Source organism: Phacochoerus africanus, chromosome 10 (assembly GCF_016906955.1).
Source record: "Phacochoerus africanus isolate WHEZ1 chromosome 10, ROS_Pafr_v1, whole genome shotgun sequence".
NCBI classification, from domain to species: domain Eukaryota; kingdom Metazoa; phylum Chordata; class Mammalia; order Artiodactyla; family Suidae; genus Phacochoerus; species Phacochoerus africanus.
In genome coordinates, this window is record NC_062553.1 from 24236218 (window position 1) to 24308306 (window position 72089).

Genomic DNA, 72089 nt, shown 5'->3' on the forward strand with positions numbered 1-72089 from the left:
CATGCAAGGGCATAGGCCCTGAAGAAGGAACTCCTGGTGTGTTTGAAGAATAGGAGGCCAGTGTTACTGGAAACTGGTGTGTAAGATGGTAACAAGCAGGACGTGAGTCAATGAAATATCAGGAAGTTGGAATGAGGGTTACAGAATCTTATTCCTGTTTGAATACCATTTGATTCATAGTTCTCATATTAGTCAGCTACTTTGTTATAAAAATTGTATCTTTTCAATTGTTTCTCTAATTAGTAATGCATATCTTATAAAGACAAACATACTAGAAAGCCAGAGATATAAACTAAATATATATAGAGTTGTTCAAAAAATTCCTCCTAAATACTCAAAATTGACAATCAACAGAGTTAAAATATATAACATCTCATTGCATTTCCACATTATTATTTTAAAAATATAACTTAGTATAGGGGGAAAAAACTTCTTAAATTAATTGACAAAGCCAGATTTTACAGCACAAAATGATGAATTCGATTATATCAAAATCAAGTATTTCTGTTTTACAAAGAAGTAACTAACAAAGCAAGAGAAGAGGACAAATAATTTCAAAACTTTCATGATATGCTATGTCAACACCAAGAAGAAATACCAGTCTCAGTAGAAAAATATGCAAGACACCAGAACATTGTAATTTATATAAGTAAAGCAATCTGTGAGAAACGAAACAAGCTTTTAATGAGGGTTTGAAGAAGTGCCTACAATGCTTGCATATCAGAGGCATGGCATTTATGTTAGGATGTAAAAGCCCTATGAGACCACTAGAATAGCAAAAATTAGGAAACTGGATAGTAGTAAGTGTTGGCAGGAGATAATCCTGCAATTTTTGGTTAAAAATTGACAAGCTGATTGTAAATGTGTATAGAAATGTAAGTGACCTGAAGTAGCTTAATAACTTTGAAAAAAGGGATCAAAGCTGGAAGGACATACATTATCCAATTTTAGCATTTATTATAAAACTATAATATGGAGTAAGAGTGATAAACAAATACATGGAACAGAATAGAGTCCAAAAACAGACTTACATATATATGGTCAATTGACTTTTGACAAAAGTGCAAAGGCAATTAAATGGATAATCTTCAAAAAATGATACTAAAACAATCAGATAGTAAAAAAAAAAAAAAAACCTCAGTCTATACTTTGCATTATATAATTTCAAAATCCAGGCTCTTCCCCAGTAAATTTAAAACACTGTTATTATTATAAGCCCAATTTGGAATCCTTATTATAATTTTGTTGCTGAGATACTGCAATTGGTGCAATGGAAAAAAAAAAAAAGACAAGCGAAACACCTCGTAACAGTGTTTATTTTTATTATTGGTTTTTATGAAGCCTGAGAGAAGCAATACTTTCAGAAATTGAGTGCAGGGCCTCAATCATTCCAGCACTGGCATGCAAAATAAAGAGCTTCTACTGCATGAGCCATACCAAAGGTTATAAAGGGAGTCCTTGAACCTGTAAAGGTGATTAAGCTTGAATATCAAAAGCTACTCTCAATTATAGCTAAGAAGAAATAGGGAACATAGCTGACAGATTACATGACCCCATAGTGGGAACTCTTCTGTCACAAGAACCTAGTTATAAAAACTGACAGAAACTTTCTTTTTTTAATTGTGGAAGGTGAAACTGAATTTGAAAAAGCAATCAAGATCCAAAAGTACACTTTTGCTAAAGAATGATAGTCAGCAATTTGAACTCAAAATTTACATGAGGTAGAAACCAAAAGCAACTCTGTGAAGTGACAAGACATCTAAACAGGTGTAAACTGTGTGTTACAAGCCTCCAAATTTCTCAGGTGAGCAAGTGTCTGTCAGACCTTTCAGTTTTACCACAGAGACTGAAAGAGGTTGCAGGTGCCATCTGAAGTTAAAGAAAAACATAGACCGATGTTGTGAAACAAATCTTAAAGAATTATACTGCGAAGTTCTTCTCCTCCCATCCTTCATTCCCTCCTGCTTTTGAAACAGGAAAAATTATTCATTATGAAGACATTCACATAACAAGTCTCTAAAGATGTTTGTATCTGTAGCACAACATTTAGAATATTTAGTTTATTGGTTTATTTTCTATTAACTGAGTAATAGAAAGAACTAATACTTCGTCTATATTTACACTTCGAAATCAGAAGGATTTTTTTTGCACCTCCATACTCTGTAGACCCACATGGTCTAAGAAAACTATTTTTTGATTCCCTATATACATTAAAAACTCAGAAATTACCTCTATTTTATTCACATTTCACCAGTGTCCACACTTCTTTGTACCACTAGCAACACTTCAACAGCGCATTTACTCTTACTGATGAACAATTCATGAAAAATAAACATAACCATAATGACGCAAAAACATTAATATTTCCTAAAGTTTTTAAATTTTTTTTTTGTCTTTTTGCCTTTTCTAGGGCCACTCCCCGGCCTATGGATGTTCCCAGGCTAGGGGTCTAATCAGAGCTATAGCTGCCGGCCTACACCACAGCCACAGCAATGCGGGATCTGAGCCACATCTGCAACTTACACCACAGCTCATGACAACATGGAATCCTTAACCCACTGGGTGGGGCCAGGGATCGAACTCACAAACTCACTGTTCCCAGTTGGATTCGTTAACCACTGAGCCATGATGGGAACTCCGAGTTTTTAATTTTTAAATGTAAAATAATGTACATTTTAAAACAAATTTATGTCAAATACTTTCAAAGATTAAAAATCGCAATAATATAGTAAACATCCTTCAAGGTTAAAACATTCGATTATATCATTTCTACAATTCCCGGCCACTGTCTTCTACCAAATAGCGAGTCACTTCCATGTGTGCTTAAAATTCGACCTGGCCTTATGGTCTTTTCCATTGCTTCAATTCTTGTCATTAAATTTAGGGATTTTAATTTTTTTTTTATCTAGATGTATTGACCTTACCTTTAAAAATTAAACTTTGAGCATCAAAGTTGGTGATGACTGTTTTCCATTTTTCTCCTTTCCTCATGGTTTATTCCTATCACAGGATGTCTTTGGCATGACTGGGAACTTCTTTGTCTTGTCTTCTTTTCTTATCCTTTCTATAACCTCTTTCTGGCTTCGCTTGGTCTTTATTAATCTTCAACACTTTGTTCACCTCCTTGCTTATCCCACAATACCTTTGCTCTGTGGTTTCTCAGTCACAATTAGCCCACAGAAATTTTGTTCAGGATTCATTATCCTGCATGATCTCCTCCCGTATTTGATATCCTGACACAGACAGTAGAATATAATCACACGACCCTGAATATTGCTGTCAGAAGAAATTCATTGTATCCTAACTTATCTGAGCCTTAAAAGTGTTTGAGGAATTATTTCATATTCTCCCACTCAACCGCCAATCTTACTCTTCACAAAGCAATTTCAAAGCTTCCCCACTCTCCTTAAATTCCTTACACCAAAACCATGCTCAATCTCAACAATAAAATAGCAACAATTTCCCAAGTACTCAATGTGTTGAACGACCTACTAAGCCCTCTACAATATCACCTCATTTTATCCTCTCAGTAGTCTACTGTAGAGGCTTTATTATTATCATTTTACTGAGAGTAAACTGAAGGTAAGAATGATAAAGAGTAACATCAAGGTTCTGTAACAAAGAATAGTTGGTGCTTGAATTTGAACTTGCAACTTCAGGGTCTTAAATGCCTTCTTCAGGAAAAAAAAAATCTTTATTAAGAATTGAGAATTCATTAGATAAGAACAGTTTCTCTTCCAGCATTTCTATTTTTAAATGCATTTGGTGGTTTCTGTTTTGCATTGTCTCCTGTTATTGTCAAAGTTGTTCTACTTCCTGAGTTTATGAGCAGATTATCCTCTTCTGAGGATCCATTTCTGGGGATTAACTTATGAATTTATAAGCACATTATCCTCTTCTATATCCACAGATGATTCTCTTTGGTGTAATATACTTTCTCCTCCATGGCTTCAATCCCCAATCCTCCATTCTGTCCATTACTATCAAACAACAATGATAACAATAATAAAGTTCCACATTAAAACATAAAAGGAAAATAATCACTCTTTAAATACTATTCTAGGCATCTGGTCTTTACATGATAACATTTTAGGGGATGGTTTATGGTCAATATCCACCCCACTTCTATCCCTTTCCATGTTTTATATGGTAAAATTTGAGGTCCATACATTTTCCACTGAAACTGCTTCCACCTGTATCACCAACAAACTTGTTGGCAAATCCATGATAAACTACACATCTTTCTTGACTCTTGATGGGGTTATGTCCAGAAAAACAGATCATAAGTTGAAAATACATTTAATACACCTAATCTACTGAGCATTATAGTCTGGCCTCGCCTACCTTAAATGTTTTCAGAACGCTTAACATTGGCTTGCAGCTCGGCAAAATTATATAACACAAGGCCTACTTTATAATAGTGTTGGACTTCTCATGTACTTTATTGAATACTGCACTGAAAGTGAAAAACAGGACAGTTGTCTGGGTACAGAGTAGTTTTAGCCTGTATCAGTTGTTTACTCTTCTGATTTCATGACTAACTGGGAGCTGCAGCTCACCAGGGCTGCCCAGCATCACCAGAGAGTATCATACCACATATTGCTGGCCCAGGAAAAGATCAATTTCCAAAATTCAAAGATTTCTACAGAAATTGTATCACTTTTGCACCATCGTAAAGTTGAAGTAAGTCAGAGACCATTTGTATTTTTCATGTTTCTTCAGTACTTTGAAGTATCCCAGTGCTAGCTTTATATTGCTGTGTAACAAATTACCAAAGGCTTAATAACATACATTCTAAAAATTTTAAGACAACATGCATTATTATCTCACAATTCAATAGGTCATGAATGTGGGTGTGGCATCTCTGGGTTCTTTGTTCAGGGTCTCACAAGGTTGCAAAGTATTGGCTAGGGAGTTCCCATTGTGGCTTATAGTGGGTTAAGGACTCCATATTGTTTCTATGAGGATATGGGTTCAATCCTTGGTCTCACTCAGTGGGTTAAGGATTTGGCATTGCTGTAAGCTTCAGCACAGGTTACAGAAGTGGCTTGCATCCATGGTGGCCTGGCTGTGACATAGGCCCCAGCTGTAGCTCTGATTAGATTCCTGGCCTGGGAACTTTCATATGCCACAGGTGCAGCCATAAAAAGAAAAAAAAAAAAGAGAGAGAGAGAGAGATGATTTGAGCATGAGATCAGGTTGGAGAGGAAAGAACAGATTTGAAGAAGGGAAATTTAAAGGTTAAAATATTAAGGGCAGAGTTCCCATCATGGCTCAGTGGTTAACAAACCTGACTAGCATCCATGAGGATGCAGATTTGATCCCTGGCCTCACTCAGTGGGTTAAGGATCTGGCATTGCTGTGAGCTGTGGTGTAGGCAGCAGATACAGCTTGGATCCCACATTGCTCTGGCTGTGGCACAGGCTGGCAGCTACAGCTCTGATTCGACCCCTAGCCTGGGAACCTCCGTATGCCATGGGTGCAGTCCTAAAAAGACAATATAAAAGTGTTAAAAGGAAAAAGTGTATTTTGCCCTATTCTTTGAACAAAATTATCTAGGTACACACATACATACTAAAGAAATAGCACAGAGATAGTCACCATATTTCTCTAATACTTCATCAATAAGCTGAAAACTCTGTGATAACAGAAACCATTATTTTTTTACTTGCAGAACATCTACCTTGGATATTGGATTTCAATTACATACACATGTACAAATACACACATACCCGAAGTTCTACTGAATCCCTCTGCTTCAAATAGTAGAGTACTTGTGTCTCCTTATCTAGTTTACTCAATAAGTCATACCCTTTTATTTGTCGTGCATATTGTAATTTTAGTTTCTGAAAAGTCTGTGAACACAGTGTATTTGAGCTATACTGAATTGTATGTTATACACCACCGGGATTCTTCTAGAGGATATTTCTTTGTCTCAATGGTCACATCATCTGAGCCAGGACTGCCCAGTCGAACTTTCTGTGATGACAGTTATGTTCTTTATCTGCGCTATTTAAATATAGTAGCTATTAACTGTATGTGGCCGTTGAGCCCTTGGAATGTGGTTCATGTGTCTGAGGCACTGAATTTTTAATTTGTTTGATTTTAATTAATATAAGATTAAAAAGCCACACATCACTAGTGGTTACATATTGGACAGCACATGGCTCAGCTTTTAAGATTTCTTAGGGCTGGAAATCATTGGAACTTGAGTTGCTATCGTTTGATTCAACTTAACCAAAATTAAAAATGCATTTATCAACACGCCTGTGCATTGTGCTTACAGATGCAAAACACAGATGAAAGCATTTAAAATCTCACAGTCTGCCTTTAAGGAATTGTGGACTATAGTTTGTGGCCAAATCCAGCATGCCACTTGCTAGTGCAAATACAATATTGCTGGAACACAGCCGCACCCTTTCTTAGTTATTGTCTATGGATGCTTTTGTGCTACAATAGCAGATTTGAGTAATTACAACCTAGACTATATGGCCATCAATTATGATCTGAATTTTTAGAGAGAAAGTTTGCTGGGCCTGATCTAGTGATCACAGACGTGAAAACAAGTATTTATAATAGAGTGAAACAAATTTAACAATAGAAATGGGCATAAAGTGCAGAGGCATTAGGGCAGTGCAAGATTGATTCTGGCTCAGTTGTTTAGAAAAAGAATCAGGGAGAAGTAATGGCTGAGTTAATTCTGATTGATGAATATGACTTTTTCCAGAGCAGAGGGTGGAGGCAGTATTTGATGAATCTTTGTAGTTAGTGAATGGGGAATAAAATAATCTTACCATCTATGTGTAAATAAATAAAAATCGCCTATCTATAGCTATATAAAAATATTCATTTTGCCTCATCAATGTTATTTAACATTGAGCTTTTTAAAGAAATCGATATTTGAGTGTTTAAATCTCTTAAGATTTGTATACCAGCTCTTACTATCATCTAATGCAAAACAAAGTGCTTTACATTCATTTATATATTTTCTAGAATTAAAATTGAGGATTAATTTTTTAATGCTCTTAATATTCAAAAAAGAAGACTTTATAATAGATTGCTGCAATCATTCTTTTATGGTATGGGAAGGAGTATGTGAGCGTAGGCACTCCATGGAACATATTGATTTTTTATATAGTCTAAAGTTTACAGAGGACCCACAGGGAGATCACTTGTGACTTAAACAGCAAAAGGGCATTATAATTTCTAGAACTTGGACTACACAGATAGTCCATAAACATATTGAAGCAAACATAATTGAGTTCAAATTTGAAGCTTGAAGGAAACCAATGTCAATATTAGACTTGAGATTTAAATATCAGTATAAGTTAGAGTCCATGAAACTCATCTTTTAAAGAAAACAAATTTTTTTTATAATCAGAATCATCAGCCTATACCTTTCTGATCCTGTATGAGGCATTTGTTTTTCTCTGCAGCAGCTTTTTCATGTCTCCATCCTTGGTGGAAGCCCCAGGATTTGGGGAGAGCTGTGACGGTGATCGCGTTCCCTTGTCTGCCATTGGCTCAGTTTAATCTTAACTGTTGTTGACATTACCTGAAAGTAGGTCTTCCTGAAGGGTGATTCAGGCCATGAAAACCACAAAGTAGTGTTTAGTGGTGATGACTGAGAAATCTTCTCTTCCTATCAACTTGCATGAAGAAACGTGTCACCATTTGGTGAATGTGAGAGAAGACAGCCTAAGAAGCCATCAGGGGGATCTCTAAGTAGCTAAGAAGAAACATAAGGTCAGCAGATGTCTGTGTGTGTGTGTGTGTGTGTGTGTGTGTGTGTGTGTGTGTGTGAACTGTAGAGAGGAAATAACAAAATAGAAGAGAAATACTGAAGTAAAAGACAAGTTCCTCAATGAAAAAATGTATTAATTCAATGTTTTCTGTAGGAAAAGGTTAATGACTGCAGAGAAATATTGTAATTTTTAGGTGCAAATAAGAACTATCCAGTAATTATTTGCACCTGGACTTTCAAGAGTGCCATGTCTCTTAGGAGGAATTTAGAATTACAGAACTTAACTCTTAAAGTCAAGTGTGTTTAAAAATACCTTTTAATTTTCCATCCTGTCAATGTTATTTTCTTCTTCTTCTTTTTTTTTCCTGCTTTTTAGGGCCGCATCTGTGGCATATGGAGGTTCCCAGGCTAGGGGTCCCATCAGAGGTACAGCTGCCAGCCTACACCGCAGTCTATGCCGCAGCACCATCAGATTTGAGCCGCATCTGTGACCTACACCACAGCTCACAGCAACGCGGGATCCTTAACCCACTGAGCGAGGACAGGGATCGAACCTGCAACCTCATAGTTCCTAGCCGGATCTGTTTCCACCGTGCCACTATGGGAACTCCCAATGTTTTCATCAACGTGTATCAAAACTTGCTTTTGTAATGTCATGTTTTAAAATGTATCTATTAGTCTCATCATCATCATTTGACTTGATTTTTCAGAACATTGTTATTGGATAAATTATGGGGTAGTATTTATAGCATAGATTGAAAAGTAAATGTAGTTATCAAATAACAGGTAAATAGCTAACTTTTACTATTTAATTTTTTAAAAATTTTTGGCCTCATCTGCAGCATGTGGAAATTCTCAGGCCATGAATCAAACCTGTGCCCACAGCAGCGACCCATGCCACAGCGGTCACAAGGCCAGATCCTTCGCCCTCTGCACGACAAAGGAACTTGAACAATTATTTTTAAATGTTCAACTCTATATATGGAACGTCAGTGTGTCATAAAAAAATGCCACATACATGGACAACATTAACTTTTTTGTGTGTAACGATCAAATATTAAAGAAAAAGCAATGTCAGCATTCTTGAAAGTAGTAAAAAATATTTATAACTATCAAGGGAGTAATCAGGAGAGAAAACCTACTTACATATCATGAGTGACTCTTATATGTACCGTTAACTTAGTTGCACTTTAGAATAATTTTATTCGGGATACTTACATCTATGTTTGCATGTGATATTAATTATAAACATAGTTTCAAAGTGACTTTAGTGGATTGATGTTTACACAAAGGTCAGTGATATAAATATATATAAAAAAATTGTTGGAGTTCCTGTTGTGGCGGAGCAGAAACGAATCCAACTGGGAACCATGGGGTTGCGGGTTCGATCCCTGCCCTTGCTCAGTGGGTTGAGGTTCTGGCATTGCTGTGAACTGCGGTGTAGGCCGTAGATGCAGCTTGGATCCCGCATTGCTGTGGCTGTGGCATAGGCTGGTGGCTACAGCTCCAATTAGACCCCTAGCCTGGGAACCTCCATATGCTGTGGGTTTGGCCCTAGAAAGACAAAAAGACAAAAAAAAAATTGTATATATGTTCTGTTCCTGGACTCCACAATACATAGGTATATTCTCAGAGGCTTAAAGTAAAGAAAACTGGGAAACTTCATCTAATACAACATTGTTTAAACTTATTTGGTTAAGCAAATCTTTTTTTGTTCCTGAAATAACACTAATACTTTTAACTTGGAACCCATACTTCATAAAAAAGAATTTCAGACATGCTTTCCTCATGTTTGGTTGATTGTTTTAGCCATTTCATTGTCAATAAAAATATGTTCTATTGAGGCCCATTGACTCAGTTAGTTTGGCCATAAATAGTATACTACTGTTTTAAACAAAGGTTTCTCTTTCTCATGTTAATAACATCCTCTGAGTTCCAAGATAGTTATTAAATACCAACATTTTCAAAAGGTAAGAGGACACTAAATCAATTATTTGCACATGGATTTTAGTTAAATAGATTTTCCCAATATATTAAAGCTTATACTTTAATATAAAAAGTAGTTGGGGAGTTACCTTTGTGGCTTGGTGGTTAATAAACCCGACTAGGATCCATGAGGATGCAGGTTCGATCCCTGGCCTTACTCAGTGGGTTAAGAATCTGTCATTGCCATGAGCTGTGCTGTAGTTCACAGACACAGCTATGATCCTGTGTTGCTGTTGCTGTGTAGGCCAGCGGATACAGCTCCGATTCAGCCCCTAGCCTGGGAATCTCCATATGCCAAGGTGCAGACCTAATAAGGGAAAAAAAAAGGCAGTTGTAAATTCACATGATATAAATATATATGCATATATTTTTATGTATATGTCCATATATGTTTAAAGTATTCCAGAGTTTCTCTAACCAATGTCACTAAGGGAAATTTCTTATATAATGTTTGCATTTTTTGTTGCCCTTAACTTCTATCCCATTCACACTAGTCTAGCATGAATACTGCAATAGGAGGAAGCATCTCTGGGCAAGTCAGAGTGGATAGATTTAAATAATTTGATAAAGTAATGCCACATGTCAGAGTCAGATTATACCAAAATGTTGAAATTCTAAAGCATGGTTCCCTCAGTAAGGTAGTGTCAATGTAACGAATATCATATTACGGTCTTCATTTGGTAGCGACACATGACAAAACATTTTTACTCAAAACATTTTTACTTAGAAGATTGATAAATTCCATCACATGAAGCCTTTTTTAGAAGACAAGTCTGAAGAGCTGCCTAGATCCTTATTGCAAAGTGAAATGTCCTGTTGGAAGGGAAGCAAAACAAAACAATGATATGTTATTTGATATGCTATAATTGAAAATACATATTGCTGTATGTATACAACATGCATGAAAATATATGTTATAGTTCTGCTCAATAATCCCAGCTTAATAAAAAATATGTATTTTTCTTTATGACGCTCATTTATTCATTGTCCTTGAATTCCACTTTACAAAGTATACCAGACACATGCAATGTTAAAGAAATACTGTAGAAGTAGACGATCAATGACAATACTAACTTTTGTGATGATTAAGAAAAATGTTAGTACATCAATTTGGATCTAATGTTAGCTAATTTTCCTCTTTTCCTTACCTTCTGTATTATTGGTCCATCCAGGTAAGTCTGTAGGTTTTGTGTGTTTTGTTTTTTGTTTGTTTTGTTTTGTTTTATATCAACAACATAGACTTAGGCAAAATTCTAGGAAAATTCTTGCAAACTCATTTTCATTCCTTTCCTCTTTCTTTCCTTCCTCAATTACTTTGCCGAAGAGTAAAATACAGTATTTAGTTTGTTTTTTTTTTAAACATATATAATAAACATATATGTTTGGCTTGAGATATTTTTACTGGCTGTACATCAAAATTGAAATGTTTAATGAGATTATATAGAAATAACATCTACACTGGCATCCTAAAGATGCTATTTTAAAAATTAAATATATCATTATGCTTCTATGAATGCATTCTAAATATGTCCTTTCCGTCTCATTATTTTCACCTAGATTTCGTGGTAGATGCTTTAATCAAAATGAAAGCTGACATCTTACCCTGATCATGTGGTCTTTTCTTACATTTGAAGGATTTTTCACCTTACTTTATAATGATGAAGTGTTAGATTTTCAAAAACGTGTCTTATGGGTGCCACTTACTACTTTAATGGACCATAAAGATTTTAGACACCACATGGAGGAAGTATCCATTGGTCTATATAGAGCTGATGTGCAGTTGTCGAAATTCTACAGTATTTTTTATTTTCAAAATCACTTTAACTTGAGCTTAAGATATGAATATACAAAACTTCAACTAAACGACATAACTCATTATATCATACACATGCTTTAAGTTACCATTATTCTAGTAGCAATTAATGTATGTTAATGGCAGTATACAATATTAGCAGAATGGGGTTTGTTTGTTTGTTTATTTATTTATTGTCTTTTTAGGGCCACACCAGCAGCATATGGAGGTTCCCAGGCTAGGGGTAGAATCGGAGCTGTAACTGCTGACCTACACTGCAGCCACAGCAACACAGGATCAGAGCCGCATCTGCAACCCACACCACAGCTCACGGCAATGCCGGATCGTTAACCCACTGACTGAGCAAGGCCAGGGATGGAACCCGCAAACTCATGGTTCCTAGTCGAATTCGTTAACCACTGCGCCACGACGGGAACTCCTGATCTTTTATTTTTAATTGCATGAAAGAAAAAACAGAAGTCTTAAGGAGTCTTTTCCTAATGTGGAAGGACAATTCTCAGTAGGTGAAGAAATCTTGATAGAATTTCTTTCTATGTCCATTTGAAAAATATAGAAAGAACTCTCTGTTTCTTAACATTTCTAGGCAAATAACAGATCTGGGAGATGAGATGTGGAGCCCAACTAAAGCCAAAGAAAAGTATAGGTGAAAACCCCAGTTAGACTCTTTTATTTGATCTGGGCAATATTTTTGGGGTCCATGTTCATTATTAACAAAATAAAACCAACTGTTCCTGTCACAAAGAGGTATTATGAAGTCTGACTGGGATACGTCTTGAGGAATTGTATTCCACACAGTTATATAATAAAATATTTTTAATATTAACCAATATTAGGATTGGTACAACTCTTGGAGGTGAAATCAGTCAATACTTTAGCTGTAGATCACTGTCTGGTTTTAATTATTAATGGTCAATAACTTATTTCCATTGTGGCATCCATCATCAAGCCATGAGTGACTAAGTTGATCTATTCAATGATCCATGTATGTTTGGCTATTATCTATGGTATGCTAAATAATAAACCATTATTTAAGATTTTTATAAAGCTTACCTATGTACCCCAAACATCAGTGTAATGTCTACCAAAATTTTTAAAAATAATCTGTCTTTTCATTAGAGTAAAATATTGGCATGTTAAAATCACGCCTTACTTATCCTTGTACCTCCTATGTCACCATAGAGCTTGGCACATAATAAGGGCCAAATACACACTTGTTACATTAGATAACATTACAAACTCTTTACTAGAAAAAAATATGCATGTAAATAGTAAGGGGTAATCAAGTTTTTGCTTTAAAAATTCTAATAAGATATTTTAGACATTATTGATCTATGCTAAATGACAATATTAAAAAGAATGTTTACATTATGGGATCAGTTACAAATTCTTTCTCAGCTTTCAGGTCTAAGATGGACTCCTGTTATGCTGAAGTTCAAGCTGCAATTGTTGTGATATAGCAGGGGTCCAAGATCTCATGGTTTCCCCGTTGTACCTTAATGTATCTTTTGGCAATTATCATTAGTGGTCATGAGTCAACATTTTCCAGAATTTGCCCTCTCTGGTATCATCACAATGTTGTAAAAACATTGTAAATTCAAAATCCTTAGCTTAGCAAAATAAATAGTAAATGTCACATCAATGATTTTTAAAATATAGGGAACAGAGGAATTGGCAGTGATAATCTTGGGACTTTGAACATAGTACATAGCATACATGCCATTTTTTTTTTTTTTTAACATTCTGGTATACACTGCTCTTGTGGAATAAAATTTATAGTTTGGTAGCAGAGGAGAAGGCAAGCCAATGTGAATTGGTAGAATATTATTAAAGAAAAAAAATTCTAGCTGACTAAAACTCCAAGAGCAACATATTACCAGAACAGGAATGTGACAAAAAATAACACTAGGATTTAATGGCTCTATATCATTTTTGTGTTTGTTTTTGTGAAAATTTCCAGAGATTCTGTGGTTATTTCTTTTTCACATTTGAAATATGGCTCTATTCCCCATCAGCTGAGGCAAGATATGCAGAGTTATGCAATGAACCGTGCAGTAAATGCAAAAAAAAGTTTTCTGAGATTAAAAAAGTTACTCTTTCTTGCTTGTCTATATAAATTTGTTTACTGAAAGTAATACTATTGTTTAAAGACCCGGTGAATCCCACTGGATTTTCCCAAATAAAAGGGAGAAATTTTTGGAATGTTCTAGGCAAAGGTTAATTAGTCTTAATTTTTCTTCCTTCCTTCTTCTTCCTTCCTTCCTCTCTCTTCCTTTCTCTTTCCCTTTCTTCCTCTCTCTTCCTTTCTCTTTCTCTTTCTCTTTCTTTCTTTCTTTCTTTCCTCTCTCTCTCTCTTTCTCTCTCTCCCTCTCTCTCTCTCCCTCCCTCCCTCCCTCCCTCTCTCTCTCTCTATCTCTCTCTCTCTCCTTTCTTTCCTTTTAACTAAGAGTTGAAATCTCCCCTAGAAGATTGGACTTTGAATTGCTATCTATAGCTACAGCTTTACTTCTGTGCTATCAGCATCAACATGTAATATTTTTTATATGTATATATATATAAAATATACATAAAGATAACGTTTCACTTAGGGGTTTTTTTGCTTAATACTTATATCAAGAATACAAGAAAAAGAAGAGAAAAAGAAAAAGGAAGGGATTATAGAATCTGTACAGTAGAGCCAGAGAAATATAAATGTATAAATTAGTGGGAGAGCAGTCCAAAATGATGCATGAGTGGTTAAGAGTATCAGCATCAGATATACCTGGACCAGAACCTCACCTTGGACTCTTCCACATACTTGTCCTATTTTACTTGCCTTTTTTTAGCAAGTTATTTAACCACTGGAAACCTCTGTTTTTTCCCCCCAAAGACGGACTTTAATATGTGAGTCCTTGATTTGAAATCTATTTTAAATATTAACATTTTTAGCAGAGACCCTTTTAGTACAAAGTTGCCAATACATTGCATTGTGAAAATCATTGCTAGTTGCTGTTGTTATTTTTATTGCTTCTTTTTTTCAAGCTCAAATTATTTTTTGAAACAATTTTTTGAATCATAAACAAAAGTCTTTCTGATTAAGCTTTTCATGCTGAAATATCATTATCAAGGCACTTGCAATGTATTCTGCAACCATCAGTAACTCCTTAACTACCACAGAACTCTTGATATACCAGTTTTGTGTGAATATGTGACCTGGCTTCTCGCTGAGAAAATATCCAACCCATTCACAATCAAAAACTGTTTTAAAATCGTCACGTTTTTCCTGACTCAGAAAAGAATACTCTCTATTGAATCTCTACATTGTTTTCCTGGAACGCTCCAGGGTTTGTTAAGCTTTGACTGTCCTTACTGTTCTGTGGATTAGGACTACAACAAAGGTGAATCAGCAGTAAATTAGTACAAACTACTTTAAATAATCCTAATGAAAGTATATTAAGGAAATTCAAAATCCAGAATATTATTCTGCAGTAATGTCACTTGAAATATTTTTATCTATTAAACCTTACATTATTGTACCAATTAACTTTTATATATGAAGGCTAGTAAATGGCATTTTTCTTCTTCATAATTCATTTCAAGAAAATGATTTTTTTTACATTTTATTAATACATTGCCTTGACCGCCTGTCCCTTTTGTGTAAGTGGTGTGTGTGTCTGTGTGTTGTGTATGTGTATGCAGGAGTTGATCTATTATTATCAAAAGGCCAGCAGCACCAGGGGATTGAATCAGTGACCTGAAGGTTAAATTCCACTTAGCGGTAATCACTAAGCTGCGCTCCATTATAGCTGCACTAAAAAAAAATTGGATGGCTGACATCTGGTACCTCCCCATCTAAAATCTTTTAAAGCACTTGGGAAAAAAGGCTTTCATTTAGGAAGTGAACAAAACTCTAGGTGTGTGCCACTTAAAGATCTGCACATTTCCTGTAAAATGCATTGTTCAAAAATGTCAGAATATATCTTTACTGGAATAAAATATTAAGCCACACTTTTTCACTTTTACACCTCTTTGCTTGACCTATATAAAGGAGGTAAACCATGCATGTGCAAAACAATCAATTTTCACTCAATTTTGAATATCCTCTCATAAAATAAACATATTTTTGCTTTGGCTGTCAATATCTCAAGTCAAAATAACAAAAACAGTATAAGATAAACTGTATTAATTTATATGCATAAATTATAGGCAATGACTTATTTGCTATATATATAAATAATTTAGAAATTTATTTATGGTAGCCTGTGGACTTAATTTCAAAACAGTTTTACTAAGAATATATTTATTAAGTGGATGTACAAGCACTAAGATTTACTAGCAAACAATAAATAATCAATTATGAAAATTCAAGTGCATTTCTCAGTTTAATATAAAGATGTATTTTATTAAAATTAATTCAATACTTCACTATTGATATTCTATGATTTATAAAGATTTGCCACTTTCAGAAAATTTTACAAACATTTTAGAAATTTATAATAACACAAGCTACAGTTTGGGAGATAAACTTCCTCTAGAACATGTACATAATTTTTTAGCTTACAAGGGCTATTTTTGCATTTCACCAAAAGGGATTGACAATATATAGATATATATTCTCACTCGCATCTTGTGAAATAACAGACTAGATGCCAAAAATTTTCAATAAACAACAACCAAAAGCTCCTTCTTGCCCTTTATGAAAATACCAAGGCTTTGCAGGCAAATATACATGCATAAATTACTTAGGGCTACTAACAGAAGCAAATAATGAACAAGTGCCAAGTATTGTCAAAGTAGGAAATAAATCTAGTTATCTGCTATTTGCGAGAGATATATTTAAATGATATGCATAGGTTGGATCCTATTCATTTCTTCACTCATATAACTTTTTTATTGAATAGTGATTCTATAAAATTCTGAGTAGTACAGAAAACTCTCAATTTACCCTTAAAGGATTTACGTCAAAGAATTATAGAAAATTCATTTAATTTATTGCTAAAATACCAGAATTTGATTCTTGGTTTTGCTACTTAGTAATTTGGGGATCTAAGCAAACTGACAAATCCTCTGAGCTAGAAGTAATAAAATTAATATAATAACCCCCTCCTCATGAGGTTGTTGCAGATAGAGAATGATATGTAAATAAAAGGCTCTTACAAACTCAAGTATTCTGTGTACTTAAGAGCTATTATTGTTCTTGACATGGATAATTACATTAGAAAGTAAGGCATGTTTTAGAGACAGAGTAAAAATGCAATGGAAATTGTCAGGGCGGCAAACCCTTTCACATCAAACTAAAAAGGTAAATTCTCTGTAGAGAAGGAGGGTTTGAGCTGTGCCCTGAAGGATTTCTATTTACATTTAGCTTCAGAGGATGACCACCATTAGGAAGAGTATTCTAGGAGAAAGTAATTCAAATGGAATTTTAAGTGAAGTAAAGAATTATGGCCTAGTTTACAAAGGAGTACAAAATCAGATTTTATATAATATCATGTTCAAAGGGTCGAGAGAGAAACTAGCAAGTCCTGGGAAGGGAAGAGAGTGTCAGTAGGCATGGTTGCATATAAAGGTGCCTTACACTTCCACAGAAATGGACGAAGACTGGAAAAAAAAAAAAAAAAGAACTTACCCAAACTGCTTTAGAGATTTTTTTTCTATTTTTTCCCTATTGGGCAATCTGACAAGCATTTGGAAAAGTCAAAGGTAATCATAGAGTCAAATATAATAGTCATATTTGCTTTACTAGAGATGCTACAGAGTCTCAGTACAGTTGGGAAATACATTTCATAGGTCTGTCGAATGAGGAAATTCATGAATTCTATACTGTGTCCATGATAAAGAGCAAAGCAAATGTTGGAAGAGGAATAAAGGAAACAGAAATCGCCTAAACCTAGCCCTTTGAATTGTTCTCAGGAATCAGTAGATGATCCTTGTGTTACCTGTTCTCTTTGGTCCTCCCTCGTCATTCATTCTTATTAAAGGTATGCAGTGGTCTGGACTGGGAGGTGTTAGTTTTCCTTTTCCCAAGGCACAACTGGATCCTGGGATGCGTATCAGTCTCATTTTTGTATGAACTCATCTCACTCGGAAATCAGTTCTTTACTTACAGCTACTGCTTCCTCAGTAGAGACATGATCATGTCCAGGCTTTATCAGGTCTAGATCTGTTTTATCTCCCGTGCCCCTCCATAGTAGTTGGAAAGGTAGGCAGCTCAATCTCCTTTCAAGAAAGACTTGTCAGTCAGCTGGAAGGAGTTGAGTTCACTGACACCATTCAGCTTCTGGCTTTCAAGACCGACCAAAGTACCTGAGCTGAGACCATCCACACTTTTTCAGGCAGCCCTCAAGCAATGCCTGAGTACCTGGGACACTAGAGTCTGCTCATTTCTGCCCTCCATGACTCTATAGGAAATCTTTTTTGCTGATGGTCCCTTGGAATTATTGAAAATCTCTCAGACTAGCTTCACAGAAAGAGGCTCTTTCTTTCTTCTTCGTCTGTTTGCATAGGTGTCATACTGCACCGTGGTAAAGTTTTTTCCTGCCTACTCCTGCTCCTGTTCTGTCTTTTACAGGCAGTTTTCCTCAAAAAATTTCTTGAATTCTGTTTCCATCTTGACACCTGAAAACCCAACCTACACACCCGCAGACTTCATAATACAAGGAAGTTTCTTAAAAGTATTTGTGGAATGGATGGATGGATAAATGGATAGACCAGGAGAATTAGCTAAAGGTACATGTAAAGTGTTTTTTTATTGTTGATTTTTTTAATTGAGTTCTTTCATTGAGCCATATAATGTTATACTAGTTTCAGTTGTGCAGTATAACGACTTGATACATGTGTATACTGTGAAATTATCACCACAATAATTCTAATTAACATCCATCACCACACCTAGTTATAAGCTTTTTACTATTGTGATGAGAAATTTTAAGGTCTACTGTCTTGAACTTTTAAATACAGAGCACATCATTATTAACTATAGTCACCATGCTATATGTATGTCCATAGGACTTATTTATTTTATAACTGAAAGTTTATACCTTTGACACCTTTACCTGTTTTGCCCAAGCTCCAACACCTGCCTCAAGCAACCACTAATCTATGAAGGTTTCTTTTTTTTAATTCCATGTATAATTGAGATCATATGGTATTTGCTTTTCTCTGACTTACGGCGTTAAAAGAAAAATTCAACACATGGAGGAAGTAAAAAAATCAACTTTATTTACTTTCTTAACTGGAGTAATAATTACTTCATCCATGAAAAGTATCTGGCCCCTGTTGTTAATGTGCTAATCTATCCTTGACAGAAAAAGAAGTGGTGAAATAATTCATAACATAAAATATCATGAAGAAAATAGTATATACAATAATTTCCCCAATACCTTTTGCAATTGATAGCATATATACAGATATGCCATATAACATGAGGTATATTATAATCTACACAATAAATATGGAAAGAAACTGAAACACAAAATGTTTAACTAAGCCAAAAGTGGCACAGCTAGCCAGAGGTAATAGTGAAATTTCTCTCTTCTGTTTGATCCCAAAGATTGAAGGGCAAGTCTTTTAATAAGACACATTTGGTTGCTTTATGGTTTAAGTTAGGAATTAACCACAGTAGAGAAGATTAGGCTGTAATTATAACTATATGTGTTGACTTTCATTCATTAGACTACAGGGGCTCTCATCTGTTAAACAGAGTTGTAGGAAAAGGAGATCTTATTTTCTTGTTTTGCCGCTAGGAACACTTTTAGAGTCATTTTCATTTACTCTTAGGATATTAAAAAAAAATTTTCCTCTACTTATACTGTTTCTATAATGTGACAAATGCTGGTTATTACATTTCCATTTCAAATACCCCACAATATAATCTTTAAAAGAAACATCCACACATTTGTTTGGAATACTGCATCACCCAAACACAGGAATTAAAGGACAATGTGATGGATGGCAGTTGTCTCTATGTAAAAGAGTCCTAGAGCTAATGTAATTACACAAATGCTCATTTTATTACATCCTGTATCCTGAATTTTTGAACAGATGCAAAAAATGGTCAATTACTTCAGTGACTGGTAACAACAAGTACCAACTAGGACCAAATATGGACTGCTTTTCCCTAAACAGACCTCTGCCTCCAAGCCTAAAGTAAAAGCAGCAGTCATGCCCTAGCTACCATTTTCAATTAATCATATGCTAATTGACTTAGTAGGAAATGTGTTAGCTGTCTAACTCATTTTGAATTATCTTGCTAGAGCTGCCAGTGAAGCCAGAGAATTCTTGCCCATCACATATATGCCTGATAAATCAATAAGTCAGTAAACCTAGCCTTGCTGATGACATAAATGTGTCAATTTCTTTCCATGTTGTTTTAGACAGACACTCAAAATCTCAGGAGATAAATTGGTTTAAAAACACGGGAGATTGGTGCATTTATTTTCAGAAGCAGTTCCTTTTTCTGCCTCTGATTGTATTTGACTTTAAAAATAGCAAAATCTATTGAATGCCTGATAATGAAGGGATGTTTGCTGATTACAAACAAGAGATATGGGTTTTGTCTCTGCTTTGGGAGTAGCACAGTACTATTTATCCCTACATGCCCCCCTTAAATTTGAGAATTTTCTATTTCTCCAAAATAGTCACAGATGGTGGCAGGCAATTACATGATACCAGGTTTTCTTGAGCAAAGTCTTAGAATGCCAAATCTTACCCACTGACTTACTGAGTGATTCACCTTGAAGGACCATTTAATTTGATATTCTGCAACCCAGAGCCTTGACATGGTTATAATTCCTGGAGAGTCTCATGGCACCAGGAATCTGTCATTCACGGCAGCAGTCGACTATCTTGTGCTATCTTAAGTCACATTCTTCTCTCCCTCTCCCTCTCTTCTCTCTCTCTTTCTTTCTCTCTCATCTTATTTTGGGAAAAAAAAATAACTGAGCTCAGATGAAAGGTAATTTCAAGTTTCAGTTTTATCTAGTTATAACATCTAAATATGTTTTTTAAATGTTAAGTGAGAGAAAAAGATGAAAACTAATGTTAAAATAATTTATTGTAAGCAGGCTAATTTGAAGAAGGGAAGAATGATACCAGAACTGATAATATAAATGTGTTATGCTTTAACATTCCTATCTAGGGTTTGCAGGCAAAACTGTGCTCACTAGAACTGTTTTTGCTTACAACAGATTCATTTTCACATATAATTACAAGGAGCTACTCAGTGCTTTAAAATGGTGGAATAAATTAATTATCCTAAAGAAAAATGGGAGTACATTTTCTTTGAAATATAGTTAAGCATTTCCCAAAGCAGTTTATGATAGGTGCATTTTAAAGGAATAAAATCATTTACTTAATTGGCTTAATTGAACACTCTATTTACCTGCTACTAAGGGTGTAATGGCAAGAGGGTAAGTAATGCTTTTTGCCTTTCTTTAACATAAAATCTGGCTGCAGAAAAAATATATACATGAAATTTCCAAAAAGAAACAAAACTAATTCAGTTAACCTGAGTTCTATCTATTTTGAGTTGGTCAAGGAAGGCTTTGAAAACAGAGTAGATGATGGTAGAAAAGGTAAACTAGAGACATTCCCCTAGTGACCCACAGGCAAAATCTAGCATGAAGATTTTTAGATATATACATTTCCTGATTTGTAAATTTTTACTGAAAATTTTAAAACAATGTGTGCTAACCGCGTGTATGTTTTTGTATGTTTGTATGTGCATACAGATATACATACACATACATGCATAAAAATAGGTACAGCAAATCAAAGATAAAATATAAAAGTACCATGGGAAAAAAATCCAAACTTGGATCCTCTTCCTGGCTGATTGCTGTCCTATAATAGAACAGTACCAATACTACCAAACACTGATTTTTTTAAATGATACAGCCACAATCAGACCACATCTGTACTGTAGGCCACGACTGTCATCTCTCTCTCTGTGTTTTTTTCTATTTTACAGCTAAGAAATAATTTAAAAAGAAATACTATTATAAAATATCTAACTAGCGGAAAAAGAATTGCCTTCCAAGATTGGAAAAACTGATTTCCAGAAGATACCATTCAGCTGTAAAATCTGTGGAAAGAGTTAACATTAAATTGCAGTTTGGTTTAGAGGAGAAATAGCATGCACAGTAAGAGAATGGAATCAGAGAGCCTGGGTGTAAACCCAGTCCTACTTCATCCTAGATCTGTTATCTGGAAAAAAAAATTTTGTCTTTTGTATTTTTAGGGCTGCACCCAAGACATATGGAGGTTCCCAGGGAAGGGGTTGAATCAGAGCTGTAGCTGCTAGCGTACACCACAGCCACAGCAACACAGGATCTGAGCCATGTCTGCGACCTACACCACAGCTCACCACAACGCCAGATCCTTAACCCACTGAGCAAGACTAGGGATTGAACCTGAGTCCTCATGGATACTAGTCGGGTTTGTTAACCACTGAGCTGTGACAGGAACTCCTGAAAAAAATTATTTAATTTCTCATTCCCTTTTATATACATTCAGATAATAATGATAACTATCATGGGTTTGTTCTAAGTTTAAATGGGTTAAAACTGCTAAAGAATTGGGTTGGTGTCTCCATCAAACACATGCCAGGCTCTACATGTCTTTGTAAAATAAAAATACAACTCAGAACCCTTGGTGTCAACATAGATGTTATGAATCTCCAATCAGGGGATGGAGTATGTGCTATTTCTTAAACTTAGTTGTCCAGATAGTGTTTTTTTGAATTACTAGATCATGAATCACAAGTGCTTTATATAGTATAGGTTGAAAACGTTGGGAAAAGGATAAATCAAGATTGCCTTCCAGTTTTCTTCCCAAATTCCTTCTAGAAATCTGTGAGAAGACAACAAAAGTAGCAAAGGAGACACTACAAAGAGAATGTGATCAAATATCAAATAAATTGCAACAGCTGGTGCCAGATGTTTATGACTTTAAGCGCCAGTACTGTGTTTCTCTTTCTCCCTAATTTGTATTTTTTTTTTTAATTAAATTGAGAACTCTTGACAGCAAGATTCTTATAGCAGGCCTACTTATCAAAGTCTAATGCTCAGAATATCAAATAAGATATTATCTCAGATGAGTTAATGCTTCTACTTACTAGGTCACTCTAGGCAGTCTCTGCAGGGGTCCTCTCTTCTCCTACGTGCTTCCCTGGCACAAAGTATTCCAAAGCATAGGTGTCCATAGTATGGTCAGTATTTACTAATAAAGGTCACTGTGCATATACCATATATCTTGGCACATCAATAAAAAAAGAAATCATTAAAGGACACAAATAATATAAAAAGTGAGGCACATTTGAAGTGTGTTTCAGAAAATGAGTTCATTCCATGACCACCCGATTGACAAGCACTATTCTGCAATCTCAGTTTTGAAGAGAGGGAAAGTTTAATGTATGATATACATGAACTGAATTTTGAAAAAAAAAAAAAGAAGTATAATTTAGGTAGCAAAACATAGAAGACAGATGGGTACTTTGAAGAGAATCAAATTACAAAGGCGAGAAATGTAAAATGTCTAAAAGCGGAATGGTAATACAGATAAATTTGGTGTTGTTAGAATTTTGGTGTTATTAGAGCAGGTTCGACATCAGTACTTATCTGTTCACAAAATTTTCATAGTTTTGAGCTCTATTACATGCAAGGCACTATGCTGGACATTTTATAAAACATAACATCAGGTGTTGTAAATGCAAGAATTTTTTTTTTTTTTATTGATAGCCCCTAAAAACAAAGGGTGATTCACAGGAAACTTACCTTGATTTGGAAGAATCTGATTCATTATTGTTATGGTATTTTAGATCATTACTCGCTTAAGTTCTGATGAGGTTTGATTTATGAATGTGGGTGAGAAACACTACAACAGAAAAAATAAAAAGAAGTAGCTCAAGATGATCATGCATTTTAGTTAGACAATCTCTGGTCAAGGTTTCAGTGACACATAGCATTTGCTCTTCATCAACGTCAGCTCCGTGGTCTTCATGCTGTCTAGCGACAACGGTCATATTTCATTGTTACACTGACCTTTGGAACAGTGTTTGTTCACCAGGCATTACTCTGAATGTAAGATTGTCTCACCTTCTGGGATTGCTACCAGTGTCTCAATATGTTGACTACTTTTTCATAGGATGTCAAAAACCTAAATGGTGAGAGCAGGCAAAGAGTTCTTTCACATGCTAACTTTGGTTACCTCTGCATCTTTCTTCTCTGTTGCTGGTAAGTTCGATGCTATTAGCCACATTGTCATTATTCCAGTTTGGGTAAGGGGATTCAAGGGTAGCTCAAATTATTTATTTTTAAGATTTGAGTTTTATTGGCAGATACGCTTGATTTCTGCATTGCATGTTTCTGCCAAGGTTGCTCACTAGCCACATTATTATTCAAAATATTCAATTAAGTTATTTTCTCATGGGCCACATATACAGGCAGAGAAAGTTAAAAGGTATAGCTCTCTGTCCCCTGGTAATTTGGAAGACATTTGTTAGACCCCATGGAAAAGTGAGCCTCAGCAATATTAGGACAAGGAACTTCCCTATAGATACAAGATAACCGTGTATGGATCAGTAACGTCACTTTATAACTTATCTTTGAGAATGGTGTGCAAAGAAAAAAGTAAAAGAAAATAAAAGCTATTATTTATATTGGTTAGGGATATTCATCATTTTCTCTTAATAAATTGCCACATACTGTTTTCTCCTAAACTTCATTTTGTAGCTTATAACTGCCTATTACAGATGACCAAAACAGGGGTTACGTTATTTCCAGTTCATGGGTCTGCTGAGCCTCACTGTGCTTTCTGTGGTGGGTGAGCAGTCACTCAACGACCTTGTCCCTTGGGTTATTAAAATTTATGCTTTTCCAAGAAAGAGAATTTTCACAATATAAAGTTGAGAAATACTATCATCTTTTGTTTCTACATTTAATGTAAGAACTGGAAAAGATTTTAAGCGTACAGATAAGAAAATGCACTGGATTAGGAGTCAGGAAATCTTATATTAACCTAAACTTGACCCAGATTTATGATCTTGGATGTGTATTTTAATTGTACTGGACTTCAGTGATCTTTCTCATAAACTAGAGGAATTATTAAAAAAAAATGTATTTTAAAATCTAGAATTACATGACATGCCTGTTACAGGCTGAACTGGAATTGACAAGCCAAACAATGTAATTTGGTGTTTAGAGAAACACAGGAGCACCTGAGGTCCCAGGGGTTATGTGGAAATGAGTTGATGTACACCGTTTGGCACAGAATTAAGGGCAAAGGCAACCATCCTAAGGCTGCCATCTCTCATTCAGGAATCCCTAGACTCCCAAAGATGACTCCAAACTAGCTATAGCTTGGTATGCTGTTTAGAAAATGTTTAAATCATGGAATAGAGCAAAAACTAGATTCTGAAATGAACTATGGGAAAGCTGAGAAGAGAACTTATTTTCTCTTGGAATTTTCATTTTCTAAGTTACACAGAACAAATAGAAAATTATAATACATTTTCAGAGAACTATAAACAAGAGTCAATTAAAAATTCAAGAGTTGTTATCTTCATTAAAAAAATAAAAAAACAGAGTTCCCATTGTGGTACAGCAGAAAAAAACCCAACTAGGAACCATGAGGTTGCAGGTTCGATTCCTGGCCTCGCTCAGTGGGTTAAGGATCTGGCATTGCCATGAGCTGTGGTGTAGGTTGTAGACGTGACTCGGATCTGATGTTGTTGTGGTTGTGGTGTAGGCCAGCAGCTGTAGCTCCGATTCGACCCCTAACCTGGGAACCTCCATATGCCACCGGTGCAGCCCTAATAAGCAAAAAAAAAAAAAAAAAAGAAAAGATAGATAAATAAATAAATAAAAACACAAAAATTGGGAATGGTAAAAAGTTCTCTTATAGGGTATGTTTTTGTTGAATTAAGGTTCTGTGCCTCTGTTTATAATAACCAAGTATGAAAACAAAACAGAATGGAAGAAACAAAGAATAAGGAAGGAAAGAGATTAAAGAAGAGAGAGAGGGAGGGAAGGAGGGAGTGTTGCAGGAAGATTGAGAGGAGGAAGAGAGAAAGAAAGAGTGCTTTCAATCTGCTTTAAATCTAATTTGAAATTTCATACCCCGTATATTAATGTGACAAAAGGGGATCTCTCCTTTCACCAATACTAAAATTATATTTTATAGTTATAAATAATTAAGGAAGAAATAAAATCATATTTTATCTTCTGGTAAATATTTGCTTAAGTAAACTATATCCATTATAAGCTGTATTTACTGAGTCTGCTGTATTCAGAACACTCTAAAAGACAGAGTGCTGTAATGTTCAAAGATTATTGTAGTCTGTTGCATTTTGCATTCCCAAGATAGTATTTTTTTCCACAAATGCCCTTTTTAAGCAGAGCATATACTCTGAGGGCCCCTGAAAGAATTTAAATGAGAATTCTTCAGAAGAAATAGTGTTGCAGAGCATTAACATTTAAACCTCTACTAATCCCTGAATAGCACCAAATATCTTCTCTTTTGAATTAGGATACTGTATTATGCTCAAAGAAAGCAAAAATGAGCAAGTAGCTTGGAAGGCATAAATATTAAGCACTTGGGTAATTATAGATTTCTGGTCATGTCCCCACAACAGAAGTTGTCCAGCTGTAGGATCTTTGTTATAAACTCTGATTTTCTTATGGCTTATAACCTGAAAGCTACTTTTATTTTCAACTAAGATGAAAATTGTCATAAAGGAAATTAACTAATAGAAATGTTTGATTAACTTATACTCTGCTTTTTTTAGCAGGTAGAGGGACTGATTCCAAAAATTAAGTTTATGGCCATTTAATAAAAATAAGTTATTAAAGATTTAGTGCTTTCTGGTGTTTGCCTTTTCTTATAACCTAAAAATGGATTTTTTAATGAAACAATTCAAAAATAAATTTTTAATGGTCTTATTTTTTTAATTCATTAGGGAATGCATATATTTTAATACATAGATATATTTAAAATATTTATACTATTAAATAATTTTGAAAAAAGTTATTCAGAATATGGTTTAAATACAGGAGATTTTTTTCCCCACTTAATATACCACTGTCCGGAGGGAAACTTCTCCCATCAATATTTTAATTTCATTTTTTGTTGCAGATGTACCTTGAGATTCGATGAAGTAGCAAGAAACATTACACATATTTATGTTTCATTTGTTTCAATGTCATCATAGTTGATATGCAACTGACAAGGGATAATGTCACCGCATGTAGAAATATACAACTTCATGTAATCATAATGTGATAGAAACAGAAAATATATGCTGCAATTTCTGTGCTATTTCTCTCATTGAGATAAAATTCAAAGTGAATGCTATAACCAGAGTTGAAAGTTTTACAATGCCTTCTGAAATAAATGTCACAAAATTTGATACATGCAACACATACTACTCGTATGTAAATTAGCATATGGGGAGTGTATGTGAATCAGTTTCTGACATTTATTTCATGATACTCTATAAAATCTTTCAACTCTGCTTATTGCTCTTTTTTATTTCCTTCCAATGAACAAATCTTTCTCAATTATAGGGAAGATTTCACATTAAAAATACTGGCACACTGGGTATCTCATTTATTTCAAGTGGTCTTAAAAGAATGTCTTTGTTTTCATTTGAATAATTCTATGTCTCTATTTAAATATTTTAACTTTTGACTAGTTATCACTTTTAACCCCCTTTTTTGTTTCAACATATAACACTATCATTTTTACCTTTACTCCCTATTACCCTCCATTCTAGTCAGAATTTATTTCATAAAAAAATTCTGGAGTTCCCGTGGTGGCTCAGTGGTTAATGAATCCGACTAGGAACCATGAGGTTGTGGGGTTCGACCTTGTTCAGTGGGTTAACGATCCGGCATTGCCGTGAGCTGTGGTGGAGGTTGCAGATATGGCTCGGATCCCGCATTGCTGTGGCTGTGGCGTAGGCCAGCGGCTACAGCTCCGATTAGACCCCTGGCCTGGGAACTTCCATATGCTGCCAGAGTGGCCCTAGAAAAGGCAAAAAAAAAAAAAAAGAAATTCTTCTTTGTTTTGTCCTTATGGAATTAATCATCTCACCCTTTCCTACACATTAACTGCTTGTATTTAATTCAATTCTTTTAAGTCCCCCCAAAAATTTTGTGACCTTTGGTTGTGAGACAGAGAAGCCTTAAATAGAAAGACAAGACATACCCTTCCTAAAGGATCTTGAAGTTCTTTATAGGAAAAAACAAATTTAAATAATAGGAAAGAAGATTATTTATTTCCTAAGATTATTATTGTAATTGAGAGGTTTTAAAAGTGGTTATTACAGACAAAATCAAAAAACAAATAGCATTTTATGTGTTGTTTTTTCCTAAAATATAAGAAAAAATGTCTTCATGGTAATAAAATTCTGGGGAAAAGAGTTTAAATAAGAGAATAAAATAATGCATAATGATTCATACCATATATGTGTATAAAATTTTAAAGTATTATGTGATAACATATATGATATGCTATTTTGTCCTGTTTTTGTTCAACATACCTTTTAGTTATGACCATTTCTAATGAATGAAACTTCAGGAACAAAGAAACAGAGATGTTCTAAGCGAAGAAAAATTTTATGCAATATTCAGAATGCACGGAATGTGTTTAGAAAAGAACAGTTAGGCTAGTTTGTGCAAATTGAGTGTAGTTAAGTTATTAATAGAGAGGAAGTCAGCCCATATTCTAGAGGCTCCTAAGTGTGGTACAGATAAAATTATATCTAATACAGGAAGAGATGAAGAGTCAGTGAAGGATTTTGAGTAGGAAAAAGTGTAATTTGGAGATTTAATATGACAGTGATCTCTAGAATTCATTCGTTTACCTGAGAAGTATGAGAGTTGTTAGCTTTCAAGAGTCCAGAAAAGAAACATGGAAAATAGACTCAATTTTGTGTTTGGACCATAAATGAAGGGAGAAATGAATCCGTTCATCCTGTGTGACAAGGGAATTATGCCTTTAGGATTTATAGAAAAACAAATTAGCACTCCTTACCACATTTGTGTGTGTGTGTGTGTGTGTGTGTGTATGTGTGTGTCTGTGTGTGTGTAATTCCAAGAAGTGAGCATCTGGAAGTTTCCTTTTTTCTCTTTCTTTTTAAAAGCAACTTTACTATATGCCTCCTTGGAGCAGTAGGCAGTGCATCAGTCTCATGAAAACAACCTGACTGAGATCTAATTCATGCATCATACAAGTTATTTATTTATCAAATCAAATCAATGGTTTTTAGCATATGCTTGAAGTTATGCAACTATCACCACAATCTATTTGTAAACATTTTTATCAGTCATTTTCTTTTTATGGAATGTTTGTATGTGAGCACAAACACATGCATAGTCTCATATTTATATATTCATACATACACATGATTAATCACTGGTATATGTACAAGCATCTATGAATATATAGAGACATAATAACGTGTGTGTACATATATGTGTGTGTGTCTATACATACACATTCGTTTATTCAAACACCAATACATCATTTTAATATCAGTCAATTTTATTAGCCAGTCATTTCACTCAGGAAAAATTTATCCCATAGTTCGGTCGTGCTCATTGATTTTCAACAGTGTTAACTTAGTTTAGATTTGACTGATTACATTAATGTCCCAACTTGTATATTTGTGCGTGTGCAAACATATATTTAATTTTACTTTTTTCTAAGAAGTTTGTATTGATTTATTTGCTACTTATGCTAAAAATATCCTCCAAATTTTCATATTTGTTTCACTTTTAGGACGATTGTTGGGAAATAGTTTAGTTTAGGAGGTATGCTTCAATCCTAAGGATCTATCCTCTTCATAAATGTTTAAAAGACCTTCCCAAGACTTATATTAAATCATTATTTTATGATATTGGCCTTACACATTAATTTTTATGATTTTACAGCTTATTTTTTGATTTGTGACATTGAAAGCTTGCCATTGAGTTGTAAAATATTTGGTAAAGTTTATTTTCTCTAATTTTTCCACAAATTACACATTAATATAATTTAGAATATAAAGTCACATCTTCCATTATTTAACAATGTGAATGTTAATTAACCATTAAAATTTCCTGTGTCCAAGTAAAGATATATATCTCTTTATATAAAATTATTCATGCCAACAGATTCAGTTAGCTTTAATCCCTCAGTGTATTTTACTAGCCATGCTTTAGAACACACATAGAATCCCACATTTTTGGTGTCACTAGCTGACTTGCAGATGAGTAACTTAGATTTAAATCTAGCTGATGAACTTATTTGCTCAATATTGTGATTTATATGTCATTGCAAACACCCTCCCCCACAATCATAAACATTACAACATATGATTTGGAGCCTTAAACTTGGAAAATAAATTATGGCCAACTCTATCTTTTTTAAAATTAAAAATAATAACTTATATACATTGTTGGAAAAATAATGAAATAATGAACTTTGGCTTTAGACTATATAATTTTATTTAATTTGTGTGTGTAATAAAAATCACTCAGAAAGAGGTGATTTGTCCGTTCCCCATCCCCTGAATCTTTGGGTTGTTGTGATCATGAATGCCACAGTCAAGAGGCTGCTTGATGGTAAGGTTTTCTATACTCTTTCAGAGAAAAGGATCTTTGACCAAAAGACGAAGTGATTTATTTGGAAAAGTTATTTGTTTACAGAAGTGATAGAGTAGCAAGTGCATAAGAACAACCTATTCATCACCCTATGGTAGTTTATATCTTGTTACTACTAAGAACTTAAAATAGAAGGATAAAAAGTGTTTGTACTAAAGAAATGGTGCTAGAATGAATTAATGAAGTGTCATGTCCTCTATCAAAACATTTAATAGGCAAGTATATGCTAACGTCTGGTGCCTGTGCTTTTCTAGGCACAGTTTTGTTTTTTCATATCTCCAATCTAAATTTATTGATATTGTTCATTTAAATTGAAGGAGAAACTATTTATCTTGTAAAATCTGACTAATTTGTGACTTAATATTTAATTTTAAATCAAAAGAAAATATTTGTAATCACCTACTAATTGTAGGGCACAATGTGGGTGCTATATTATTTCTATTTAATGAGAATGTATGTATAAATGTAAGAAGTTTGGAGAATCTCTGAACATACACGCATCACTTATAGTCAAAGTGCAGAAGAATTTTATTTTAAGAGATATTCTTGTTTCAATGGCATGATCAAGCATTGTCTGGGTACCATAGAGAGAATAAATAGCCTGCAAAATTCATTATTCTTCAACTTCAGTCCAAAATTTTATGTGCTTATTGGGTGAGTACTAGCTGTATTTCTGAAGTGCAGCTTCTGGAAATTCCATCACGAGTTACATCTGTGTGGTCATAATATATGTTCATTGAAGGAAGAGATTTTTAGGAGATTCATGAAGCTTTAGGAATTTAGCACAAAAATGTCCCTGATGGTAGAAATGCACTCTTCATAAATGAGTACTATGAGTGGATGAAGCAGTATATCACAGCAGATCAATAACCAGCATGATGTACTGTCTCATGGCAAATTTTCTCTCTGAGTGTAACATCCAATAGATCAATAGAAAAATAATTCCAAGCGAAGAGTTGCTGGCAAATAATTACATTTGAATTATTTCCATTGATATTTTCCCTTTAGTATTTTAGTTCAGCTTAACCACCCCAAAGAGGCAAAGCAGTAAAATTTAATCAGGCAATAGAGAATTGGGAATATACTTGACCTACTTCCCATGAAAATACTAACTTGTCAATTATTTTGTTTAGGAGATTCCCCCTCTCTCACTCCTGATAATTGTGTTTTCTTAGTACCAAATACAGACCAAAAAAACCCCCAACGAAATATGATTCTCTTTCAAATTCTACTTAGTTATGCAAAAAGCATTCATAGAGTACCTCCTTCTGTTTCAGACTTAGTGTGAAATACTGAGGATGCAAATAAAAAGGAGATGGACCATGCTCTCCTCAAGGTAGGGATACTCTAAGGGGAGATACACCCTAGAGAGTGCAGTTAGTTTGCATTAAGAATGACTTTGGAAAAAAGACCAAGTCTAAAGTGGTATTAGAAGGAGGAATGAGAAGTTCATGTCAGATATATATGTATCCCAGGAACAATGGAAGATTGAGGGGAGCACAGGGCAAATGCACATGATGGAGACAACCAGCTATGTTTCAGAATATTTCTCATGTTGTTGCTGTTAGAGGTCCACCAAAACTAAGGAACAACCTTCTTTTAAATCTTAAAGAGGAGGCCAAGTGGTCTTATCGTTCTCATAGCCACATACTGACGTATTGCTACACTTCAGTCCTTGGAAGAAAAATTTAACTGGAAACAATTTTCTAATTGTATTGGAATTGGACATTGTTAAAATGGGCCACCCAGCATCTAAACGACACTCACACCCTATTTGAAAATGTCCCCACTCTATGAATCTTTTGAAAGATCAGAATTTATCTCTCATGAAAGAGTGATTATAAAAAGAGAAGGAAAGAGGAAAATAAAGAAGTAGGAAGGAAGAGAAGAGAAAAGATAAAAAAAAGAAATGTGGTGAAAGTAGATGATGAAACCCAGGAGAGTAGGAGGGAAAACAGAGGTGAAGACAAGGGGAAGAGGGGAGGAGGTGGATGGTGGGGAGTTTGGGATTGGCAGATGCAAACTATTACATTTCGAATGAGTAAGCAATGGAGTCCTACTGTATAGCACAGGGAACTATATCCCGTCTCTTGGGATAGACCATAACAGAAGATAATATGAGTAAAAGAATGAATATATGTGTGTGACTGGGTCACTATGCTGTACAGTGGGGTTGACTTAACACTGTATATCAACTATACCCTAAGAAAAATAAGTTTAAATAAAGAAAAAAAAAAAAGAGAAAGGAGGAAGGAGTTTGTTAAGTGGAATCATCTGAATTGTGAGCAGTGAGGAACAGAACAAAAGCAGTGTACAGCATGTGTTTGATGCCAGGACAGACACAACATGGGAAAGGATCATTTGACTTGACAGCTTCCCACTCTGAGTATCTCACTGCACAACCAGCTCAGGACAGTTTAATTGCCATTGTTTATGCCTGGGTGTGGCAGCGCGACTCTGCACTAGGCTAGAGAGGTTATTGAGATTTGACTGTGCAGGATTTCTACAAATCGGGTTTTTGTAACTTCATGAAGTGGTTCATATAGTTGGAAGCTTAATGTTCTTCTTCATCAATGTCAATGAGAGTTTAAGATGAAACAAAATTCAAAGAATCTATATGGCAGAAATTACTCTAAAACTCTGCATTCTCTGACATCTCCAGATTTTATACATTACCACAATCTGGCATTGAAAATACTGTGTGGTTCATTTTAACATTCAGTATGATACATGGAAGAAACTTTATAAACCAGTGTCACATTTGTTTATGACTTTGTGTTTTAAACATATTTTAAACTGTCTTTGACATCTTCTGTGTATATACAGATGATATACATGAGTCAAATAAACAGAAGGGAAGGCATTGGAAATTCATTCTAAATATGCAAGAAATAAAGGTCACAATTCTTACATAAATGATCTCTAACATGAATAAGAATAAAATAATTTAGATTAAGAATGGATTTAACCACAGAAGAATCACTTAAAAAACATATATCAACTAGCGTTTTTGTTTACAGGCTCCAAAAATCAGACTGAGACTTGTCAAACCAAAAAAGAGAATTTGAAGCATTCACAAAAAAATATGGAGCTCAGGAATCAGGCTCATAAAGGATAGGAGCTTGGATGTTGTGGGTGGCCTGCATTACATCCCCTGGGCTAATCTGTGATTCGTGTCAAAGTTGTTCATGATGACAGTGTCCTGCCTGAAGCTAGTACTCCACAAGTGTCTTCACTTTTTCTGCCTCAGGGTTTCTCTGTAGCCTGGGGAGCTTGCTCTGCCTGCAGGTGTAGCCTAAGTGGGGAGGAAAAAGAGTGGCCTCTGGGACAGCCCTCAGCCAATGGGGAATAAGTACAGAGGATAAATGTCCCAACCTTCAGACACACCTGTGTCTAAGGTATTCTCCATACTTGTCTAGCACACATTCCTATGCCCAATTTAGAGAACTAGGTTAATCTTGCTTCTTCATCTCTGCTATATATTCATTCAAATTCTCAAGTTCTACTTTTGGAGAGACCCAAATTAAGATAATAGAAAATAGGAAAGTGTCAGTAATGTCTCTAGAAGTAACATGTGTTCTTCAGAGTATTATCACAGATTCAATTATTATCAGCTTTGAGCCACTATCCCAGTAGAACAAGGAGTAAGTTTCCTTTTGCTTTAGCCTGACCTGTGGGTCTACTGATTGACTAGAAAAGGGTTGTATTAGTTTTTTTTTTTATAGTTTATGTAACATAAACTTAGTGGCTTAAACCATGACAAAACTATTATGTTATACTTCTGGAGGTCAGGAATTTGAAATGAGTCTTACAGAGTTAAAATCAAGATGACAGCAAATTTGTACTCCTTCTGTAGACATCAGTGAAGAACAGTTTCTTTGCCTTTTCTAGCTCTTAGAGACACAGCATTTATTGGCTCGTGGATCCCTCCTCCATCTTCAACCTATGCTTCTATCATCATATCACTTTTTCTGATTCTGACTCTCTTACCTCTTTCTTATAAGTTCCTCTGTGACTACACTGGCCCATTCCAATAATACAGGATGTTTTTCCCATCACCAGATCCTTAATCATATATACCATGTACCATTGACATGCAAGGTAACATGCTGATTTGCTCTGGAGTTGTGGACAGGGACATCTTTGGCTACAGGAGTATAGCACCCTGACAGTGACCATGGATTTATCCAATATGGGGAAGATATCTCTTCCAGAATAAATGTGGGATGGTGACAAAAAGATGGTAGGAATCACAAGCAATAAATGTCATTACAAAAAAAAAAATTCCCAATTTTATGTTTTATGTTTTTTCCCAATCGTTCTTTTGAAAACACTAATTAATGGTCTACCACATCCCAGTTATTCTGCTAGGCCCTAGATGAACCTAACATTATCCCTACCCTCTAAATATCTTGCAGCCTACTGTGTTTAAAAAAAAATAGGCAAGCATCAAGTTTTGAAATGTATCATCTTTGTCTAATAGTAATTTGGATTCATATTGGATCATTTCAGTAGAAATTTTAGAATGCAGATACAACTTCCTTTAGATAAACTAACTCCTCTTACATTTCACAAATCCTAAATACAAGTGGAAACAACCCTGACCCCTGAAAACAGCACTTACACAGTACATGCACATGTGCATCTCTATACTTGAGTGTTTGGGAGCACTCTGTTTTAAGCATGGTCTAAGAATTATTGAAAAATATTCCCTAGAAGAAAAATATGTCATGACTGTGGAAGTGCCTAATTTTCTAACATCTTACACTTTTTCTTCCTTAATTTTGCAAACCCTCAAAATGGGATTTATCTATTGCAGTTGTTAAAACCGAATGTTTGTATTCCTCCTCCAAATTCGTATGTTGAAATTCTAATCCTCAGTATGATGTTACTAGGAGTTAGGACTTTTGGGGAGGTAATTAGATCATTTGGGGGGAGCCCTCATGAATGGAATTAGTGCCCTTATAAAAGGGACCCCAGAGGGCTCTCTTGTTCTCATTCTACCAACTGAAGATAACAGGTACTCTGCAACCCAAAAGAGGGTCCACACAGAACCTGATCAAGCTGGCACACTGCTCTGAGACTTTTAGTCTCAGAAATGGGAGAAATAAATTTCTGTTATTTATAAACCACCCAGTCTATGATACTTTGTTATAGCAGTTTGAACTGGCTAAGACAGTAGTTTACCAAACGTGCAACAAAATTTGATTCTATTTAACTTACTACCGCATTTTGCCCCCCACCTGAGCCCACCACATAAACCTTCTGCTGAAAGGTCATTTTCAGTCCCAACCTCCTCTCACATTTGCTTGGTAAAAATATTTTGTTTCAACACATAGCGGCTTCTTATTTGACTTCTTACCCATCTCCACAAAGGAAATCAGTATTCAATCCCCATGCAACCTCTGTGATAGAATTAATTACATGCATATGTTCATCATGTATTGTAATCCTTATTTAAACATGTACAGCTTTTATTGGAGACTTCTCTGAGATCAAGATCTAACATATTGTCTGGCAAAATATATAGTTGCAATAATGATTTTAATGAATGACACTAAATGAATTGAAACTAATTGAAGTAAAAGATAAAATGTAATCAGAGTAGAGGACATTTAGGAATTAGGTCTTTTTAAGTTGCAAACAGTGATCAGAGAGAATGATAATTCCAAAAATATTATCCTGGTATGAATGTACAAAAAAGAAAAAAATAGAATTTGACATAAGATTCCAAAACAATTTAGGTGAAGAGAAGAAACAGAATTAGCACCATGGCCCTGAGAAAAAGATATTGCTAACTTTGAAACCATCTTTCCATTTAAATTTTTACAAACTATAATTACTCTTGAAAACATTTGCTTAGGTCAACTTGTTCAAGAAAAGTTGTATCCCAGCATATGGGGGAAAAGAAAAATGTTCACCAGATGTTTCTCTGCACGGCAACAACAAAAGAATATATCTGCTGTTACTATGTTTAATTTTTCTTCCTAGGACTCCAATTACATCTTCAAGTTGTTTAATTTAGTCTAATCTTATGAATTTACTTTAAAGTTCTTTCTGGGAGTTTTCTAGGCAGTCTCATGCAGTCTTTTTGTAGCTAATGAGTGATAACAAAATCATTTGTTGTTATAGGCGACAGGAGTGTTTTTCAACATATTGTTAGTCCAGGGAAGTTATCAAATTTTGATTATTTGATTCCACTTTGTCTTTGTAATTGTTACTATAGAGATAGGAAAAAATATTTTGATTGGCTAGGAAGGTATGTAGTTTCTTTCCAATTTTGTTCTTCAGCATAAAAATGATAGAAATAGTTCATAGCACTTGTGTCATATCTCATTTTTAATATTTACCACTAAAGTAAATTAATTACTGTTTATGTCATCTCTGGAAAGTAGGTATTTCCTGGATTTCAAAATAATTTTTTTTATTTTTATATATGTATAGTTTAATCGTGTTGACTAAAGTAGTGGTAGAGGAAAAAATGTATACCTTAAATACGTTTTAAACTTAGAAACAACTCTCTTTCTAAAACAAGGATGGCTTGTATTTTGAAATTTATATAAAGTACAACAGAGTGTCATGGCAAAGTTTTTTAATGGATATGTGTTTTCCACCATGAAAACAATAATAAGTTTGCTTGTCAGCTTGTCAGCTTAAATCCTGCTCAAATTTCTTTCACATGAAATATGAACTAATAAGTGTAGAAGGAATAATATAATTTTTACAATCACCATTTCACAAAATCTATAGTAAAAATGAGGAAAGAATCATGAATTGACCCTAAACGCTGAGCTAGAGATCACTGAACAGACTCTTTACATACCTTCAAGTTATCACCTCATAGATTAATCATTCATTACAAAAGGAAGTTGTATATTTTTTACAGCATAACAACCAGGCAGACACCACTTTAATTAAGTGATGAAACTTAACATCACCAACAATGAAATAAATTGACATCACATGCCTGAGGGTGTGATACCCTGAGAATAGCACAATAGCACCTGTAAGGTATTAATGTAAAAAAGTAAATTAAGAACCTGAATCTAATTATGAGGAAATACTCAAGTAAGGCTAATTGAAGAACACTTTGTAAAACAAATGACCTGGAAATTTTAAAAATATAGCAATGCTATGAAAGAAATTAAGTCATCCATCGGTCATGCTGTTAAACTGTTCCCCTTTAAATAGATTCAAAAGATATGGCATTGATTGGGCCCTGGTTTCAATAAAGAAAATCATTTAAAAGACATTGCTTTGCTAATTGGAGACAGAATTCTGACTTTAATGGGATAACTGCATTGTTTCAATATGCAATTTATTAAGTTCAGACAGTCTGTTAAGAAATGAGTACAGAGAATATGATTTTGTTTTTAAGATAACTTCTCTTGGTCTTGTATTTACTCTAGTTACTAATTAACCCTTCAGCTTTGCTCCGTTCCAAATTTATATAAAGAGTTGTATGGAATTACATCTGATATCTCCTTTATATTTTTCAACCCACTGAAGTTTAGTTTCCAATGCTACCACTTCATGAAACTTCTCCTGCCATTTATCATAAGTCCAATGGAATTATTTCAATTAACACCTCCCTCAAACTTCTTTTGTTCTTAATCTCTGGGATACTATCATCGCCTTTTATTTCTGCCTTTCAGTTGTTTCTATTAGCTCTGTCTGTTAGTTCTATTAGTTTCTCTTTGTCCATTTCATAAAAGTGGATATTCGCAAAGCTTTTTGTCTTTATCTCATATTTCCTTCCATTTTACATGTTCTTTGTGGTGTGTTTTTATTTGGCTCCAGTATTTCTACTTTCATTTTTATAGAAATGACTCTCAATCCATATGGCTAACTCAAACCTACCTTCAGATCTCTACATCCAAATATCTGTGAGCAGTCTCTACCTGGATATTTCAAGAACCCTCTAGCTCAAAAAATCCAACCTTGAATGTGTCATTTTCTTTCCAAATCTACTCGCCTTCATTTATTTCTTATTTGTGTAAATATCTTCCCAATTTCCTACTAAAAATCTTTGGATTCATCATAGTTCTGTTGTAGTCATTCTTCAATAATCATTACACAATTAGATTCTATCAGATTTTCCCAACTTACTTTCCATTCGTTTTTAATTAATCTCTAAATCTTGCAGTTAAAACTTTAGAATGACAGAACAAATGTGCTCTCTCATGCTCACTGCTATTGACATTGTCTAAATCTAAATAATCTACTACCTTTTTAGACAGGAGTAACAATATCCTTGAGTCTAGATCAACCTGCTTCTTAAGAGACCTCAGTCTGCACAAGAGTAGTCTCTCTTCCTTATATAATTTATTTTTCACTGCTGTCATTGTATTCTTCATTACCTCCCCCATAGTCTTCAGGATGCATTTTATATTTCTATGTGTAACATACAACAGGATTCTTCATCTGCCTTGTGCATACTAATCAAGACTCATCTCCACTTGCTCCATCACTCTTTACACTCGAATAGTAATTGTGTTTCTTTAAACATGTGCTTCCTTGTGTCTCAAGCCTTCACCTTTACAGTCATTTCTACCTGGAAGTTCTTTCCCTGAGTGTTCATCTGATGAACCCTCCCTCAATTTTAGGTTCAGATTCTACTTCCTCTGAGAAACTTGTCCTGGTTACTTATCTTGGGCATTTTTCAACGCTACTTCAGATGCTGTTTTCTTGTGCCCTGTGTCTATTAAAGCAGTGTCTCAGAGATTTAATCAGTCATAGCAATAGTAGTTACTGACTAGAACGAACTGATTGGTGTCACTGGAGGCATGCAAAGAACTTAAGCTGACAGAGAGAATGTATACAATTATGCACTGACAGTGTGATATACATTTACATGAGCACAAAAGAATTCATTGGATATTGTTTAATCTATCTTTTATTCATTTCACTGATCAGATATTAACAGCCTTGTTTTAGACATAGAGTCAAAAGAACAAAATAACTTTTGCAAAGTCATGAGTTACCTTCAGTCATTTAGAATCACAACACAAATCAGTATAGCTATGAGAATAAAGCATTCTACTTTAATTTAATGTGTCTCTAAATCTCTGTAGCTTCCCATCTCATCTGTTAGAAGCAATTTATAAAGATGGGTTCTATTGGTCTTTCTGACAGTCTATTTAATTTTTAAATTGCATGAATGGTATTATTACAATAAAGTTAATTTTTATGATGGTAATAATTCATGCCCAATGTAGCAATTTGGCTAAAATATTTTACACAAAAACATCAGCTGAGAGGTAACTCTTAACATCTTGCTATACTCTCCTAATTTTCTTTTTCAAGACCCTGTATTGCAGTGGCAATAAGAAACGGCCTTTATCATCAAAATCAGATTTTAATCTTGGATCCAGTTGCATGACATTGGGAGGTTATTTAGCCACTCTGTTACAGATGAGACACCTGTATTTCTCATCTGTAAAACAGTGATAATAATATTTGTGTCAAAGGTTTATTATTGAAGCTTAAACAAAATTATGCATGTATGATGCTCAGAACAGAGTCTGTATTTGTATATGCAATTAATAGATATTGGTGATTTAGCATATTTTTTCATTTTGTGTTCATATTATAATTCATTATTTTATACTGTGATTTATTAATTTTATATAATAACATATTATTTCATGTGCCATGAGATGTTTCCAGAGTTGGTAATACTTTTAAAGACATATATCCTCTCAAAGATTAAAAAAAAAAACCAGCATCACTTCTTTATGAAATACTCTCCATTTACAGCCCTTAAAATTTTAAGTTTTACACAGAAGTACTGTCCCTCAATAAATAAACATAAAATCTGTTTTTGAAAGTTGAGGCTCTTTGGGATAAAAAACGGAAAATAGTGTAGGTATTTAAGAACATTCAGATGTTGTACAGACAACACACCTTCATTGTAGCTTTAAAATTTACATTTTTAGTTAGATACTTGGCAAAAAAAAGTGCAGCAGAGTGTAATGAGAATAAGTCATAGTGAATGATTTATTACATCTTTTTCACCACTGAAAAATCACCTTACTATTCTGTATTACAGAAAACTCAAATACATTGGTCTCTGATAGGCTTCCTGGACTACCAAAAATCATGTTTTTTATGGTTAGACTACAGTTGTATAACATAATTAAACACGCTTTTATATGACATTACAAAAATTTGATGAAATGGAAGTCTATTTTTAAAATGGTCAAATTATAATTCATACACATAATCAAAAGTACTAATTTTCCTGTCAATGGCTGCTTGATTCTTGATCTAGATCTTAATATAATTGCCTTGGGAAAGTATAAAGATAAACCTAGTTCTAGTTTTATATATAATTCCCCAGATCAAAGGAGAATATATGATATTTAGGAATATATTCTGTGGCCATGATCTTGCCCTTAAGTTCTGATGTTTGATAAGTGCTGATTTGAAAAGAAGCTTTGGAGCATGAATTATAAAACAGTCTTTTTCATATGCCACCTGAAATAATTTGTTTTCTATTTTTTTACTCAGTCTAAGCACACAAACACTCTCACACACACTCACAGATATGTGTATGCATATTGTGTGTTCAAACAAGGTGTAGCAATACTCAGTGATATGAAGATAAATTTACAGCCTCTGCCATCAAAACGCTTAGAATCTAGTATTGATGTGTATAAATAAGAGCAACAATAACTACAACAACCACAAAATACTATGCCTTGTATTTTGCTCTTTGCATTTTGCTAAATCTTTACGCATATTATCTAATTTTAAACATTAAACTTATGAAGTTGGTATCATTCGTCTTATTTTACCAAATGAGTTAAATAAGGAAACAAAAGAAAATAACTTTCTGTAGTTGCACACCTTAAAAATCACTTATACCTCACCCCAAATACTGTCAAGTAAGCTCTACTGTGCCCTTTTGGAAGATTGAGAGGAAACCTATAACAGAGGTATTATTCAATTGCCAGGGAACTCTGAGAAAGGAGCAATCAAGCATGGTGGAGGAGATGAGGAAGTCTTCATGTATTTTATAACATTTGAGGTGACAGTTAATAAAAGAGTTGTAGTTAGCTAGGAGTCAAAAAGATATTCCAGCAAGATTCTTGCCTATTCATTCAATTTGGAGAATTATTACATATGTATTTTGGTTTCCTAAGAAAAGATTTTTGTAAACAGCATAAAGAATCTTCTGATAAGCCAAAACCAAGTTTACATTTCCTCATACGGAATTTCAAACATATTAGCTAGTGTCATACACGCAAACAGAGGTTTTATCTACACAAAGTCAAGTGTAAGACCAAGGTAATAATTTAGACAAATCAAGTAAAATCACGTTTATACTTACCTACTCTCTGGTTTCACTGACCTTTGGTAGCTTGAGAATTATTCATCTGTTTAACCTCGATTTGCTTATATAGGCATAGCTTGCCCTAAATGAGGCTTATTGGAAAGGAGGGATTCAATTTTCTATATTTGGTTCTCTCAGCAGAGAAATGAAACTATGTATAAAATATGTTGCACCTGATATTTAGAGAGGAAATTTGTTTAACATAAACATTTTTCTGGACCAGTTATGTACGTTAAATTAGTGATCACACATGTTTTATTGCCAAGTTGGTGTAATAAATCTCGCAGATGCCAATACCATCTGGCCATCCATGCCCACTTGCGAATTTCATGTGTCATTTTGTACCTGCCATAGTTCCATACCCACGCTGCTCAGCATCTGCCCTGAGTTAAATGCTTCCTTTACAAATCACAATTAATGGGAACATCCTGAGTTGTGAGTAAAGAATTTGTGAAAAAAAATTGTCACACATCCCAAAATATAGCCTGAGATGTCACTGAACAGATGTTGAACTAAAATAAGTGTGATAATATAAAGACAAAAAAATACTGTATCTTGCTGATTTGACTAGGGTGATTTTATTTCTAGTCCCTATTTACATGATAACTGTTTAAGAACTTTTTTTTCATAATGCGCTTTAGGAAATAACAGTGGTATAAAAATGTAACTAGTCATAAAAAGTGTAATTAAAACACAAGTCCATTTGTTTTCTAAATTACATAAGAAAAAATTCAGAATCACTGCTTATAAAATCCTTGCTCCTTGACTTGGAAGCCTATAGAGATATTTTTGTAGGCTCTTTAGAAAAGTGAAATAGTTTCATTGGATTCTAGACCTGGTATTTCCACTTTTAATGCGTCACTCAGGTTGCCATTCAGCATTCAGAAACATTTAAACAGTACACACTCTGTACAAATTATTATTATTACTATTATTTGTCTTTTTGCCTTTTCTTGAGCCACTCCCGTGGCATATGGAGGTTCCCAGGCTAAGGGTCGAATCGGAGCTATAGCCACCGGCCTACACCAGAGCCACAGCAACGCGGGATCCGAGCCACGTCTGTGACACCACAGCTCACGGCTCCTTAACCCCCTGAGCAAGGCCAGGGACCCAACCTGCAACCTCATGGTTCCTAGTCGGATTCGTTAACCACTGCGCCACGATGGGAACTCCCAAATTATTTTTAAGAAGAGTTCAAAAAGGTATAAAACATACACTATATGTCCTCAGAAACTTACTCTCTCTCTACACAAACACACACACACACACACACTCACACACACATCCACATACTGGAAAGTTGAGTCATTAAGTACAAAATATGGTTTCTATAAGATTCCTAAAATAATACTCTAGGAGTATAACTGCAAAGTTAGACTAATACTGGTTGTTCATTATGGTGAAGTAAACTATCAGCCACACATACACAAAGAAAATAATAGCCCAATGTCTTTAATGAAAATAGATGCAAAAATTCTCAACAAAATTTTCTCAAACTGAATCCAACACATAAAAATGATCATACACCAAGACCAAATGGGATTGATCCCAAGTTCACAAGGATGGTTCAATATACATAAATCAATCGATGTCATACACCACATTAACAAAAGAAAAGCATAAAACCCCATGGTCATCTCAATAGATCAGAAAAAGCATTTGACAAAAACAAACATCCGTTCATGATAAAAAAAAAAAAAGTGGGTATATAGAGGGAACATATCTCTCAACATAATAAAGGCCATTTATGACAAATCCACAACCAATATAATACTCAAAGGAGAAAAGTTAACACCTTCCTACTAAAATCTGGAACAAGGATGCCCACTATCTTGTTCCACTTGTATTCAACATAGTGCTGGAAGTCCTAGCCACAGCAATCAGACAAATAAAAGAAATGAAAGGTATTTAAATTGGAAGAGAAGAAGTAATATTGTCACTCTACGCAGATGATGTAATACTCTATAGAGAAAACCCTGAGGACTCCACGCAGAAGCCACCTGATATGATAAACAAATTCAGCAAAGTAGCAAGATACAAGATTAACATTCAGAAATCAGTTGAATTTTTGTGTACTATCAATGAAATATCAGAAAAGGAATGTATAAAAAAGTTCAAGTACCAAGTTCATAGTAGTAGTTTTTCATCATCTCTAAAAATACTCTTTGGAGTTCCCCTTGTGGCTCAGTAGGTTAAGAACCCTACATAGTGTCCATTAAGATTAGAGTTAGATCCCTGGCCTCGCCAAATGGGTTAAGGATTTGGTGTTGCCACAAGCTGTGGCAAAGGTTACAGATGCATTTCGGAGCCGGTATTTCAATGACTGTGGTGTAGGCCAGCAGCTGCAGTTCTGATCTGACCCCTAGCCTGAGAACTTCCATATGGTGCAGGTGTGGCCCCAAAAAGAAAGAAAAGAAAAGAAAGGAAAAAAATCCCTCATAAGTAATTGAGTTCATTTATTTAAATTTTTATTTTTTGTTACAAAGCTTGTCATCAGTATAAAATGATTCAATGAAGATTACACAAATCACTTAAAGACTATATGAAGAAAATAATATGAGGAAAATTGCAATGTATCTTGTAAACAAATTTTTAAAAGGAATTTTTCGAGCTTGATTCTAGAATGACATTGTTTTATGGGTAATATTATTTTTTAATAAATTCAGTTTACGTTAACAATATAAATTTTGTAGCTATGTTTACATAACCCATCTGGACTTCCCTTTTTGTCTATTTCCAAGACTGGGTAATAATACTATAAGCTAACATTAACTTAGGCTTACCACACTGGGCTTGTTCTAAGAGTATTACATGATTTTTTTTTCAATTATGTTTTCAAGATATGAGGCACAGACAATATTATCTCCATGTTACTTGAATGAGAGTTTAAAGAACTTGTCTACATTTCTAGAGTTATTATTTAACCGAAACAGATTTTTACATCAACTTGATATAACCCATGAATTCTTAACTGGTCTGTAAGATTGCTAGTTTTTCAAACCATAACTTTTCCATTCTTTTCTAAAACTTTCCGCTATATGAGTTTCTTCAACATCATTCGTCTCTTTGAAGAATAGTATGTTTTCAGATAATCATGCCAGGAAAGGTAAATGGACAATGTGTCTTATGAACCTTTCTATATTTGATAATATTGTTCTATGGCTTTTCCATCTGAATAGATACTTGATTATTATTACAATAATACTAAGTGGGATCCTACTATTAATATAATAACTGGCAATTGACCTGTCTGTAATCAATGTTTCATCTATAAATGCTAGAACTAATATCCATTCAACTCATAGGATTGTTTTGAAGCTTTAATTATATATCCTTCATAACAAAGATGCATAATTGACAGTAAATTATGATAATTATTTTTGTGATGTGTCATTATCATCTTTATCCATAAAAGTAACACAGCTGTTGTTGTTATCATTATTTTTATTAATATCTTGGTAGAGAATTCTTCAGCTATCCCTTGAAACTCTCAAAAGTTTATCTGTACACTTCAGTTATTTTAAATAAGATAAATCTGAATCTATTCCCATTTTGGTTTTTTGAAGATAACTTTCTCCATGCTTTCTCTTCTCCAAATTCTATCTGTAAATTTTTTCCTTGATGCTCTTAAATATGGTTTGTTCATATATTTGGTAATGCATCTCTTTACAGAGCATATTGAGAAATACTATTTGCTTTTAGTTAAACAAAATTTTTCTCATAAATAGTGTGATTGCTTCTATTTTATTTCATGTAGATGCTTTCTGTAAAATTCTTCATAGACTGGATTTAAAATTTTCACTTGAATATCTTGCATCTGCTCTTAATTTTTCTCACTCTTTTTAATAATTTTGGGAATTCTTCACAAATATGAATTGTACCAGAATGATGAAATTAGTCAATTTCATCTTTTTAATCCATTCACAATTTATGTTATTTACTTTTGAAGTATTTGAAGAATTTATGTATCTCACTATTCCATTCATTCAAAGCAATGTACTTTATAGCCTATTTTATTTGTATCTGATATATTTTTAATTTTCAATTTTACTATTAAAATTTATTAAACTTCAATTATTGACTGCTTCTATGTTCCAGGTACTCTATTAAGTATTTTAACTTTTCTGGTTAATATTTCCAGAAGCATATATTATATTTTACATAAGTTTTATGGTAATTTCTCATAGTTTCTTTTGAAATATATTTTTGTTGTATTTTATAACTACTATTTAGGGAGAACCTAATAGGTAGCAGGCAATATAAAAATACACTATCTGAGTTAATCCTATTGTATCCTTATAATTTAGATATTATTTCATTTTACAGATAATAAAATATTGTTTGATCAATTTTTAATACTCGTCCAAATAGTAAGTGAAAAAGTTGAAATTTCAGCTCAAGTTTTTCTGAGTTCACGTGCTTTAATCGTGCCTCTATAGTACATAATATATTCTTTTTATGAAAGAAGGCTACTTAATCAATTTGATATGAGCTATGATTTCTTTCCCAGAAAATAAGCCAACTATTTTCTAAAATCAGTTCATTAGAGTGTAATCCCAATGAAAGTACAGACTGGATTTGTTTTTTGTTCATCTTAATATCCCTGGTGACCAGAACATTGTCTGATGTATACTAAGTGTTCATTAAAGATATTTAAAATTAGAAAGAAAAAAGAAAATGTGCTTCTTATTACTGGATACAATGCTTTTTAGTAGTTTGCTTTTCATTTTGAATAACTGAGAAAACAGCCTTTACTCAGTAGAGATGTTTTTTAAGTGTTTTATTTTTACTTTTATTCTTTCTTTAGCAATTAAAATAATTGCTACTACTTGTATAATGCCTATTACATGCCAGTTGGTGTTCTAAGTGTTTTGTTTCTATTAATCAACTTTATCAGCTAGCTAGACATAGTAGGTGAAGACCTTGTGTTGATCAGTATGCCAGGTATGTGAAATGCCCTTGTCCCATTTTAAGGTCCACTTTGCTTCTGATAAAATGTGCAACTACATAGATTTCATAGTCAGAAGATAAGTAGTACACTATAATTACTGTTGAGGTTTGTGTTTACTGATGTAGACTTCCTTCTCCCCTTGAAAATCGATTCACTCATGAAAAACAGAGAATTTATCTGCTTTTTTTTCCTTTTATTTCCTTTTTTTTTTGTCTTTTTGCCATTTCTTGGGCTGCTCCCACGCATATGGAGGTTCCCAGGCTAGGGGTCGAATCGGAACTGGTAGCCACTGGCCTAGGCCACAGCCACAGCAACGCAGGATCCGAGCCGTGTCTGCAACCTACAACACAGCTCATGGCAATGCCAGATCCTTAACCCAGTGAGCATGGCCTCAGTGGATACTAGCAGGGTTCATATCCCACTGAGCAACAACTGGAACTCCCCGTTTCTTTTAAAAATGTTTTTATTTTGAATTCATTTTAGACACAGATAAGTTGCAAACATAGTAGGGAAATTTCTTATGTACATTTCTTCCCAAGCTTCCCTAAGATCGGCACCTTCCTTAACCTTAGTAAAATGATCAAGACCATACAAATAATACTGGTTTGATATAATTAACTAAACTACAAACCTTATTGAAATGTCATCAGTGTTTCTACTATGGATTCTTTTTCTGTTTAATGATCTTATACAGATTTCCACATTGTATCTAGCTGATAGAATGGTTTCCTTCTATATGTAAAAATGAATTTGTCTTTGCTTGTCTTTAATAATCTTGATATTTGTGAAAAGTGGTCATATATTTTGCCGCATGTCCCTGGAGTTGTGTTTTTCTGATATTTTCATGTGATTTGGATAAGGTAATTTACATTTTGTCAAGGATATGATAGAGATATATGACATTCTTTTCAGTGCCTCATATCAAAGGGCTCAAAATGTTATTGTTATTTCTTGTGATGTAAACATTTATCACTTGATTAGAGAGACATCTTCTAATTGAGGATGGGGGGAGGTGCTCTTCAAAATATGGTACTTAAGTTCTCCTTCACTGTTCCCCTGTTCTGTCTCACCTCATTTTCAAAGTGTGCATGATTCAAGAAGCATCGTATAACGCTATTCTAACCATATTCACCATAGCCTGGAATGTGTATTCACCATTACACATCTTTTGCATACTTTTTGCTGTATATTGTGAAATCAGGGTCATATTTTCAGAGTGGGAAGACAACGTGGCTCTCTTTGAGCATGCAGGCATAGAAAGCACAAACAGATATTAAGGGTGCCCAAATTATGCTACGCATGAGAATCACTTGCAGAATTTTTGAATCCAGGGTCCTGAGCACATTGCATGGATATCCAGATTTATTTCGTCTGGGTCCAGATCTGAAAGCCCCTCTTCTTTATGGAACTTTGACAGCTTAAGAGTGAGTACCAGCCCTGTGTGGTGAATGAAGGAATAATAATGAGGGACTTCTGGTTTCCTGGCTGGTACAAATCCTTTATTTCAAAAAATGGTGTCAAAAGATGGCTGAGGGAGTAAGATCTTTCTCTGTGAACCTTATTTATTTCTTTTATATTGGCACTAATCTTCTTTCCATTTTTCTTAATAGAGAATTTAATTGGTAATCTTCTTAGGGTTTGAATTTTATTTTATTGACCAAAGGGCAGCATAAGTGATGAAGCGATGCTGTTAGTCAAGATACAAATCCTCTGGGGGTAAAATAGAGCTTTATAAAAGCCCGTATAAGTCATTTGTTATTTTTAAAGATGTCAAAAATAAATTCCTTGGTGAATTACAAGCTTTTGTATTCCAGATTTGAGTTGACTAAGTGCAATAAATAATGATCTGAAATCTCACTGTAGCAAAGTCCTCTTGACTAAAATAAAGTATGACTTCAAATCTGGGTCAGGAATTCTATTTGTCTAGATTATTTTTGGTACCAACTGCTTAAAGAGAATCAGAAAAAGTTGGTGGGGGGAGGGGGAAGATAGTTAATAGTAAAGACAAATTTGTGAGGCAGAGTATTTCAAATTGAGAATCAGAGTTCCATTACATATTTCTGAGAATTGGGATAGATTGTAAATTTCTTAAAATATATGATATGATTTTAGAGTAAATAACTTCATTTATTCTTTCTCTTTTGCACACACACAGACATGCCACATATAGATGCACAAATTCTTCCAATAAATATTTTTTCTTAATTCTTAAAAGTTTTTCCTTATCAATAAACTGAGTATTGAAATAAGCAAAAAACCCAAATTAATAATTATAATTTATTCTATTATTTATGAAATAGAATTTCAAAGTATTCAGTGTTCTATATTTCTATAATAAATGCCACAAATATTTTTATCAAGTGAATGGTGAATGTAAATATCAATAAACAAAAGCAATTACAAGAGTACCATTTTTTTCCATATTTTATGTAGAGTGGCACTATATACTACTCAGATTTTCCTTCTGTATCTGTCAATTATTTAAATCTATTTCCTAAGTTGTTACTACATTTCCAGTTTTCTTCCTTTACTTTGAAGTAAGTAAACTCATTCTTCCATGTCTCTTTTAGCCATAACTTTGGTATGGAATCAAATTTAAATTGAAGATATAGCAAAATTTTATTTTAATGAAAATTCTTATACTTTAAAATATTACAGTGTGTCAAGTTCATCTGTACTCTTCATTTCCTATATCATAACCCCATTGTTCTAAACCTAGTGAAAAGCTTCCATAATACAAGAATTATACTACCAGCTCAAATATATTTAAGAATCACCAGGCTTCTAAATAGCTTCATTTTACTGTCCAGTCACTGATAAATTTTTTTGTCATTTTTTTTAGTTTGTCTCTGAATTTTTACTACATTTTAGTGATTAGCCCAATTAAACTTTTTGACCTCTGTAATGAGCAATCCTGCAAGATTTAGTGGAGTATATGTATCTTTTACAGGCTTTGTCTTGACACTTGTGAATTCTGAATTCTGACCTTACGTCTCTGTAAGTGGAAAATCAGTAACGTGTAGAGAGAATGCCTTGATTCTGATACAATTTGCTTAGGTCTCCACATAATCACTCACTGGTGTGTGACTTGATGCCAAAGACTTATTTCTCTGACTATTCTTTTTTTACAATGAAAAACTTTATGACAATTATTGAGGTAACACATGTGAAACATGTAGCATAACACCTAGGCCATAGTAAGGGCTCCATAAGTACTCATTTATTTACCAGATCATTTCAGCTGCTAATTAAAGAGCTAAAAATTATGCACTACAAACATACTGGATACAATGAACTACACTGAGACACAGAGTAGAGAAACATATAAAATGTTCAACCATAGTGGCAAGCAAGGAAGTGTGCACAAGCACTTCAAAATTGTGTACAAGCTTTGAAAGATATTCTGAGGCGCTCTCGAAATGTGGTAGTGACCTGTACAAACCCAGAGAAGTAGAAAGCTTTGCAAAAATTGAATCTATAAAAACCCTAAGAACACAGTTAATAAACTCCAAAATATAAAAAAATTGCATAATGAGCTCCCATTGTGATTCAGGAGGTTAAGAACCTGACAGAGTGTCCATGAGGATGTACGTTCGATCTCTGGCTTTGCTCATTGGGTTAAGGATCCAGCGTTGCAGCAAAGTGTGGCATAGCTTGCAGCTGTGTCTTGGATCAGTGTTGCTGTGGCTGTGGCATAGGCCTGCCCCTGCAATTCTAATTTGACCCCTAGCCAAGGAATGTCTATATGCTGCAGGCGAGGCCATAAAAAGAAAAAAATGCATAATAATCATTAGAAGTATAAAAATCTCTAAACTAGATTAACTTACTTCAAACAACTGAACTCAACAATATTATTGAACTCATGCAATAGAAAAGGCACCCTCAAAGAAGAAACCTGAAAAACCATACACTATCAGAAAAAGCCTTATATAATCTACACTGGATTCATCTCCTGTCACTCTCCAAGAAATATATGTTTTGTTTGTTTTCATTTTGCCTTTCATGTTATATGCCCTATATTTGTTTAACTTTGATTGCTTTTGCTTAGTTTTTCAGTTTGCCTTTCCTTCTCATTTCTGTTGGGAAAAATTTTATTGTCTTTTAAATTCCAACTCAAATACTTCTTCCCACAACTGGAAATCTCATAACATTCTGGGCAGAACAAAAATATCAGTCTGTTGTGTTCTTCCTGAGCTTCTCATGTATCTCACCTTGCTATGACAGGTTCCCACTAATGTAGCATGTCTCCTACTATGTAGTGAGCTTCGAGAGACCAGTGGATAACTTATTCTTTATTACCTCTCATGTCCCAGTGCAGGGTACTGAATACATCCTGATCACAGAAGACACAATGTAACATGTCCAGGATGACGAATGATAATTCTGTTTTCAGCAACAACCGAGTGAAACAAAGGGTTTCAATTGGACTTTACTTAGATGCATATTACATTATCTTTGTCTAAAATACACCTCCTCTCCTCTTTTCCTTTTTCATCTTTATCTTCCTCCATATTTCCCAATTTTTCCCTTTCTATCATTTAAAAATTATAATAGGCTTTTATGTAACCGCATGGTGGCAGAAAGAACAATAATTTACAACTCAAGATAGCATGGTTTCCTTTCTTTCTTTCTTTCCTTCCTCCCTTCCTCCCTCCCTCCCTTCCTTCCTTCCTTCCTTCCTTCCTTCCTTCCTTCCTTCCTTCCTTCCTTCCTTCCTTCCTTCCTTCCTTCCTTCTTTCTTTCTTTCTTTCTTTCTTTCTTTCTTTCTTTCTTTCTTTCTTTCTTTCTTTCTTTCTTTCTATCTTTTTAGAGCCTCACCTGTGGCCTATGGAAGTTCCCAGGTTAGGAGTCAAATTGGAGCTGCAGCTACTGGCCTACGCCACAGTCACAGCAACACCAGATCCAAGCTGCATCTGTGACCTACACCACAGCTCACAGTAACAACGGATCCTCAACCCACTGCGCAAAGTCAGAGATCAAACCTGCATCCTCATGGATACTAGTGGGATTCATTACTACTGAGCCACCATAGGAACTCCAGGATAGAGTGGTTCTTAATGCATTTGTAAGAACAAGATTGGATATTCAAACTATAAACCTCTGATATTCTTCTGTTTCTATAGACATCAACAAATGGATTAAATGAGGGGAAAAATCCAAGAATAAGAAGGCAGGGGAAATAAAAAAGAGCACCTAAATGTATACGTGTGACTGTGTATGTGTGTATGATAGGAACACAGAAGTGGAAAAATACAAAACAAGCACCATCAGTGATAAGAAAAAATACAGAGGTGATTATTTCACATTTAAATTAATGCCAAATTAAAATATATAGATATATAACATTTTTTCTTTAGTTTCTCAATGTGTGAAAAAATAGCTATGCTTAATGTTTATAAATCCACAGATTTATACTAACAGTTTTTACATGGGGATCAACTAAGTTAATGTTTTCTCAGTAATGAATATTATTAAATACAGTGTCCGAAAAGTCACAGAATACATTTAATTTATATAGGCGATTTGAGAAAAGTTTATCCAGGCAGCAACTTCCTTAAATTTAGTTAACCTTATTTATGAGCCAGTGTCATAAAAATGGGTTATGTTTTGGCCATATTAGCTTATAACTTTAAAGAGAAGGAACCAATGAATTGTGTACATTTCAAATGGTATAAACACAAAAAGTTTTTCATGTGCAAGAACAAAAATTTATGCTATCCTCGGCTTTCAAAGGAAAATCTTATAATTAAACTTCCTGAAGCATTTTTTTTGGTACAGTTATCCACTTTCTTTGGCTATACATATATTGCTATTCTACATGCATATCTATGACTTTGAAATTCTTTTTAATACAAGGAAATGAACTTATAAGTTTTTCTGGAATGTTAAGCAATAATTTAAATTTCAATTAATCAATATATAATTATCAACAGATTATTTTCTCAGGTACGTGTAACAGTGCTGAAAATTAGGCAGGCTTAACCTGGAAGTAAGGATAAGAGGTAAAGTCAAGCAAACATTGAAAATAAACAGCACATACACTACTCCAGCTGATTACTCAACATTTGTTATATTAAGAGCTCACATAAATTCAAATAAATACATTAATTTCTACTGGAATAAACAATGCATTTATGGATCAAAGTGAAAATTACAGTCAATGCCTGAAATAATTTTTTTCTTTTAGATCTTCACCCATGGCACATGGATGTTCCCAGGCTAGGGGAAACTGGAGCTGCAGCTGCCAACCTACCCAACAGCCACAGCAATGACTGAAATAAAATGGTCATCTTTGTTACATAATATCATGTAAATGTATATAAATGAAACTAATCACATAAAGTCTGAATTAGACTATATTTTGTTTTTCATACCTTTCCATTTAATTCTTTCATTATAATTTTATATTGTTATCTATAATTTACAATTACAATATCCAATGTAAATTTGAGGATATTGTACAAAAGTTATTGCTAGTAATTTTTTAGTGCAATATATTTATTTTAATGGTACTTACATGGATGAGAACACTATAATTATAGCCCAATCCTGGCAAAACACAGATGTAACTTCAAGTTTCATAAATTATAGGCCTCAAAAATATTCTATATAAATTATTACTATTGTTTACGTAAATTTTTTTCTCTTCTTTTTTTCAAAAAAATTATGGCCGACACCATGGTATATGGAAGTTTCCAGGCTAGGGATTGAATCCAAGTCACAATCTGCAACCCACTGGGGAGTTGTGACAATGCTGGAGCCTTTTAACCCACAGCACATGCCAGGGATTGAACCTGAACTTCCACACCTGTACCTCTGCAAAACCTGAACTTTTACATTTGAGTTATTTTTTTTATTATTTATTATTTATTATTTTTAATTTTTGTTTCACCAAAAATTTTTTTTTCTACTGCACAGCATGGTGACCCAGTTACACATACATGTATACATTCTATTTTCTCACATTATCATGATCCACCATAAGTGACTAGACATGGTTCCCAGTGCTACACAGCAGGATCTCATTGCTAATCCATTCCAAAGGCAATAGTTTGCATCAATTAACCCCAAGCCCCCAATCCACCCACTCCCTCCCCCTCCTCTTGGCAACCACAAGTCTCTTCTCCAAGTCCATGATTTTCTTTTCTGTGGAAAGGTTCATTTGTGCTATATATTAGATTCCAGTTATAAGTGACATCATTCTCTTTCTCTTTCTGACTTACTTCACTCAGTATGAGATTCTCTAGTTCATCCATGTTGCTGCAAATGGCATTATTTTGTTCCTTTTTATGGATGAGTAGTATTCCATTGTGTATATATATCACATCTTCCTATCCAATCATCTGTCGATGGACATTTGTGTTGTTTCCATGTCTTGGCTATTGTGAATAGTGCTGCAATGAACATGCAGGTGCATGTGTCTTTTCTAAGGAAAGTTTCAAGATACCCCCTCACACAAGTCAGAATGGCCATCATTAATAAGTTCACAAATAACAAATTCTGGAGGGGCTGTGGAGAAAGTGAACCCTCCTGCACTGTTGGTGGCAATGTAAGCTGGTACAACCACTATGGAGAACAGTATGGAGGTACCTTAGAAATCTATACATAGAACTACCATTCGACTGAGCAATCCCATTCTCGGGTATATATCCGGACAAAACTTTCCTTAAAAAAGACGCATTTGAGTTCTTAACCCACTGCGCCATGTCAGGAACTCCCTACCTGACTTTAAATCATGGATCATAGTGTTAGAAATTCTGGTGAATTGTATCGTAGGTCCCAAATACTGAAATTATATTAGGGCAACAATATGTTCAGGTAACTTTGGGTTTTGCTACTAGCTTAATATTTTGGCAGCTTTGTAGTCTGGAGTCATTATTTTTGGTTGACAAATAATTTGAAAATGTTATGTACCTAGAATTGCTAATTAAAGAAATATCATTCACACTTATAGGATTAGGAGAGCATCATTATATGTTAGTTTCCTTTTCCCATAAACTCCCTGAAGAAATGAGATGAGTATCATTCATAATCTTCTCATAGGATAACACTTTTTGAAGACCTTATTGAAGACTATTGATATTTTAGAATAAGGAATGAAAAAAAGAGTTTGATAGCAAGGTTTAATAATGTTGCTAATGATGACTATTATTTAATCTTATTACTACTCTAAAAATTATTTTATAAACCTTTGACTCCAATATCTTTCATGTTTCCAACTATCTTGTGTTGTTATTATGTTATTATGTTAATACTGATCTCATGTAACAAATTATTAAACCATGTCAACAAGAGGTAAGAGAACATAGTCCACTAAGATACCTATTTTGTCAAAACATTTGTTAAAATAAGTTTAGGACATATGTGACATTCTCAGTCATGTGATGTAGTATAATACACAGCAACTTCTCTGTGGCCAGAAGTATTAAAAAAAAAAAAGGTTATTCTTCAGTCTTTACTTCTTCTATAAATAGCATTATTTACTTACATTTTTCTCATTTGATGTGTCAAGATTGAATAAGATATTCTAAAAATTCATAGAAAGTGGTTGGGATTCAAACAGACTTATAATATGTCTACTGTGTACCTAGCAAATTGCCAGTTACTTGTCTTATTTTATTCTCATCAATGTTCAATAGGTAAAATTAACCTAGTAATTTTAGGAATCTGAGGCCCAAAGACATTAAGTAATGATATACAAAATCAAACTTCTAACAAATGTATTATTCTGCAATTGTGCCAATGCCTATGTAACTCCAAATACTTTTTACTATTGTCATATCACTCAGGGAGGAAACGTTGATTATTAACATTTTAATTTCCAGGTAAAGTGACACTGATACCAAAGATCATGCTATAGGCCACCACACATGAAGTCAGTATCCATTAAACACACAAAAATAAAGATGCTATGGTCTGTTCTAAAGGATCTCCCAAATCTAGCAGAAGGGGTTCGAAAGAAAAATAAAATGTACACATATAAACAATTTTACAAGATTGAAGTGACAAAAGCTATAATAAGGACATATATATAGTGCTAATTATTCACTCCAACTCAGATCATTGGATTATAAATGTTGGAAAGAAAGAGGCACAATAAATCATTTATTCAACCTGTGCATTTCTATGCTTTTAAAAACTCCTTTATGGAGTTCCTGTCATGGCTCAGCAGAAACAAATCTGACTAGCATCCATGAAGACACGGGTTCCATCCCTGGCCTTACTCAGTGGGTTAAGGATCCGGCGTTGTCCTGAGCTGTGGTTTAGGTCTCAGACATGGCTCAGATCCGGTGTGGCTGTGGCATAGGCCGGCAGCTACAGCTCCCATTCGACCCCATAGCTTGGGAACCATCACATGCCACAGGTGCACCCCTAAAAAGACAAAAATAAATAAATAAATACATAAATAAACCTTCCTTCTGAAGTTATAAATATATTTTATCTAGAAAACTAAAAATTGAAGCAAAAGTGGCATTCTACCTGTAAATCGTATTGACAAAAAACAGAAATGGGCAGAATTTTCATATAGTTATTGGGATTCCCAGAATCAGAGCAGCCTACGATGGAAGCCATGGGGTTATATGGAAAGGAAGACTGAAAATAAACAAAGAAAAACAGTAACAAGCAAACATGATTAGAACACGCACGGCAAAAGAGATCCTAATGTGGTTAGAATACCAGGTTACATGAATTTTTTTTTTCTAGTTTGATGAATTTACTTTGAATCAGAAAAGTTACATAGAACTTTTAGACATCCGGATATGCCAGAATACCATCAGAATAATAGAAAGAAGTAGGAGGAGGAGAAGACAGATGAAGTGGAAGAGGAAGATGAGGATGAGAAAAGGAAACACAAAAATTAGAAAACAAAAACCAAATACATTACTTTGTGTGGGACATCTTCTTATCAATCTGCTCAAAGATGTGGGATAGTTCAGAAAGGAGAAGAGGGAATATATTGAACCAATTTTTATGGTACATAGTCGTTAGTAATTAATAGAAATAAAATGATTACAAACTATTTCCAAAGATTATCTATAATCCATTGGAAAAATGTAATCAAAATAAAATTTCTTAATCTCTATATCTTTGCCTTAAAGAGAAAATTATGCTGTTTAATGACATATATACAATTATAAATATTTTCCTTTGTATTTGGCATTAATATTGTGTATCCCTATTATTCTCATGCTCTATGAATTAGGAAAATTGAGAGAGAGGGAGTTGTGATAAATATTTCCCCTTAAATGTCCAATGGTAAGCAAGATTTGAATTATACTGACACCAGTCCATGGACAAGAAAGCCCTAAATTAATAACACTAACTTTCACATATTGGTTATAAGGTTAATGGATCAACCCTAAGGATAGCATATCATCATACTATTAAAAATCATTAAAATACATTATTGTACACACTGCAATTAACCAATAAACCATATTTAATTTTTGAAAAGTCTTCAATTAGTCCATGGAGGAAATAAAATTTAGTGGTGAAAATTGGGTTGGATGTTGGGTATTTTATGTTTTCTCGTTCCATCTTTAATATGTGCTAAATCTTACAATACAAATTTTATAAGAAACTATTTTCTATGCAAATAATAGAATTTATTTTTCACTGAAATTTGAGATTCTTTTTTTAAAATTAAATTTATTTTTTTACGAGGATATAGTTGCTTTATAGTGTTGAGTCAGTTTCTGCTGTACAGCATAATGATCCAGTCATACATGGATATACGCATTCTTTTTCTCATATTATCTTCCATTATGGTCATCCTACTGTATAGCACAAGGAACTATATCCAATCTCTTGGGATAGACCATAATGGAAAATTGAGTTTCTTGTAATGCCACAGCAAATGATCAAAATTTGATTAAATTACTCTTTTTTTATACTATAAGTCCAAAATTATCCACTAATACCAGTTTTTCTAGCCAAGACAGTAGACATGCCATTTTGTCTCTCTACTCCACATCTTTTTTTTTTTTTTTTTTTGGTCTTTTTGACTTTTCTTGAGCCGCTCCTGGGCATATGGAGGTTCCCAGGCTAGGGGTCTAATTGTAGCTGCTGGCCTACGCCAGAGCCATAGCAATGCAGGATCCGAGCCGCATCTGCAACCCACACCACAGCTCACGGCAATGCCAGATCCTTAACCTACTGAGCAAGGCCAGGGATCAAACCTGCAACCTCATGGTTCTTAGTCAGATTCGTTAACCACTGTGCCATGACAGGAACTCCTCCTCCACATCTTTTAAATGAGCCTGAGGCCAAGGCACAATTCAGATGTAGATATCTGTTCTGAGAATCAATGTTCCTAATAATTTATTAACCTTTACTCTCTCTATATATTACGGAATAGGCAGACCTGTTCACCTCTATCTACACTAGCCAGTGTCATTTAATCTTGAATCTGGAAAAAAACAAAACAAACAAAAAAAACACAAAAAAACGTAGAAACTACTATACAAGTGAGGTTCAAATAGAGTCACAATCAACAGCTATATTTTTTGATAAATTTTTCAATGGTTACTTATCTAGTTCATCCATGAAAACTATATCACTAAATAAGAATCTAGAATTTGCCCAGAATCCTCTCTTCATGTGTCCCTAGACACCCTTTCCCTTGGGCTGGCTTTATTAGCATTTGCATACTATCTCAAAGGCCCAATCTGGGAACATCTTTGATTTTTGCCAATCTTCATTATTTTCCTAAAGTTCTAATTCTTTTTTTTGTTGAGTCTTTCTCCTCTGATACCTCAGGATGCCTGGGTTGAGAACTTTGTGTTCCAATCTTGTAGACAACGGAACCCTACTCTTATTCTGGCCAGTCTTGTTCCTCCAGTACCCTTAAAGTAAGGTGTGCTGATTACTGAGAGTGCAGCAAGAGAAGAAATTAAAGGTCAATTCCAGAAATTAAAGGTCAGAAGTAAACACTTCAGGGGAGAACTTTATATTAAGTAAAAGACTAACCATGATTCCAGATAGATTAAAATAACATCTATATGTTTATATGTGTGTGCATATATATGTATATATATATACACACAAAACACACGCCTATCAGTGTCAAATATATATATGTATATAGGCACACACATATATCTGTGTACACATGCACACACATATATCTGTGTGGAATTGTTTCACGGTGTCAAGGTTAATAAATTAATCTGATGTGAGGAGTAGAAATTTAGACATCTCATACAAATACAAGGAAATATTGTGAAGGAAATAAATGTGAAGATGGAAAGGAAGAGTGCCAATTTTGATTTAAATATAGAAGTGGCAAGTCTTAAACTTCCAAATTAAAAAATTAGCTGTTTACAACTTTGAGGTAACACTTAAATTATGACAGTCTAGCAACTGATTACAATCAGTAAAGCATCCCAATAAAATTGGAGACTGCTGAGTAGGCTAGATGTTACTGTTGTCTGGGCAGGAAAACTAGATATAGTATAGTTTTCCAATAATATTCCACCTTTAAAATTATTTTTTCAAAGGCCTTCAAATGATTAAAAAATGCCCACAATATTTTTAAATAATCAATACTAATTAAACAGGAACTGATTTAAACGTATTGGTATTTCTAAAGTTTTCACAAAACTTTTATCCAATTTTTAATATACTAAAATTAATCTGAAAGCAATCTTTTTCACATATAAGTTCAAAAATCAATTCCAAATAACGGTTTAAATATATGTGCAAGGACAAAAATACACAGAGCCTGTGATGCCTTCCTGAAATTAAGTGCCCACTGCCTTATATATTAAAAAAAAATTCTAACTTCCCCTTAAAAATAATTTAAAATACAACCCAAGAATGTTGACTGTTGAAAAACCTATGATATAAAATGTCCCAAGTCACCAAAATATTCAGAGTAAGAAAATTATGCTATTTTTAAAAACAGCATACATGAATTTAGCCCAAGTTCAAAAAAAGATAGGTACAGATATTGTACCTATGGATAAATAACTCTTAGTTTCAGAGGTATTTTAACTTATGTCAATAGAATTCCCTTAATATATTCAAAAACATATAAATATATGATGCAAGATCATATTTTACAGCTGTTAATTACAAGTTTGAAAATTGCTCAACATAGTAGTAAAGTTTTCAAAGAAATTGCTTATGGTTTTAATTATTCTTACATGTTATGAGTGAATTTTCTTTTTTCTTTATAGTAAAGTGTTATGTCTCTTGACATCTGAAAATTCATTTTATTTTCTTTTTTTCTGTATGTTATCTTTATTTTGTACACATCGAGCTTATTAAGAATTTTAGTTCCTTTGCTTGTTTTTTTTTTTTCCCCCTAGAAATAAACCTGTGTCAAACATTGTATTAGTTTACTTGTGAGGAATCTTATTCAGCTGGGAAAGGTGCTATGTTTTTAGTGCTATATTTCAAATGCTATTATCATAAACTATTAAACTAAGATTTAAAAAGAATAAAACAAATTTATTCACTGTTTTCTTACTAATAACTATCTATTAGTAAAAATAGTTGCTGAATGTAGATGCTTTATAAATATAAAGAATAAAATTTATTAAATCAGAAAATACAATTTTAAAAATACTTAATTTTTTAAAATCCTCATTTTATGTATCCTATAGAGTACACCTTAAATCCTATTGTAATTTTGGGGGACTCCCTGATCATTATATCTCAAAGTGACATTTCTCAAAATATGAATCAACATGAATAAGGTCTTACCAGGTAGACATGAAGGCGTGGATATTTCAGGGACAAGACACAGATGTATAAAATCTCACAAGTTGCAAGTAATTTAGAGATTTACAAGTTTTACAGAGTTTAGTAATGGCAAGTGATGGAAAATGAAACAGGAAAGATATTCTGGACTTGATTACCAAAAACTTTTAAAAAGCAGGATTGGGTATTGTATAATTTTCAGTAAGAGATTGGAATAACTGAAGGATTTTAAGTGAAATGATAAGAATGATTGTATTTGTTGTTTGTTTGTTTTTTTTTTAATAAGCATTACTCCGGTACTGGTTTGGAGGATGTAATTAACAGAAGTGTGTAGAAAGGAAAAGTCGAGATCAGACATGTACATATTTTGGAATAAGCCAGCAGAGATTATTCAGTATTCGAATGAAGTTTTACTTCTACACATTCCTTCTGTTGCTGGTACTCTTAAAGTCTTCTTTGAAGTTCTGGGAAAGAGCTAGTGGGCTTTATTTGTGCCATATGTTTTCTCTGTTACATATGGCTAGAATTTAGGGAACATTGATACTAGCAAAGTTGGTTATATTTCTGGGATAGGAAAATGAAGACAATTAAAAAAAAAAAGTGTGAAATCACCCAGACTATAGAAAAGATAGAAGAGATGGAGAAGGGGAATTGCTTTAGCTCCTTATTTCTTCCCAGTCTTTAGCTCCCAGTTCTCAGAGTCCAAAACACTTTTAGATGTGGTGAGATAGTATTATCTTGCTAATATTTATTGAGCACTAACTACCATCCAGATATGTCCCAGAACCAATCATCTAAAAACTTCCAGTTTTACACAGGAGGAAATCAATGCTAAGAAAGTATAGACGCTGTGACAAATTTTCCAGAGCAAATCAATAGAAACAAGGATTAGAAAATTTAAACCCCGTGCCCATACTTAGAATTATTGCCCTATGCTTCTTCTAAATCTTACAGAGTCAATGGAACTCTCTTACCTATTGAACTAGTTTGTATAGTGCCTTGAAATCAAATATTTTCATTAAAACAGAAATATTGGGAGAAGAATGAGAAAGAAGTGAATAAGGATGCAAATGTGGGTAATCTTAATTTTCTAGTTGTGGATGGCAGAGGAATTTCTGGAAAAGAGGGGAATTAAGAGGTGTCTGAATAATGAGGCAATGCAGGAGATGAGGAAATCATGATCACCTTCAGTACCACCTTGAATCAGTGAGGTGATGTTTCCAGCTGTTTTTCCATACTTTATATTTGTTGATTTGGAACTGTTTCGTATGTAAAGAAGAAGAAAAAAAATATACTTCTTACCTGATGAATCACTTGGGCTATGTGGAGGGCCATTTTTATTTTAATCAAAGCATATAATATGTGAAAAGAGGCCAGCCATACAATAGTTATCATCAGGGCTTTTGCCACAAGTTCTAGTGCAGCCAAATTACAGTTATTAACTCTGCTCTCCCCATTTTATTTTACTTTTTTCTGGGGTCCTTCCTGATTTCAGTATACTTATTTCATCAATTGCAAGATATAACATTTTTTCACATATTTAAAAAAAAAAAAAAAGCCTTTACAGTATAGTCGATTTACAATGCTCCTTCAGTTTCTGCTGTATAGCAAGGTGACCCAGCCACCCTATACACACCCATTTAGGTTTTGTTTTTTGTTTTTTATTTCCCTGTCAGGTTCTTACACAGGAGACTGGATACAGTTCCCTGTGCTGTTCAGCAGGACCCTATCTCCCAATCATTGCAAATGTAAGAGCTGATCTCCCTATTTTAATTGTGAATTTATATTCTACACCTTTTCCTTCCTCATCCTTGTCATTTGGAATGTCCCTTCCTAGTGTCATCCTCTAGTCTCTCGTTGGATCGGGTCAAATGAAACAAGGTTCCGTTCATTTTTTTTTTTTTTTGAGTTTTCTAGTCAAGAAACTATCTGAAAGGTTATCAATCTATCTCCCATTCCTGGACTCTTTAACTGACAAGCTTAATCCAGAGTGCTGACCACTTTAGGAAGGACTGCTTCCAATTCTCCAAAGGAAAGATATCGCTCCATTCAGTGCATCCCAGTGTAGTCCATCTAACAGAACTAATCTTCCCTAGCACAGTGAATTCTTTAGGTTACTAAGCTCATAATTAAAAGTCTTCACTAATGACATGGTAATTGTTTTAATGGATTTCCAATGAAGTGTGAAGTTCCCTGCTGATATGTCAACAAAATATGAAGCATTGTGAGAAAATGATGTAAAGCTTCATAGAATTTAGAGTTAGAGGAGACCTTCAAGTCACCCAGAGTAACCTTTTCATATCAGAAAAGAGGAAACCAGCCCCAGAGAAGTGAAGTGTGTTGTTGCAGGTCATCACACTGAGTGGAAACTATAGAGGTCCTAAGTCTTAGGACAGTGATTTGTTTCCATTTCACTGCTTACTAATTTTGATCTGATTTTTATTTATATTGTCTATTTATCAAGACACATTTCCCTTTGTGCTTTTACATTTTATCAATGGAAATATTTGTTTGCTTTATCAATAAAAGTGTATCTATGAAAACAATTTTTGTTCCATTAGTTTTACGGGAGAATTGCCAAAGTGACTTTAGGAATGAAAATCTACAGAGCTGAGAATATCTTGGTCGGATGCCTCAGAATAAACATTTTGAGAAGTCAAAAATGAAGAGAGTTCTGAGGAAATCTTGAAGTAATCTCATAATTAAAGTATGGTGTATGAAGCAACTGACTTGTTGATTCTCGTGAAACATTAAAATGTTTTAAAATATTTCCAGTTATTTTATTCTCATAACTGTAAATGGAGATAGAATACATATGAGAAATTTTCAGAACAAAAAAAACTGAGGGAAAAGTTAAGCAATTTATGGTAAAAATCAAAACCCGGATTCTTCGCTGTAAGGGTAACCCAAGCGAAATGGCACAGGTGGCAGACATTTTGAAGAAGCCATTTAAGACTTCACTTCAACGCATGATCCTTAGTAAAGGAATAAGAGAATTTCCTGTGTTAAATCATATTATATTTCTTAGAAATCTAAGCAAAAACTATGCAAGCTTTCTTTTATTTTGCTTTGTCTTAAGTTGCCAAACAATAATGTCCATTACTGATTCAGAAATGTTCCCACAACGTGAAACAGTTTGAATAGACTTGATAAGCGTTTTGAAATTGCAAAATTATAAACTCAAGTTAAAGGGTATGTATTCACCTTCTTCCAAAATAGGTTAAAACATTGATAAGCATGTTAACCTTCTTAATCTCTTCCAAGTTTCATCTTAGAAAAAGGATGATATTCTTCTTACCTTTCATTTAAGAAACATTCTAAGAATGATAATTATCATTTAAAAAAGCCTTCACAAAGTAAAGCATCATTTAAATGCAAAATACTCTTCTTAGCACTATGTCTGTAACCTAGCTCACGTACAAAGTAGGCAATGTTACTGCTTCCTCACTTATATCTAACTTTCTATGGTGTCTCATGCTGTTAAGCTTACTGTTAGACCGTTTCATTTCCCCGCTTGATGAGGGAAAGTGATGTTAATTTTAATTGGATTGCTGTATTTCATTACTTTGTTAATTCCACTTTTATATTTCTTTTCTGATGGATTTCATCAGAAATCGGCTTCAAAATAGAGTCTATAGCAGAGATTCTTCTATAATTTGACAAAATGTAATGTTCACTTATAAGCTTAAAGGATCTGGTGAAGTCCTTGAATGAAAGAATTGTATTATGTTTCATTGCATTATGCACCCTAATAAATTAGCTGGTTTTGCAAAAAAAACCAAAAAAATCTAGTATCTTTCCTTTCTTGCCTATGTACCCTCTTCCTTTTTGGTATTGATAGTCCCTAAACAACCAAAGGCATTATGCCACATTGTGGGTAGCTATGTGTGCTTGTTCCTATCTTAGGTTACCTTTCCTTAATGTTTTATCTTTATTGGAATGACCACTTTTAACAAGTGAGCCCATTAAATGTAGATGAGGCAATAAAGAACCCACAAAGATCATTAGGTTTACAATGCAAATGTGAAAATATGAAATACAATGCAAATGTTAAGTACTCAGGTGATGTGGATGTATTGTATCACTAGGTCATGTCACTCAAATTCAGGGGTGTGGACCTTATATAACACTGTAACCCTTCTCAAAGGGGAGCACATAGTCCTGTGACATTACTAGTATAGCTGTACATAGAACATCTGAAATAAGGCTCAGCCATTATGCTGGATTTGGGTAATTCTGCTGGAGGACCCACAGGCACGTGTAGCCAGCAGTTAACAGTGGCCACTTCTGCTCCTTCTCCAAACACACACACACACAGATAGAGAGAGAAAAAGAGAGAGAAGTCTCCCCAGTATGATGTCTGATGGTCATTTGTAGCACAATGGTCTGCTTTAGGTTCTGTTTAGCTTGGGCCTACCTGCCTGGATCTGCTGCCAGGAGATCAGAATAACTGTGATAACTCTTCCTCCTTCCTTTCTGAGGCCTGAAGGTCTTTGTAAGCCTAGGATTGACTCTCCTAAAATAATCAAAACCCTTTTTAAACAGATAAAGAATAAATCTCATCAATGACCACAGTTTTCATAAACTGGGACACAATTGTTATAACTTTTGAATGACTTCCATAGCTTCTTCAAAAGTCATACTGAAATTCTCAAATATTTTCTCATTAAGGTTTTTCTCTGTTCAAAAACACTAGCATCGGAATTTCCATCGTGGCTCAGCAGAAATGAATCTGACTAGTAACCATGAGAGTGCAGGTTCAATCCCTGGCCTCGCTCAAAGGGTTAAGTATCCAGCGTTGCCGTGAGCTATGGTACAGGTATAGGTCGCAGACATGGCTCGAATCTGACATAAGACTGGAGACCTCCATATGCCATAGGTGCATCCCTTAAATAAATAAATAAATAAATACATAAATACATACATACTAGCATGTACACTGAAGGCCAGAAAGAGAGAAAATGATGGTAGGGATTGCAACTCTTTATTGCTGGAACCTGTTTCCACACCTCTGGAATCTGATTGACCTTGTGTTCAGCTTCACTAATTGCATGTGGTGGAATTTCTGTGATATAAGATTTAAATTTAAGCCTGGAGAGGCTTAGTGCACCTCTATTCTTACCCTTAACACTCTGAGAAGTTACCATGTGAACAACAGGCTACCCTGCTAGAGGATCCTAGGTCCAGCTTGCATCTGATCTATAGTTTACTGCAGCTTCATGAGTGAGCCAACCTAGATCAGCCAGTCCACCTTGGTTCATCAAATACCAAGCCGCAGACTAATAAACTAAAGTATAGTCATGGTTTTTATGGCAACAAATTGGGTGAAATGGTATACAGCAAAATAGATATAATAAGTCCAAAATTCCTGAGGTGGGTATGGTATAAATACACAGACTTTTCAAAGATTTCTAATATAAACAAAGTACAAGGTAAAAACGGCTCCCTCCACCATGCCAAAATGTATGAGTGAGTGATGGTTACTTTCTTTCATAAACAATATTTTAATAGACATTTGCTTAAATAATAACATTTTAAAAATAAAAAAAAATAGGAGTTCCCAATATGGCTCAGTAGAAACAAACCTAACTAGTATCCATGAGAATGTAGATACGATCCCTGGCCTCACTTAGTGGGTTAAGGATTCGGCATTGCCGTGAGCTATGGTATAGGTTGCAGGTGTGTGTGGCTGTGGCTGTGGCTATGGCATAGGCTGGAAGCTGCAGCTCTGATTCGACCCCTAGCCTGGGAATTTCCATATGCCACACTTGCAGTCCAGATAAATAACTAAACAAAAAAATAAATGAATTTAGAATCCATTTGCTACAAAATGATACTAATACCCCAAAGATTCCCGAGAGTTTAATCAATTAAGTTTCGTGGAGGACTAACATTGAACAAAGCTACAAAGCAAAAAACCTTAGTTATTAATTATTAGATTGAAACTGTGTAATTCTACAGTATACAACATCACATGAAGTATAAGGACTTTATACAAATGTACAACACGAAATCTAAAAAAAAAATCAATTGAAAGTGCAAGAGGAATTTGGGTGAACGGACCATTATTATGTAAACTAGAAATTACCCTGAACAATAGTTTAACAACTGCTTGCACCAGTGATATTATGGGGTCTTTAGTAATGACAAGTGTTCAGAGCTCAGGGTTTATATTTCCTCTGAACAATTCTGTCTCACCGAATCTAACTCCTTGATAGGAAGTGCCAATAATTGCTGGAGTCTTTTGTAGTACCCAACCATCAATTGGCAAAATTTTCCTACTAAAGTGAAAACCAGGATAAATAACAATTCTCAGCATTGTTATCTAATAGTACTTAGTTTTCATTCATTCTGGTAATAATTCTTCCAGAAAATGTGCCTCAAATTAATAGCCAACTATAACATTTTAGAGTCTGTGTAAGAAGTAAAAAGGAAGGCAAGCAGTCCAGGTTGTTTTTTAAGTATCTCTTAAATAAATGAAAGTGCATCATAATGTACTGTAAATGATGTACTGGTAAATGACCATCCATTCAGTTTATAAGTTCACAACAAAAGTTTCCTGAAAAAACATCTTTCGTGATTAAACATAATAAGTTATTGATTGGCATGATTATATTTGAAGTCAGCATTTTTTTTTTTTTGTCTTTTTGCCATTTCTGGGCCGCTCCCGCGGCATATGGAGGTTCCCAGGCTAGGGGTCTAATCGGAGCTGTAGCCTCAGGCCTACGCCAGAGCCACAGCAAAGCAGGATCTGAGCCGTGTCTGCGACCTACACCACAGTTCACGGCAACGCAGGATCGTTAACCCACTGAGCAAGGGCAGGGACCGAACCCGCAACCTCATGGTTCCTAGTCGGATTCGTTAACCATTGCACCACGACGGGAACTCCTGAAGTCAGCATTTTTAAAAGTTGGAAGTCATCACTCAGTCCTAACAACAAATAAAAAGCTGAATAGACTCAAAAATCAAGAATTCTTCTTGTATTTACAAAAGAGGAAGAACACTGGAAAGAACATCTGTCCTCGCGTTTGGAGAGACAAACAGGTAAATGTAGGAAGTAAAGGTTTACTGGAGCAGAGCACCCCCCTTCACCCCCCACCAACTAGTGTCTGGGTTTTCCTAAACCTGAACTGAAATTAATGTTTCTGGAGGCTCAGCGTGGTCAAGTCTGAGAGTTAAAAATCTCCAGGGGAACCCAGTCATAAGGAGGCCCCCACAATACTGTGAGACTTACCTCCAGGAACTCAACCAGGTACCCACAGTGCATTTGGAGAAAAATCCATTCATGCTCCAGCAGGAGGATGAGAAAAGGAACATTAAAAAATACACCAGAGCACTCTGCTCTTCTTAACAAGGACTGCCTGTGGGAGAAATTAGTTAACTAGAGCCTAACCTGCTAAAGTATTCTTAGAGCTTAAACGATCTAGGTTAAGGGAAATACCCAACACCAAAGGCATGATACCTGAAAGAAATAATGCAAAAGCTGGACTTAACTATAATTAAAAGCTTCTGCTCTGCAAAAGACAATGTGAAAGGGAAAAGAATGATAGGACAAACCACAGATTCAGAGAAAATATTTGCAAAAGACATATCTGGTAAAGGACTGCTATCCAAAACATACAAAGAATTCCTAAAACTTAAGATTAAGAAAACAACCCAATTAAGAAAAAAGCAAGGTGGGGGGAGGGAGGAGGCAAAGACCTGAATAGACGCATCACTAAAGAAGATATTCACGTAGCAAATAAGCATGTGAAACTGTACATCATATGTCTTCAGGGAAATGAGAAATTAAAACAAGATACCACTACACATGTAGAATAGGCAAAATCTAGAACCCTGGCAAAAACAAAATCCTGGTGAAGATGGAGAACAATAGGGACTCTCACTCATTGCTAGCAGGAATGGTAAAATCACCTTATAAAACTGTTTTGCTATTTCTTTTCTTTTTTTTTTTTTTTTGGGCTTTTTGGCTTTTTGTCTTTTTGCCTTTTCTAGGGCCGCTTCTGCGGCATATGGAGGTTCCCAGGCTAGGGGTCGAATCGGAGCTGTTGCCGCCAGCCCACACCAGAGCCACAGCCGCATCTGCAACCTACACCACAGCTCACGGCAACGCAGGATCGTTAACCCACTGAGCAAGGGCAGGGACCGAACCCGCAACCTCATGGTTCCTAGTCGGATTCGTTAACCACTGCGCCATGACGGGAACACGACATTTTGCTATTTCTTAACAAAACTAAACACTCTTACCAGGCATTCCAACATTCATATTCCTTGGTAGTTGCCCCCAAAGTTACAAATTTAAGTTTATACAAAACCTGCACATGAAAGTTTACAGCAGTTTTGTGCATAGCTGTCAAAATTCCCAAGCAAGCAATGAAGATGTCCTTTAGTGAGCAAATGGATAAAGAAAACGTGGTATATCCAGATAATGGAATATTATTTAGAGCTCAAAAGAAATAACGTTTAAGCCATAAAAAGTCATGGAGGAATTTTAAATGCATATTACTAAGTGAAAGAAGTCAATTTGTAAAGGCTACCTACATATTGTAAGATTCCAACAACATGGCATTTAATAAAGACAAAATGATGGAGAGGGTGAAAACATCAGTGATTTCCAGGTGTTGTGTGGCCAAGGGAAATAAACAGGTGGTCCACAGAGGGATTTTAGAGCAGTGAAAATATTCTGTATAATACTATAATAATGGGTACATGTAACTATTCATTTGTCCAAACACATAGAATGTACAACACTAAGAGTGAACTACAGTATAAACTATGGACTTGAAATGGTTATGATGTATCAGTGTAAGTTCATCAATTGTAACAAAGGTACCACTTGCTAGGGAATGTTGATAATCCATGTGTGGGGAAAGGAGGCACACTAGAAATCTCTTCTGCACAATTTTGCAGTGAACTTTATGTTGCTCTAAAAACAAAAACAAGTCTCTGTTTCTGCTTGCTCTTCTGCAGGTCTGTTTTCAGACTTACTCCAAACCAGAAGTGGCCCCATTTTCCAGCCTTATCTTGGTTATTTTTTTTTTTTAAGCAATGAAGTAAACAAGGTTTCTGAAGAATTATACACCTTAAATTGTTTTTCATTTCATGTCAAAACAGTTCTTAAAATAAACCAACAAATCGGTCATTCATTTTCTAAATTTTTCTTGTTTTATAGTTTTTCTCCCTCTATTCTCTTTTCTACCTATATTCTTTTTCTTCCTCCCTTTCTCCCTCTCCCGATTCCCTCCTTCCCTCCCTCCTTCCTTCCTTCTTTCTTTCCCTAAGAAGTTATAGATCCCTGCACTCAGGCATTCAGGAAGGTCTAATACATAATAAAAGATGGAAGGAAAATATTGGTAGAGTTTGCAAATCTAGATACCTTCTTCATCTTATTGATGATATCTTGTGTACAGTCATTTGATTTTTCCAATAAAATTATGAACAATAAGTGAAACAGATTTAAAGGGATGTTTGTTGTAATATATGAAATATATTGTTTTATAACAAGGTAGAATAATTTACTTTTCTTCTTAAAAAGAAAACATATAATTATATGTTTCCCTGAAAGTTTTTATTTATTCACTTATTTATTGTTTTTGGTGGGGGGAGGATCCTCTAGTCTGATGAAAGGGTTATTTGTGAATATTCACAAAGGGTGGCTTCCTCTTCTCCCTTGCCTCTTCCATTAGAAAGGAGATTTCAAATCAAAATATGATTATCTGGTTCACTGAATCAGTTATTAGTTCTGCTAAGTAACAAAGAGAGAAAAACATTTTCTGTACTTTTCTCTTGTAATTCTGTTAAGTTTTATGTGGGGGAGGAATAAATCCAAATTCATCTCAAAAAATAATAATTGGAAGGGGGCCATTGTTCCTAACTGGCTAAACTAGAACCATCTGAAAAGGAGAAAGCACTAAGTAAATATATTGATAGCCACATTCTCACCTATTTCAAAATTAATAATGAACAAGAAAAGTAATTGACTCCTGCACAACCAGATTATAATAATCATCAACCACATTTTGGAGGATAAATAACCAAACAGATACTATTCTGCTCTCTACACAGATAGCCTATAATCAAATCCATTCCTAGATGGATGTATTGGAAAGAAATAAGATTGATTTTCTTTTGTAGCTCTAGCAAAATACCTCTTACCCATAGATGTAGAAAGACAACAGAGAAATGTAAAATTATTATAAATATTCTACCTATTATTTCTTAGCAATATTCCACTGATTTAAGCAGAAGACAACTTAATTTTCAAATTTGAGAATTTAGCATGTTCAATTAATTTAATAATTCAATTTTGTTTTAGAACATATATTTCACACAGAAATAGTAGCATTATTAGATACAATTTTACATAATAATGAGGAATGTCCATAACAAGTTAGGCTAAATAATATGTGCCATAACTGGGTAAGTTTTAACCTATATGACAAGAAATATTTGATATTACTGTCTGTTACAGAACAGTGCTCATTAAGAACTGAAAATAGAAAAAGGTAAGTTCCTTAGAAATAGCCAAAAAAAAAAAAAAAAAGCTGCTATATGTCTACAGAAATGTCTACTTCCTTCAAAGCCAACAACCCTCAGGTTTCTTGCTACTCTTTGTTTCCCTTGGTTGCCTTGACCCCAGTAGGGGGTTGTGCAATGCTTCAACAGTGAAGGGAACAAGTGCTCCTCACCACAGTCTGCTGTGTCCCTGGGTCTTTCTGTCTGCAACTCAGAGATGGGGGGGGGGACAGAGGAAGTGTTCCTAGGGGCCATGGAATTAAGCCAAGGCCCAGAGCTTTGTAAGCCCTGTTAAATATTTTGCTTTCCATCCAGAAATGGAGAAGCCATGTTAGGGTTTTAAACAGAAAAATGTCATGATGAATTTTACATTTAAAAAGGACCTGTCTGCATTCTTTGGAGTGAATGGTTTGAAGGGGGAGTCAGGTTGGATTTAAGAAAACAAATTTGGAACAAAAGCGTTTGTGTGGATAAGAAGGACTATCGCCTTCTGACATTGGTTTTAGTGAAAGGGAGATAAATTTCAGACATAGGAAGTGAAATAACTGTACTTGTAATATGAGGCTCTGAGTTAGTATAACATATTTAAGATAAATCCTAATGCTTGCTTTTACATGGAATGTATTTTTACCTGCACCCAGGAACTCAGAAGACCTTCAAAAGAAAATAGTATGAGTTTTGTACTGTTAAGTTAGAGGTGGCTGAATTTTAAGTGCAGAATGTAGGGAGGAAATTGAATATATTACTAAATCCATCATTTGTCCTAGGACAGACTTGGAAAATAAAGGGAGCACTTAATAACATTTCCTGGGGAAAAAAACAAAACAAAACAGCCTAACCATACCCTTCACTTTCCCATTTTTACTAAGAATTGAATTTAGTGAACAGATCTGAAAATGGATTGATAAACTAAATAATAATTGATAAATATAATATGGTAGTAACTTATATAGAGAGGCTGTGTACTTAAGTCATCCAGAAGTAGGCAGTGGCTAGGATTGGCTCAGCATCTATGCATTCACTTGTCCTGTCAGTCATGTGATTACCACAGACCCAGGTATTAATTTACGTTCAAGGCAGGAAGAAGATGGGAATCTTCCCCTTTTTATTTATTAGGGAGATCAAAGCTTTCCCAGCATAACCACAGTACGGTTCCACTTAGATTTCATCGGCAAGAGTCGCGGTACATAGACATAGGTATTTTTATTTTGAAATACTTTTTTTATTTTCAGGATCTATATTAAAATTGCCAAGGAAGAAAGGAGTTAAGAATGGGAATTATCTACCCAATGGTCTCTGTGTTAAGAGTCTTTTAAAAGTGTGTTGCATTAAACCAAATTAAATCGATGTTATAGTTACATGTGTTTCGGAAGCTTATTATAACTTTGAAGAAATAAAGACCAAATTGAAAGGGA